General features: G+C 28.8%; 2 protein-coding genes and 1 pseudogene across 2 annotated transcripts; 2 read left to right on the forward strand and 1 right to left on the reverse strand.

The window, feature by feature from the left end:
• Positions 1 to 28,075: 28,075 nt before the first annotated feature.
• On the reverse strand, positions 28,076 to 30,295 carry LOC126554972 (uncharacterized; annotated as a pseudogene).
• Positions 30,296 to 34,820: 4,525 nt separating this feature from the next.
• Positions 34,821 to 37,798, forward strand: LOC114126922 (uncharacterized). The gene is made up of 6 exons (XM_050209952.1): positions 34,821 to 35,052; positions 35,724 to 35,995; positions 36,166 to 36,388; positions 36,514 to 36,777; positions 36,873 to 37,250; positions 37,538 to 37,798. The coding sequence occupies exons 1-5, from the start codon at positions 34,896 to 34,898 to the stop codon at positions 36,956 to 36,958; spliced, it is 1,002 nt and encodes a 333-aa protein (XP_050065909.1). The 5' UTR covers positions 34,821 to 34,895; the 3' UTR covers positions 36,959 to 37,250; positions 37,538 to 37,798.
• A 9-nt stretch (positions 37,799 to 37,807) lies between these two features.
• LOC126554973 (uncharacterized) lies at positions 37,808 to 38,900 on the forward strand. The gene is made up of 4 exons (XM_050209953.1): positions 37,808 to 38,042; positions 38,151 to 38,245; positions 38,342 to 38,541; positions 38,642 to 38,900. Exons 1-4 carry the CDS (start codon positions 37,847 to 37,849, stop codon positions 38,793 to 38,795), a joined length of 645 nt encoding a protein of 214 aa, XP_050065910.1. The 5' UTR covers positions 37,808 to 37,846; the 3' UTR covers positions 38,796 to 38,900.
• The last annotated feature ends 16,279 nt before the right edge of the window (positions 38,901 to 55,179 follow it).

The following is a 55,179-nucleotide window of genomic DNA, read 5'->3' on the forward strand; positions in this document are numbered from 1 at the left end:
TTGTACTATGATTTATTGAATTCAAATTTAACACATTAAAGTGCCCTACAGCAGTGTTTTTTCTTTATTTTCATATTTATGTTATTTTGTAAATAGGTACAATTCAGAAATTTACTGACAATTTAAAAGTTTACTGGTAAATATTTTTCTTTACAATTTATATGCCCTATTTTTTACGATTAATAAAATGCACTAAATAATCAGACTGTTGTGTTGTGGTACAGCTAAAAATAACTTATCAACTTTCCACGATTCTTTTACACCTTATTATTATTATTTGTTATGTTCTAGTTCTAATACACTCACAATTAAAATGAATTATTAAATTTTTTTACACTGAATGATACTGGTGAAATGTATGTAAATTTATCTTACGTCAGTTCCTATAGCTATATTATGTACAAGAAAGTTATTTACCTTTAATTAAACTTATTAATCGAATTCGTGAATCTTCAGCCGGGGTATTTGTTTCTAATGAATCTTTAATTTTTCCATTATACTCATTCAAACAAACAGTTAATATGTCAATTAAAATGTTTTTAAATTTGTTCAAACATTCACAATGAACCAGTAAAACCGTACACCTGTAATTAGTTAATAATTTTATATATTAAAATGAATAACTGTTAAATTTTTATTTATAAAGAATCATTAGTTGAAAATGTTTCATACAATCTGATCAATGCTATGGTATAAATGTTTAACGTTTATTATAATTTTCTAGATATCAGTGGATGAACGGTATATATTTTTTTTTATTGAGTTTAATAACACAAAACGTATGTTTGTATTTTACTAAAATGAAGGACGTGTGTAAATAACAATCCTACAATATAATTATGTAAATACAAGTTATAATTGAAGATTGAACAAAATTAATATCGTGTATAGTAATAATGATATCTGTGCAGTATTTTTTTTTATTTTTCAACTTATGTATTTGAATTAAAAAACTTTGAAACTCGAAAAATAACCCGTGTAAAGTATCTAAAGTTCCAATTTGTCTACTGAAAATAAGATGTAATATATGATTTGATCGAATAAATTCTTTTACTAGAAATTTATATTTAACATATAATTCATGTGAAAAATAGTTGTATATTAGAGTAAAACTAACGTTAGGTATTTGCTTTTATTAAAAATCTGGCAATAATTTAATAATATATTAATGCCTCATTGCCTCATTTAGTATAAAACATTGAAAAAAAATAACGATCATTAATTATTACATAATTAGATGTATCTACATATTTCTACAATTTAAATACCTGACAAAAAATTCCTTGAGATGATATGTTTTAGTACCCTTCCAACATTTCCACCGGCATACTATTTTGATGAGATGAGCAATGTCTATTCTTACAAAACAAGTAAGCTGTTTATTTGATACCTTTTTCTCTGTTAAAATTTCCAAGCATGATTCTATGTAGGTCCTTATTGTCATACCTCCACAAAACGCTCTGGTAATAGCACCTAAAAGTGCCATCGAAAAATCACATACTGTTTCTCGAGGTGCAGGTACACCATCCTTCATCCACAGTATCAACCAAGAAAATATAGTAAATGTATCTTGTTTTATGCATTAGAAGAAACGACAGCTTCGTACAAAAAAATATGGCTGGATAGTATGCCTTCTTTTGTACGTTTAATTTTCTTCACGATACTTCCAGTCGCGTCAATCGATAAGCGGACATAAGTTTTGCTCATGGTTTTGTATACAACTAACTGACACGGTGTCCAGTAATTTACAATGAATGGCTTAGCACAAACTTGATGAATTGAACCGGCATATTGTGTTAGACTTAACTCTACTAGTGACATTATCGGACACTTTTCAGTTATCCCTAATATTTTGTCTTTTTCGGATTGCTTGCATTTCCACAATACTGTATTTTTGTATATATTAGGGGGTATTTTTTCACCAAAAGTCATCGATGTTACCGCATGTCGCCTTCAATTACTGGCACACTCATGAGACAGCTGCGTACCTACTTCACGACGTTTTGCTCCGTTAAGAGCTTTTTTTGAAGTATGTTCATTCAGTATGTCCATACCTTCCATCATTATTTTTACCACTAATGGCATACCTTCATCAGGCCTTTTTTCTGCCCAGCCAACTACTACCGCCAACAATCTTTACATTTTCCTGAAAAATCTATGAAATGTTTTGCCTTACTGACATCATTTGCTGCCCGACATCTTTTATAAATAATATACAGGAAATGTTACAACTTTTTATGAACCAGTCATTTATAATGTTGGTCCATACTCCCTGTTTCAAAACTGTGTACATTTTTTTGAACTTTTTCTTTCCGTATGAAACATCTATTGGGCTAATTTTGATAAAAACTCGATATGGAATATCAAAACTATAGAAATTTTTGTTATCATATAAATCATTTTTTTCATCATCAGAATCTGTGGAATATTTACTATCATTTTCATCTGATATAATAGCTTTCAACTCAACAAGAGGCTTCTTTACAATTTCTCTTAGTTTCGTTTGCAATTCATGCCGATTGTTTGGGCGTTATGCAACTAGTTATGATAGCGTGGATAAAGATACCGTCCAAAAGCCATACCTGATACCTCGGCCTGTTACCTGTTGGCGCGCGTGTGATGCGGACCGTTTTTTTTCACCCATCGTTTTAATGTTATATTGTGTTGTCACCGTCAATTTACCGTCACCGCGCAGCGCACTTCGTAACGATCACCGGCACCTTGCAATCACCGAGTTTCACCATCACGTCTGCCGTTTTTTCCACTATCCGCTAAACACCATCGCTCACCAGGAACGTCGTTGCCCTGTTGCAGTTGTCCAGCCACCAACACCATATTATCACGGTTTATTATACTTAGTTTTTTTTCCCTTTCTTTTGTTTTATTATTTGTGTATTATTATTAAGAGCCCTACCCCGGCCGGCACCTTTGTGCCCCTGTAATTATTTTATAATATTGTTTACTTAAAATAGTAGGCCGCCACCCGGCATAGAGTCAACCAGCACATAGTTGTTCATTATTATCCATATACCTATATATACCATACAGTCCACATTAGCGTAAGAACACCGATCTTGCTGAACACACGAATATAGGGTATGAACTGTCATTTTGTTATCTAACTTATTGCTTAACTCACTCCATAAAGGATGTGAGTATGCAATAAGATGTTCATCTAAACCAAACAAGGCCATAGCTACATTACTCAATGTTTCAAAAACCAACTCTGACGGGATACGAGGTTTTCTTCCAACGTTATGCTATCAAAAAAATTATTGAAAATATTAATTTAAATTCGTATTTTGTTTATTTGTAGATCACAAACAGGGCCGGATTTAGGATTTGTAGGCCCCTAAGCTCATTTGTGGTGTGGGCCCTACCAGAAACTTTTTAGAAAATATGAAGGTCATACACACAAATAGAGAAACTAAGCCATCTCTAAAACATATTCAAATAATTTTCTACCCAAAATCGTGGGTAGTGCAACTTTATAACTTCTAGTTTATATAATATTAAAGTGTGGATTCAATTACCACATAGTAGTTAAAAAGGTATTCAACACTCTTTATTAATATTGCAACGGTAGTAACTAGTAATTAAATTCACAACATAATAATTATAATATAACTTAATAAATAATAAAAATTAAATTAAAAGGTTTAAACTTTAATCAGTTTACGTCTTAACTTTGTATTAATGAAATCACTTATAATATCTTCATAATTTATTTGCCTTAAAATGTCACTCTCAATGCTAAGTAGAGCTAACGTGTTGAGCCTTTCTTCGGCCATGGATGTTCGGAGACGGTTTTTGATCAACTTTAATTTTGAAAAAGATCTTTCTCCGCTGCTGTTAGTGACCATAAGTGACAGGTACATTCTTAAAGCTACCTCAATATTAGGAAAACAATCTTTTAAATTTTGTTCGATTAGAAGCTGGTACATCCATCTTTCCCGAGATATAACTTCATCATTTTTTCCATCATCATCTTTTAAAAACTCTTGGTAAAAAGCCTTGAATTGAATCAGTTCATTTCCTAATTGATCGTCCAAGTCATTATCATACAATTTTACTAAATTTTGAGCTGCTAAAATTATCTTTTTGTCATCAAGTATATCTAACTTACAAAAAAACCCAAAACGATTATCTACTAGTTCATATGCCTCAAGCCTTTGTTGCAATGAAGATTCAAGTTGATCTATTACAGGAAGAAAACTCTGAATTCGAAATTTGTTTGAAGAGCTCATTTCAATTCCTGGTGTTTGGACACTGTCAAGAGGGGACAAACGCACATTTATTTTACGCTTACGCTGTGTTTCACTGTCGTACTCAACAAAATCATCCAAATCTGCAACTTTCACAACATATTCTTCAAAGCTATCTCGTTTTTTTCCTATGAAGGTTCTGAGCGATTTCAGTGCTAAAACAGCTGTGTTCACATCTAATCTAGGATTTTGTAAAGTTTCACTAGTTTTGTTTACTTGTCCCAAGATATCATTCCAAAATATCGCATAGAGACCTGTCTGTATCTTTAACATTTTGTTGTATAAACTTAAAGCAACAATACGCGATTTTCCTAATTCTTCTTTATTCTCAGAAATTTCTAAAAGTGCTTTTTTTATTTCTTTATATCCACGTAAGAGGGCTTTTGTAGCATCTGCTCTGCATGACCAACGTGTTGTTTTTGTCCTTTTTGGTATAAGAAAAGGGTTTTCAGTTTCTGCTCCTTTTAAACAACTTGTAAGAACTTTATACCTGTTGGTCGAGGCAGTGAAATATACATAAAGTTCTTCTAAAAAGTCGAAAAAGCTCACAGCAGTCAAACAGCACTCAGCAGCAGCTTGCACTACGAGATTGAGTGAGTGTCCTGCACAAGGTACCCATAATGCCAAGTTATTTTCTGCAAGTACTAAAGCTTGAAGGCCATTATACTTTCCACTCATTGAAGAAGCATTGTCGTATGACTGACCACGACAGTTCTTTATGTCCAAGTCATTTTCTTTCAAAAATGTTTTCAAGCCTTTAAACATATCCTTTGCTTTGTGGCCTTGGTTAGGCATGAATGTCACAAATCTTTCAACAGGAATGTTTTCTTCTAAATACCTGAAAATCAAAGTAAGTTGATCAACGTGACCTTCGTCTGGAGTTGAGTCCAATGATATAGAATAGTACTTTGAGTGTTTGATTCGAGAAATAACGTCATTGAAAATTTTTTGCCGATTAGTTGCACTATTTCCTCGCAAATCTTCGATGATTAGTAGTTTGTGTGGCCACTTCCTTGGTTTCCATTTTTTGTTATGTGGTCATTTAAAAAATGGTCATACTCTGCAATAAGCTTCAATATTCCTAGGTAGTTACCATTTTTCGGAGACCCAAAAGTTTCGTTTTCACCTCTAAATGCTAAGCCCCTTTCACTAATAAAAACTATCACACTTATCAATCTCCTGAGAATTTCTCCCCAGGATTTTGCTTCGTCGTCTGCTTGTTTTGTCAGTTTTTGATCAATACGTCCCACTTCTCTAGACCGTGCAGCTAAATTAATAACAGAATTCAGGTGGTTTTTAGAAATTTCGTGTTCTACTAGACGTGTTACAGCATTTTTCCAATCGCAATATCCACCATGAGTAAACTGAGAACGTGTTTGGGAAAAAAGTTTACATACAAAACAGTAGACATGTCCACTATTAGGAGAAAAACAGAGCCATGAACGTTTTATGATCTCACCATTTCTTGTTTTTCGTACAAAAAAATTTGTTTGGCATTTTCTTGTAAATTTTTTTTCAGAATGTCGGTCACTTTGCTTAAATGATTTAATGTCAATTATATCTTGGTCACAATTTTGAAAATCTAAGGCGCCTATTTTTATGCAAAAGTCAATATTACTTGATGTCATATTCTCTGGCCACAATCCAATGTCATTTTCCGAGCAAATATTTTCATTTAGAACAAGTCCAACAGAAACCGCTGGAGTTGGTGAAACCTCGAGAACCTCCTCTACAATTTCTGAAACCTGAAAAATACATGAAAATATTTATTTAAGTTGAAAAGGGGCCCTCTAAATTTATGGTGTACTGGGAGTCCAATCTATCCTTAATCCGGGCTTGAATTTATATTTCGAACTTACCTTTTCTCCGTCTTCAAAGTTCTGAGGTTGACTCGAGCTGGCCAGTGAACATGTTTCATCATTTATGTCAGGACTTGCATTTAACTTAATATAATCAGTCATACGACGTGATTTAGCAATACATTCTTCGTTCCTCTTGTTTTTTTCTTTGGCTATTTTTCGTTTGTAACTTCCGCTTTTATATTCTTGATTTTTTTTGTGACGATCTAATTGTATTTTATGGCGATCCATAATGCTATAAAAGTTTAGCTATTTATGAATTTAGATGGTACATCGAGTCATTAACTATTAAGAGTGTCAAAGTGTCAAGGCAAATTAAAATATGAGGCCAATCACTTGATTATTAAATATGATAATGATTTGAAATATATAGATTTTTAACAAATATTTTCAACTTTTACGCTATAAATGGTAATCATTTTTTTTCACTCAAAATGATTTATTTAAAATTTTTTTTTTCTAATTCACCCTTATTATGTTGTTTTTAATATAATTCTAAAAAAAATTTTTTTTTTTTATTATTTCTATCAACAGTTATACAAAATTCATAATATTTGTGTTTAACTTACCAATTTCTTCATCCATTATCAATAACTTTTGTGTAGAGAAATATATATAATAGAAAAAAATCAAACTAAAGCGACAATTATACACGTACGTACATACATCGACTAATGAAAAATAAAAGAAAATAGAATGTTGACAAAACACATTTAGTTGATCAATAATATTTTAGTAGTCATAAATATAATGTTATCGCAATTATTACCTATCATATAAGTTATAACTTACCTGTTCTTAATGGATACGACGATAATTAATATGTCTGAAATTTATCAAAAGTAGGTAATTCACTTTTTTTTAGGAAAATTAGACGTGTACATTACAAAAGCAATTTGGCGCAATTTTTTTTTTTTTATTTTATTGCTGACAACTTTTTCTACAAAATGTATGTATTCAATAGTCCGTAAAATTGCGTAATTTTTAGTAATGTTCTTCAATAACAGAATAAACACTGGAAAACGTGTGTTTTTGTGTTCAATTTTGTATTACTGTTGATAGAAATAATAAAAAAAAAAATTCTTTCAGAATTATAATAAGAACAACATAATAAGTGTGAATTAGAAATAAAAATGATTACCATTTATAGCGTAGGAGTTGAAAATATTTGTTAAAAATCCATATATTTCAAATCAAACGGTCGTATCATATTTAATAATCAAGTGATTCACCTCATATTTTTAATTTGCCTTGAAAATACTGTAATAAAAATATTTAAATACCAAAATTTAGCGTTTTTTACTTTTTAAAAATAGCACTTTTGGCCAGCTAAAAATGGGTTTCGGACCACTGTGTGACGGAGCCATATTTATGTGGAACTAAAATTCCTTAAATAATAATTCATATTTTTTAATGCTGACTTTGAGACAATTAGAAAAATATACTATACAATAATAAAAAAAATAAAATAATAAAATTTAATTATCTTTTCTTATAACTCTATTTGTATGTAGTAAAAATGTAAATAAAAAAAAGATACAGAACTCAATTAAAAAGATTCCAAAATTAAGAATATTTGAATATCAGTAACTGATAAATCTGTATTTATTTATATAATTTTATAACATTTTCAAATTTTTAATATTGTATGTAAAAAATACCTATTATTTTGTTCAAATAAAAAAATTATTTTAAAAATAATAAATTAATAAAAATTACCTGCATGCAGACGGCAAACAATGTAGACAATTCTTTATAAACGCTCCAGAGATCAAAGTTGCAAATGACGATATTGTCATAAATAATAATAATATAATAATTTTGCCCATAAACGTGTTTACGTACGAGTTGTTAATGTGGCAACTGGCAATGATGAAAGAAGAAACGGTTCGGGCGGGGAACGAATTAATAATTACAGCAAAAATAAAACTAAACGTTATCGAGCGATAATCAAATCATAGTCTATAAGTCTATTGATAACTTAATCCACTATTGCCGACTGCATTACGAAAATAGTGTTCGCATCTCGTACCGACGCGCGACGCGGTGTATGGGAAATCCCCATTATATAATGTGTACACACTATATTATAGTACATTGTATGCCTTGAAAAATAACAATATTTTTTTTATACAACACCAATTTTAGTTAAAAGTGGTGAAAAAAATTTAAAAAATATATTTAGACGGAGCTTTTTTTTTTTTTAGCTGCATGATGGTGTGGTGCGGGCCCATAGACTACAGCCTATATAGCCTACGCTTAAATCCGGCCCTGATCACAAAGATCTTTTTGAAAAATGTTATAATAAAAATATAAACATTTATGGATATTTATTCTCAGTATTATGTATTGAATATAATAGAAATTTACATTTAATTATTAATTTTAGAATAAACTAAATATATGCCAGTATAGTTTGATCGATAATAATTTAAAAAAAAAACTAACTAAAAACCGAAAATGTTACATATCTATAAATACCTCTAAAAGAGTCCAAATATTTTTAAAACCTAATCATGTACAGACAATTCTAGTATAACCATTTGGTGAATATTATAAGTATAGTTATTCATTTTTGAGTTACATCAAAAACAAAAGCGGGCAAGTGAGTACCGCTCTGCTGTACATTAGGTGCCGTATGGATCATTATTATATATTATAGGAGTGTTAAATTTGAATCCAATGATAGTTATCATTGTATACGAAAAACGATTCTGAACGAAGATGATTTGTCAGCCTAGGATATATTTCTAGTGGTTGGTGAAAAGGTGGTTTATGTTTTAATGGCCTGAATACAACAAAATTTAAGTTCTTTTATAATAATTGTAAGCTAAACTTATGAAAAACCTTGTATTAAATTTTCAACTCTTAGCTACTTATACAAAAATTTTATGAAATATACCTACAAAATAATTTGCAAATATTCATGGTTTTGACAAATTTTTGTCAATATTTGAACTTCAAATGCTAATAAAAAAAGTTTGTGCCTATGTATTCTTATAATTTTTTAATCACTATAATAATAACTTATGAGGAACTTTGCATTAAATTTTCAAGTATTTTGATAGGGTCAAAAAAATTTTATCGACACATAAAAAAACAATTTTCAGAAAAATTGAAAATATCTCAAAATAAGTCTATAAATAGCTCAAAAAAAGTCAAAATATTTTGAAAATTAAATCACGTAAAGAAAACGCTAATCTTAATAACTGGTAAAATTTTCAAGTATCTACGACTTAAACTTTTTGAATAATAACAAATATTTAAAATCGTTTGAGGATAAATCGTTATCGTTACGCTATTTCGTTAAAATTTAAAATTCAAACGCACTTAAAATTTTTCCTATAATGATGCTTCGAGTTTTCTCTATAGATACTTGAAGGTAAACTTATGGAAAACTTAGTGTTGTATTTTTAATCCTTAGTTATAAACACAAAAAATTTTATGATTTTTCAACTTCAAATAATTTGCAAATATTCATGCTTTTGACGAATTTTTGTAAATATTTGAACTTCAAATGCTAATAAAAAAAAATTGTGCCTATGTATTCTTATAATTTTTTAATCACTATAAGATTAACTTATAAGGAACTTTGTATTAAATTTTCAAAACTTTTTGGTCATCCAAAAATTTTTTATCGACACTTCAAAAATATTTTTTCAGAAAAATTGAAAATTTCAGTTGTCTATAAATAGCTCAAAAAAAGTCAAAATATTTTGAAATTTAAATCACGTAAAGAAAACGCGAATCTTAATAACTGGTAAAATTTTCAAGTATCTACGACTTATACTTTTTGAATAATAACAAATATCAAAAATCGTTTGAGGTTAAACTGTTATTTAACGCGGTTTTGTAAAAATTTAAATTTCAAACACTCATAAAAATTTGTTGTCTGAATCCGGTAGAGTTTTTTTTACAGATATTTGAAGAAAAATGTATGGAGAACCTTGTACCAAATTTTCAAAACTTAGTTATAAAAGAAAAAATTTTATGATTTTTCAACTTCAAAATTACTTGCAAATTTTCGCGTTTTCGACAGATTTCGTAAAAATTTGAACTAAAAACGCTTATAAAAAAAAATTGTGACTAACGATTTTTAATTTTTTTTAGCTACATTAAAAACAACTTATAAGGAACCTTGTATTAAATTTTCAAAACTTTTTGGTCATCCAAAAATTTTTTATCGACACTTTAAAAAAAAATTCTCAAAAAAATCGAAAATTTCAGTGGTCTATAAATAACTCAAAAAAAGTCAAAATTTTTTGAAAATTTAACTATATACGGATACCACTAACATTAACATTTGGTGAAAATTTCAAGTATTTTCAGTGATTAGTTTTTGAATTACAACCATAAAAAAAAATCGATTTGGTCGACAACTGGTTTTGCGTAAAAATTGCCGTTTTTCCGTCATTTTTTTTTTGTTTTTCTCGATTTTTTTGAAAACTGTTGGAAAATGTTAACTTTTTACCTCTATAATGCACCAAGGATATTCACTTTTACATCGGAAACCACCCCCATAGTTTGAAATTGGAGCATTATTTCGACTAGTTATGCTGTACACAGACAAAAAAAAAAAAAAAAAAAAAAAAAAAAACACACATCATTGTAAAATCAATACATTCATCACTTCGTTCAGAATCTAAAAACGAGTTAATTTTTCTATTATATACATATTAGGCATATACCTATTTAATGTTAGAAAATGTTAGATTAAGCTACCGAAAAATTACAACTTTTAATCAAAAACATTTTAGATTATGAGCGGAGGAATGACTATAATGGTTTTACAATTATGTGTTTTTCTTTATGTCTGATAGAAAAGAAAGTTGGTAATTTTGAGTTGTTTTCTATACAACTTTCAAAATATTTTTATTTTATAGACGACTTAAATTTTCGATTTTGCTAAGTATTTTATTTTGAAGTGTTAATAAAAAATTTTTAGGTGCTCAAAAATACTTTAAAATTTAATATAAGATCTTTTAAAAATCGTTTTTATTGTAGTCAAAAACAATTTTTTTATAAGTGTTTAAAGTTCAAATTTTTACGATATATGTCAAAATTACGAAAATTTGCAAGTAATTTTGTAGTTGAAAATTTATAAAAAATGTTTGTATTTATATCTAAGGTTCAAAAATTTTTGTTTTCCATAAGTTTTTCCTTTAAATAGCTATAGAGAAAATTCGAAGTGTCGTTACAGGAAAAAATATTATAAGCGTCTAAATTTTAAATTTTCATGAAATCGCGTAACGATAACGATTTATCCTCAAATGATTTCAATATTTGTTTTTATTCAAAAGTATAAGTCGTAGATACCTACTTTAAAATTTTACCAGTTTTTCATAAGTTTTTTCCTAGAAGTTGAGAATTGGAAATTAAAAAAATAATTTATCTTATGTTTAAATTTTTACAAAATCCAAAATCCATATCAAATAATTTTAGATTTTTGTTATAGTTAAAAATTACTAGTCGTAGAAACTTGAAACATACACCAGTTGTTTAAATTGAAATTTTCTGTACATGATTCAATTTAAGAGTATTCAGATCATGAATACATAAACCACTTTATTTACTACTCACTGGAAAATACGAGTACATCCTAGGCTGACAAATAATATTGGTTCAGAATCGTTTCTCATACACAATGATAACTATCATTGGATTCAAATTTAACACATAAATAAATAATAGTCACCTACTGTACAGCAAAGCGTTACTTACTTGACCACCCTTTTTTTATAATCGTATTAGGTATCTATATAAAATTAATATCATTAATATCGTAAATTTCTGCTCGATTGCACCTAAATAATTTTTAATAACAATATTTACTTCAGATATCCACCACAAAATTATTTTCAATACCATATTACACACCAAAAAAAAAAAAAAAAAATACCACAACAATAATTATTTAATTAAATATAATTTATTTTAAGTTTTGAGCATTCTGCAAATCGAATCCAAAGTTGTTGGTATTATTCAGTACAAATGTTTACAATAATAGTGTCTTGTGAAAAATAAGATACAAGATAATAGTATAACTGCAGTGATGTATTCGTAATTTTTTTCTAGGGTATACGCTTAGCACATGGACGTATATTGAGGGGAGAGGGGCGGTGAGCGTAATCCTCTCTCTCAATAAAAAAATTTCTTATCAAATCTAAAATTAACTTATGGTGGGTCATGGGGTATACCACCGCGTCTTTATATTTAAATTGTTTTATCTACCCTCTCCCCCCCTGCAAAAAAAAAGGTTTTTAGACATATTTACGCCATACAATAGGATAAGATGGAGTTAGAACTTACTTTTTATTACATTATTTCGTTCTGTTTGCCATGTATGTGGTAAAAAAAAATTAGTCTTGTACATTTTTTCTAACAATTATAACTATAAGACAATTAGTAATTCAATAAAAATATTTTTTAATAAGAATATCTGAATATAATATAATATATTACATAACATCAATCATCATAAATATAAAAATGTGAACTGATTATAGAATTTGCCATAGACTTTTTTTTTGCAAGTCTTCATTGCTCATGGGTTTACAGTTTTTCGACCTTGTGTCATCTGCAGACCTATGTTTGACCAACCAACTTTTGACATAGGTATCCGTATCTGGATTCCAAATATTTATTGGCGGTCCATTAATATTAATAAACATCAGATTTGAAATATTACATATTGTTAGCCTTGAACGGATATCCGTGCATATATTATTCATTGCACTGAACCCCCTCTCACATTCAGCTGTTGAACATGGGAATGTTTTAAGAAAATTATAAAATGTTGGCATCACTTTTTCGGGGGAGTTAGTTGGATCGTCAATTAGTTTCTTCATACCATTAATCGCTTCATTATGGTCCAATAAAAATCGATTACATAAATATTTTATTTTATCCTCCCCAAATCGAATATCCACTTCATCAGGCCATGTTGATTTATCTAAAACTAAAATGTTTTCTAAAATCATTTTATTTTCATTTTCAAGAAGTCTTGACATTAAATTATTTTCTATACTTGTTAGAAATTGATTTTTATTGATACATATTAATTTTTTGTTACATGTGAGTTTTATATTTTTAAATTCCATTTTATCTGTGGCAATTACTGCTTGTGCCATATGTTCACCGTCGTGTGTTTTAAAAGAATTAATTACTCTTATACATCTCTTAATACAACGGTCAGCTTCCATTAATGTAATGCTGTGACTTTGAAGTTCTGTTGATAAATTAGCCAATTCATAAAGAACATCACACATAATAGCTAGATCTTTTAAAAATTCAGGACTTGCCAATTTATTGTAGAGCCCTAAGTATTTACTTTTAGTTTTAGAATCTCTACTTAAATCATTTCATGCAATTAAAAAATGATTGCAAAGAGCTGGGAATATTTTCCAGACGGCATTTACTGCTCTCCAGCTACTTGCAACCCAACAGACACTAAGAACACGGCCTATTTTTAACACGTTGATGGACATGACTGCTATAGCATGGCACCACATTTCTGACCTTTTAGCATCACTCTGTATTTCTTGAAGTTTTCGTCCGATTTTTATGAAAGTTATATTTTTATAATCAGTGTATAATAATGGAGTATTTTAGAAAAAAAATAAGATGACTGCTATAGCATGGTATTGCACAACTGCCTAACAGTGCACGACTGCTATAGCATGTATCGTTTTTCCTAATGAAACCGTGCAAATACTTCCACTGTTTTTAAAAATAATTGAATTATAAATGCAATGGAACATAAAGTACTTAGTAAAAATCAAAATCGAATACAACAGAAGTCTATATTTCTCTTCAGTCTTCATACAATTTACGATAACGAAATAAAATAAAACAAAAAAACAAACTTTATAAAACTTGTAAAAAAAAACCTAAGTTCTTTCAATAAAATTAATAAAAATACAATATCACATGCTTAGTGAAAATTATAAGGAACAATAGATATAAGTATTATATACTTCTTCATAAAATTTATAATAAGAAAAAATACAATATAAGCCTATACTCTATCACATACTTAGTGAAAATTATAAGGAACAACATAAATATATACTTCTTCATAAAACTTAAAATAACAAAATAAAATAAAACAATACAAACTTTGTAAAAATTAGTAATAAACACATAACAAAACCCATACAATTATATGGATTGTGAGTAAAACATAAATATTAAATTGGTTTTATTTATATGATTATTACTCAAGTTTATGATACATTGAAAAACAAATTCCTGGACATAATGGCGGTTGCTCAGGACACATTTTGCACCTCCATGAGGTCTGTTTAACTTTTTTTTGCTTTGTGCACTGTCTACATCGCAGGAAATATCCACTTCTTTTCCAACCTAAAACAATAATTTTACAACATTTTATATTAAAATATTTTTTATATTGTTATACCTGGAGGATGTGGAATTTTTTCTTGCATGTGTCCTAAAATTGGCGATGTTGGTCTTGGTAAATTATTCATATTTCTATGAATATTTTTATTTTTAATTAGTTGGTTTCCATGAATAATGTTCTCTGGTAAATATATTAGTTTTTAAATTATGGCTTCACGAAAATCAATAAAACGGTAGTTGCTAGTTGACAGGGATTTTTTATACAAATAGTATGCATTCCATACAGAAATATCCAGAAAGTGGAAGATAACTTTTTTATACCACCTAATAGTTTTTCTTGGTGAAGAATAGTAACTTATCATTTGGTCGCTTCGATCAATCCCTGACATGTTTAAGTTGTACTCAGCAATGTGCTTGGGCTTCATTTTTTGTTGTCCATATTTATTTTTGACTGAAACCATCTCAGGTTTGTGTCCAGTTGTAATTGATAGCACTTCCCGTTTATCCCTCCAGCGACTGACATAAATTGGGCCCTTTTTAGCAAAAACATGTTGACCAAATTTCAATTTCAAAGTTTTTGTTGTAATTGATTTTGGATTTTTCTTTCTATTACTTCTTAATGTGCCTGTTGTATGTGTTTTCTTCTTATACAAAATATTTGACAAATCCACTGAGTTATAAAAATTGTCCATGTATAAATGGTGACCCTTATTTAGATATGGTTTCATCAATCTGATGACTAGATCATTTATTTTTGAACCATTTGACACCTGATCAGTCTTTCCTTTATAAATTTCAGTATTCAGTACATAACCGTCAGGTGTACATAACTCAAAAAACTTAATTCCATATTTGTTTTTTTTATTTTTTATATATTGTCTGAATAATAGTCGCCCTCTCCAAAGCAACATGGACTCATCCAAAGATAGAGCCTCATAAGGGCTGAAATTAGATTGAAATTTGTTTTTTAGTATGTCAACTAATGTTGAAACTTTATGTAATCTATCACAAGGATTTATAGAAATACCTTCGGAGCTATTAAAACATCTAAGAATTTTTTCAAATTTTCTACCAGACATAGTATAATTAAAAATGGGATGGTAATACATTGGGTTATTGCTAAATGCTTTTCGTAATATTGGGATTTTCAACTGACTCTTGAGTAAACATAATCCAATAAATTTTTCTAAGTCTTCTCGAGTAATTTTTGTAATATTTTTAGCTCTACTACCTTTTGTATGAGGACGAGTTAAAGTGCCAATTTTTTTTGCATAGTTATTAGTGCATGTAAGTAATAAGTTGAATACTTCCTCATCCCAAAATTTAAAAAAAACATCAATAGCTGAAGTCTCATTGTTTATTTCAAATTTTGTTCCAGCTGTACTAACATCAAATTCAAAATCTTGTATATTACCAAATTTTTCATCTTCCCAATCACTTTCATCCTCTTCTGTATCAGTGTTAGAATCAGAACTTACCACACTATCACTGTCAATTTCATTATCATTATTATTTATGTTATTTGCAGCAACTGCAATATCCGGACTAGTATAACTTATATTTGAGCTTGACAGTGTTGTAGAATGATCAGCATCACTGTCAGTTATGTACGAATTACCATCACTTTGATGAGAATCTTCTGCATATGATTCGCCAGATGTTGAAAAATTATCTAAAATATAACAATAACCACATAATACCTATGGTTAGTTTTAATTTATATATCCCTAATACCAAAAATATTAAGCGACTTACCATTTTCCACGTCATCTAACATTTCCAGTATTCGGCTATCTTCATCCATTATAATAATATATTAATAAAATACGTTTAAATATAAATCTTAAATAAAAAAGTAAAATGTTTTAGTAGTAATGTTTTTAAAATTTTGTTGCTTTTCGTTTGTGGATAATAATCATAATGATAATTGATAACAAAATACGTTGTATTATGAATTTGGCGGGTTTGCCCGATAAGCGCACGTGTGATAAAGATATTATGGTATACCACCAAAGAGGTTGTATAGTTGTACATCACATAAAGTTTCATTTTTGACCCTAAATCAACATTTACAATAACAAATGCTATAGCAGTCATGCACCGGCAATACCAAAACACATAGAATGCTATAGCATGGCGTGTCCATCAACGTGTTAAAAATACTACTTCTAATTCACTGCAGATATTCTTTAATTCAGTTTGATTTTTAGGCAAGGCATTATACAAAACATAAAGTGAATCTAAAAATTGTTTAAAATGATTTGTGGCCACTATATCTTTAAGGGAATCATTTACCGCTAGTTCCAGTCGATGATTCATGCAGTGCCAACTAAATATAAGTGGATATTTATCTTTAAGTCGCTTAGCAACATCATTCTTTTTTCCTAATAAGACACTAGCACCATCACTAACAAATGAAATCCAATGCTGTTTTAAATAGTTTTCATTGAGTCCAGAACTGTGAAGACATTCAAGTAATTGTTCAACAATATTTTCAGCAGTTTGGTTTTTTAACTCAACCAAATCTAGAAAAATAAAAATTGGATCTGTATTTGATATAGAGACTTTTAAATAAATAACCATCCCACACAAAGAACTAACTGTAGTTGATTCATCAATTAAATTGAGCATTTTGCATTATTTTCAATAATATTTTCAATTAATTTTTCTTTCATTTTTTTAGAAATATGCTGAATTATATTAGTAGATGAGTACCTTGAATGAAGTGTACATCCAAGTTTAACACCATTAAGCATTTGTAATTCTATAAGCTTAAAGTGGTCATCAAACGGACGGTTATACTTTGCTAAGTAATAAGCGGTACGAAAAATATTACATGTTGATTTATTCACATCATTTATATTTTCCTCTAAAAGCTTAGGTAGGTTATTCGATTTTTTTTCATTAAGTATTAGGCATGCAGACTCGTGTGCAGTCGAAGAATAATGTTTTTTAAGTTTATTTCTTAAAATTGATAATCGAGTTTTTTGGTTTTCACTCATTCCTCCATCAATTTGGCACAGAACCCATTCTTTTGATATTTCAATTTTTAGAGGTGTTTTTAATGTACTCACTTCTTTACATATACTACATCCTATTTTACCATTAGCACATTCAAGCCCTTTGTACTTCTCTTTTTTTTCCATCCATTGTGCAGCAGACCACTCTGGCGGCCACAATTTATCTTGACATTCATTGGAATTTTCAACTTCTTTAACAGTAGATAAAGTAATCTTTGATCCATCTACAACAAGTTCTTTAACCTATACAAAATAATAAATATATAAACTAGAATCCTTATTTTAAAAGTATTTAAAATTATATAAAAGCACATTTAACCAGCATTATTTAAATATGAATAACATAATTGAGTTAAAAAAATAATAATGCATGATTCCACCTAGCATTTTTAAAGTGGAAATTATAGCTTTAGCAATTTAGCTAAAAAATTCAATACGACAATATACAACCTTTACTAGTTTTGGAATGTTAATATGTTATAAATTTATAATCACATAACATATAATAATGATAAATCAATTTTTAATTTTTTCAAAATTAAACATTAATTCATAAACGTTTAACTTTTTCAAAATTAAACATTGATTCAATAACCAATGTTTGGTCACCAAACTGCTTGAATTGGTATGTTACTCTGTATAAACAAATTATTTATATTATTATTTATTACCAAATAGGTAGTCCAAACACACATTTGTAAAACACAAAAGTATCTAACAAAATATATAAGTATTTTAATGTGAAATTAAATACCTTGTTACGATACTAGTGTATATGAATGTGAAGACGTATGTTTTACAGTATCATAAATCTTATTTATTATAATCAATTTAATTGGGTTTTACAAACAAAATGATTTTACAATGCTTTATTTTATTATATAAGTACCAAAAGTACTTATCTCAGTTATATAATAAGAATTAACAAAAAAAAAAAATGGGACATACATAAATAGCTGAGGGAAATAGAACTCACGTAGATGGCGTAGGTGCTGTGTAGATTCGTCTGTGTCTGCTAGTTCTGCTGTATCTGCTGTGTAATAACTATCTGTGAAAATTACTGTGAAATAAAATATAAAGATAACGCACTGTGTTACTGGCAACGGGAGGGCGACTGCTGGCTGGCGTTCACAAATCGATGTATTATCAAATTACTTCGATTCGTCGTCGCCGCTCGGAATCGATTTCTTAGGCTTATATGCGATCCGTATATAACGGCTGTTTAGACCGTCCAGTATCGATATAAGTTAAGAAAATTGGGAAGGTTGTAATGTGCTCGAGAGTTTAATCCGTGAATAACGGCTGTGAAAACCGTCCGGTATTAAACTCCGTCGCGTACAACGGGAACAGGTGTTGTTGACGACCAGCTAGGCGGTCCCCTATATCTCCTTCTGTGTCGATCGGTCACGGGGAGATGACGATTTCTGTGGTACTGTATTTTCTGCTTTTTTCTTTCAATACTTGGGATCTGATGTTCTGATTTTTGAATTGACAGTGTTTATATTGTGGAATTAGTCGTGTGCCAAGCTTAATTAGCATAATTTAATATTAACTTGGCAAAGGATGATATCGGTGGCCGAGAGATTAATTATTGATCGCCGTAGCACGCGCTCTGTATATTGTGCTGGTGACGGTTGTTCAGGTTTTCATACGTGCGCGCGCCACGAGAGGGCGGTAGACATGGCTGGTAACGTGTGTCTCGTTACAACCTGATCCTGATGTGACTGTAATTTTTCAAGATTAGCATCACTAATGTTTGTTTCCATCAACTCTGTACTTACCTACAACAGTTTAATAGTTTTCTAATAATTTTTCCAGCTATTTAATAATGTTTTAAAAATGTGGCTTAATACTTACATTTTCATTTTTTGATTTTTTGTTGAAAAATGCTAATAAGTTGCTTTGGGACCTTTTTTTGTCTGCCATAATGTACAGAAGAGATAATACTTACCTATTTTAAATATGAAGACGGTAGAAAATATAATTAGCAAACCAGTTATTGAAACTATTGAACTAAACTATAAATTACAATTATAGACGGACGTTATTGTGATTTACACAGTTAAAGTAAATATTCTTACTCTATGGTAAATACTAAATACCACAGAATATAATATTATTCGCTAAGTAATACACGATTACTAATATAAACAAGTTTTATTACAATATAAACATAATACAATAATAAACAAGTTATTTTCTACCAATTCTGACTGATTTTTGATAGACATATGTGAAAAACTCTTTTGTTTTTGAAGCCGCTTTCGATACAATAATATAATATTCTTAATATAATAAATAATAATATTCTTATAATCGGCAGTCCCTCAAGTCATATATTATACACAGACAGTCCGTGATTATATATTATCATATATTACAATAATATCAGCTGTGACCATAACATTGATGATAGTGTTGTATACCTACATAGCCGTGATTATAATTAATATAAATATAATATGAACTATCGTTTGATATCATCGAGATGTACTCACTGCAAAACAGGTTTATCGCGCGCACAATATACTTCCTATGATTTCTGTACAAGGAAAAACGAGCCACCGGCGTCGCCTTGCAATTAATAATATTTTTTACACATTATGTTTGATTAATTTTGAAGGTATACGTGGGTATACGCGAGTATACCTGGTATATCTAGTAATTTTACAGGGTATACGCTAAATCAGTAAACTAGAGGTAGGGTATACGCCGTATACCCGCGTATACCCTCCAATACACCACTGAGTATAAGATAAATCATAATAAATGACACTTGAAATTTAAAATTATACCTGTTAAGCAATATTGTTGCACTGTAAAAAATATTTTTTTTTTAGTATAAGACTTGGACAATATGAAAATCAAATGTGAATTTAACTAAAAAGTTTTATTTAAGCATGAATACTTTAGATTGTATGTATATTTGTCATGCTAAGAGTCAAAAATGATTGGTCGAGAGAGATTGGAATAAGAATAACAAAGGCTGAAAGAGCAGCATTCGCACTAAGTAAGTTTCTGAAATCCAAATTTTTCTCAGAGAAAACAAAGACAAGGTTGTACACGACTATAATAAGGCCCACGTTAACCTATGGATGCGAAGCCTGGACAACCACTAGTACTACAGAAAGGAGACTAAGGACGTTTGAAAATAAAATATGGAGAGTAATTTGTGGTCCTGTCTAAGTTCGAATTTGAAAAAATTTAAATATTTAAATGATGAATTACAATTTTAATTTTATTTGATTTTGTTGTTATTAAAAAATATTATTCGTGGATACCTAAAACTTATCATACTTATTATTATATTTTGAACACACAAAAATAATTTCATTTTTCAAAAGCAATGTTGTTGGACATAAATACTTTAACAGCAATATCATAAAATATACCTACGTAGTATTCGGTAGTAATAAAATAGGCTGACAGCCTATATATTTTATTTTTTGAATACAATAATGAGTTTGTATCATTTAATTCTAATTTAACACGTTTAATAACGTGATCTCGACAACTACAACTTTACTGTACAACAGAATTAGAGGTATCCACTTAGCCACTATTTCGTCTTTTATCTAGTTTCAACTAGATATAGGTATCTATATTTAGATGCTAAATCATAAACTATATAATTTATTATTATAATTAACTTAACATTTAAGTTATTTTTAAAAATACAAGATTATAAGAACAAATTGATATTTTACAATAAAATAATATGTAGGTATGCAATTTATTTCATGCTACTATCATTACCATAAAACTATTTTTGTAACATATTAAAAAGTACAAATAACATATTTACATACAATTTGTATTTTTAAGGAAGTTATAATATAATATTATGAGTAGGTACATTGTAAATCTTACGATTATTTGTGATAATCAAATAGGTATACACTATAATCATTGATTAAAAACCAATACAGTACCTATAAAATGTATATGTATTATAGTATGTCGTATACGCCGATTACTCGGACGTATACCAAAATAAAGTTAAACACAAAATAACGCAAAATACTTTATTTGAAGTTTGAACACGACGTCCGGTGGTGATCGAGTCACACGATCACCACCACTGACTCCCTTTGCTGTCTTAGCCATCTCACTTATATATTACACTTACAATCGAATTACTATCGATTGTTCTACATTTTTCTATTACTACGTTAAATTTACAATTATAGATACTATGATTATTGTGTAATTGTTATTTTAACCCGATTAGTAAATTATTAAACAAATTTATTTACATTTCTTATTATTATATCTTGCTTACTATGCTAACTGTAATATAAAGTTTACTGGCACCGAATTGCACAATTGTTATTTTAACCTATTTGTGTGAATAATTAAATATTGCTTAACTTATTGAATTTTACTGTTTTACTTATTATCTATAGTTTTTCTTAACTTATTTCTTACGTACTAACATCTCTTATACATATAATACATCATATCATTCATACATATAATACAACAAGTATAAGCAGTGTATTTAATCAATGGTGTTATAATGTTTACGATAGCCATACGACAAAAAAGTAAAAATGAAACTAATAACAAAATAATTTTAGTTCAAATTAATATTTTTAAATATTAAAATGTACATTATATTTAACCCGTCGGCTAACTTATAATATTATTAGTTAATACTAATTAATAATTATACTTAACATTATTATACATACCTTTGGAGTCATTATATTTCATAAAATATATACGAGTTACTAGTTAAAATAACTATATTCTTCAAATACAAAATATTATATGGTCTTCATTCGAAAAGTGTTAACAGAATGATATTCCGTAAATATGTAAAATAAGAATGGATAACAGAAGATAAGGAATTATTGGTTATAAATAGATATCAGTGTAGTAAATCGCCATTGCAACAATGCACACAACAGCGTTAATTGTTATGACGCGTTCAGATACGTTCGCTCGCCGCCACATATTGTTAGTTCATGCAGCCTTTCTATATATAACTATTATATTATAATTTTGAGTTGTTTTGAGTTTTTTTTTTTATTTTATCTTTAAACTATTAAAATTTTAATCATATTATCATCGGATATTCCATGTATAAAGTATTGATGTTATATGATTAAAACTTGTAACAAGGGTAACTGAATAGATACAAATTATTGCGTATCCACAAGAGAGCTTTCGTGAATTAGAAAATAATATTACACATACCTAAAACGTGAGACTCAACAACCAATTATTAAAATATTCAAGTATTTTTTATTTCAATAGTTAAATACAGATGTGGAGTCAGGAATTTATACAAACATAAAAAAAAAAATACGAAAATAAATTAGATAAACATTTGCAAATTATTGAAATGGATACATTAATATTTAATACTAAAAATGACAAATAGAAATATATTTTAATTCAATGGTTCTGATATTTATCATAAAAAATTTAAATATTAATTATTTAAGTATTAAGGAATATACTAATTTACATTTTAAAGAGTTAACTTATATTAATAAAAAGTTGTAAGGTAAATAAAAATGTCAGTCAATATTTATTAACAACCTATACTTGTAAATTTGAAACTTTGCAGCTCATCTTACTTTGGATATTTTATAAATATATTGTAGTTTCTGAGGGAAGCAATACAAAAAAAATATATAATAAATATAATAAGCGATGGGCTGGTTCTTAAAAAATGATCGGTTCCGATTCTTGTCAGGTTCCAAAATGTCCCCCTTCGGTTTTCGATACCAGTTCTTCTTTAAAAAAATCTTAAGATTAAGAATATTAATTAATTTATAAGTTTAATGTTTAATACTAGAATATGTATATACTAATGAGAAATAATATATTATTATTATTAACATTATATTTATATCATCTTATCACAGTATCACCAAACGGTATAAACTAAGAAAATATAAGAACCGCAAACGATTAAAACCAAAAACTTTGAAAGCTCGCCGTGGTCAAGGAACTTACTTGCAAATTCTCAAATTGGGCTTGCAAACTCTTGCTAACTAAGATAAATGTTTTAAAACAGGTTTGGAGTTTCTGGGTTGACAATGCAGGGCTGGGTGAAGTTGGCCCTGCAATATCTTTACCTCCGATAACAGCCATAATTCACACTTGCAAATTCTAAATACAGCCTTGCAAATTCTTGCAAACTACTTGCTAACTCTGAGAATAATTTTTAAAATATTTTAACAATGTTGAAGGGCTAACTTCACGGACATGTTTTTAAGACATAATATAAACGACAATAATATGTAATAGGTTCAATGTACATAATACAATATAATATAATATGTATATATTTATTTTGTGTTTTTAGGCAGTATAATTAAGTGAAAGACAACTAGGTGCCACTAGGTAATCATAACAATATTGTGATTCTCGTAAATTGTTTTTTTTTTTTTTTTTATAAGAAATATTCCTTAATAATATTAGCACCTAATACGAAATTTAGGTATACCTAAGATTTAGTGAACACTGATATAAAATATAAATAGTTTGTAGTCCCACATTATTATTTAATATTTCAACACAATCTTTAATATTGGTACGTGAATAATAATAATTGTGGTCTGTGCCAATGTAAGTAAATGTAAACAAAATAAATGTTTCCAATGTCAATTATCGAAAAATATTAAGAACAAAATTACTTATTGCTATGTTACCAACAAATAATAAAATCTGGTTTTTATTTATGTCATATAATGTTTCACAGTTAAACATTACAAAATATTAAAAACAATTGAAACCTAGACTGTGCGTAATCAGGGGGTATTTGGGTGTCATGTTCATGGTGTCCCCCATGAGTTTTTTTTTTGCTGGTACGACAACTGGCACACCTTACTTAACACTTAAAAAGAATTATTTTTGGGTACTTGTTACTCATGTACAAAAATGTTATCTTTCCATAGTCCATACTTACGCCACCGAACCTAAAAATACCTAGTCTTGAAAAACATACTTTTAAAAAGAATTCAATAACGGAATTAGGTATACAGATACTGAATTAGAAATAATATTTAAAAAAGTTAATTAGTAAGTAATTTTATAGGTACATTCAAAATTTGTATATACATTATACAAACCAATAGAACTGAGTTTATTTTATCAATTTCAAAATTCTCCTACAATTTAAAATATAACATAGCTAAACGAAATAAAAAAAAGGATTTTTAAATAAAAATTTGATTTTAAATATGAATACTCTAAGAACTTGAAAGCTCATACCTGACATATTAACCAGAACCTATACCAGCTCGTATCTGAGGGCAAATGCCCTCGAAAAATCTCGCAAATCAAAACGAAGCTTTTTGCACCGATTTGGTCGAAATCGGGTGAAGTGAGTGGGTCAACTTCAGAACTTTGAAAGCTCGTCACTGAGCTTTGGGCCACTCGCAAATTCGGCAAATGCCCTCGCAAATTCTCGCAAATCAAAACGAAGCTTTTTGCTCCGATTAGGTCGAAATCGGGTGAAGTGGGTGGGGTACATGAATTTGGCCCACCTCGACATTGGAATGGGTAAAAGTGACTCGCAAATTCTTAAAGTATACTCTCAAATTCTCGCAAAAGTTTAGTACTATTTTTAGGTTGATACTAATATGTAGGTGGGCCAAGTTCATGCACGTGAACGCAATTCCTGTGCCAAGATATCTATAAAATAAATAATGGAATATCGTTGGACTTGAATTTATAGTAAGGGCTATGAATTTGTAGGAAAGTACATTTTTTGATGATTGTGAAACGTAGCTTTATACGTACATAGTTTGAATTATATAACAACAAATCCACTAATAAAACTTTTATAAATATAAAAACCATTTTAAGTACATTTTATACTATAATTTTTGGCATTTTAAAAGCATATTTATTGCAGTTTTTTAAGAGATTTTAGAGCATTAAATTCACAGACCTATTTAAAATTATATATAATCTAAATTTTTTTTTATAAGCGTTTATAGTTCAAATTTTAATGATATATATCAAAATCGCAAAAATTTGCAAGTAATTTTGTAGTTGAAAAATCATAAATTTTTTTTGTGTTTATATCTAAGGTTAGTTTTCCTTAAGTTTTCCTTCAAGTAGAAAACTCTAGACATCATTATAAGAAAAATTTTAAGTACGTTTGAATTTTAAATTTTTAAGAAATTGCGTAACGATAACGATCCCCAAACGATGTTAAATATTTGTTATTAATCATGTTATTATTCAAAAAGTATAAATAGTAGATACTTGAAAATTTTACTAGTTATTTAGATTGGCATTTTTTTTACATAATTTTATTTTCAAAATATTTCCCTTATTTTAATGTTATATTTTGTAGGCATTTGGAATATTCGTTTTGGTTAAGTTTTTTTTTATAAATATCGATAACAGCACACACAAAAAAAATAAATAAATAAAAAAACACCTCGTTGTAAAATCAATACCTTTATCACTCCGTTCAAAATCTTAAATACTGTTCGTTTATTTGTAGCCAATGAAGAAAAAAAAAAGGTGGCGAAATTTAAGAGATCAGTTTAAAAAAGAACTAAAAAAAGTAAAAAAACCGAAATCAGGATCGTCTCAAAATATGGCTTAGAAAAATACCACGGGAAATTGTCTTATTTTATGTCTATGCAATTTTTGAAAGACATAGAGACACCTAGAAATACGTCGGGTACATTTTCTAATGATGATGACGACTATGATAATGTCGTAGGGCGTTCATACGAACATAAATCAGATTCTAATAGAGGCCCAGAAGATGAGGAAGATATTACACATAGTTTTGAAGGTATGGATTCATTAGTACCTCAGAATGACGCACAAACACAATTGACGAGAAATAATTCTCCAATTGCCGAGTTAAACAGCTCAAAGAATGTAAAAACAAGTGGACAAAAAAAAAAAATGAAAAAAAGGAGGATGAAATAAGTTTCGAACAACAATTACTGCAACTCGAAAAAACAAAAATTGAAGCTTTTATTGACTCATCACGGAATTCAGTAAAAGACAACGAGAACGTGTATTTTTTTAAATCGATTCACCCTTATTTCGGTAACATGACTCCATTACAAAAATGAAGAGTAAGAACACAAATTCAAGAGGTTATCATGAGATAACTGTCTGTACCATCATCTCAACCTATTTAACTTATCCTTATCAATATCCAATATCTGTACAACCCATGCAATCATCATGTAGTAAACCCAAAGCTAGAATATTAAGTTACAAATATAATTTAAAATAGTAAATTATACATGAAGTATGGTAAGAACATATCGTTTTTTTTTATTTATTTTGCTCTGGCGTCCTACACTCGTTTGCATAATGACCCATGCGTTCGCATCGGAAACATTTAATTGCACTTTTATCGATATTAGCCCGCTCACCGAGTTTTTTTAAATTTCCTTTATAATTACTGCGTGTATTATTACGAAAATCACTTTTATTAACCTTAAATCTATTTGTCTGCGTCGGAGTTTTAAACAAAAGTGCCTCTTGTTCTATTGCTAATAGTACGGCCTCTTCGAAACTGTCGACGTTACGCGCTAGTAATATTAATTCGATAGAACTCAGAACAGCAGCTATAAAAACACTTAATGCGTGTTCTTGTATGGATTGCGTGTGAATTTTAGCTTCCGTCGGATTTTTACCTCTTGTCATCGCTTGCGTTAATTCATGATACGCTTTCTCTACGCGCTGCGCGAACCTTTTTACTGACTCCCCCGAACTTAATTTCATAGAATTTAGTTGCAAACGTAAGTGACTTAGCGAAAGTGATTTACTAAATATAGTCCTGAGGTGACTTTTCAACTCTTCCCATGTTTTAATGTCCCGGTACCTAATCGCGTCAAAAGCTTTGCCCTTAAGCCCTGTAAGTACTGCTTCCAAAATATCTGCTTTCCCAGATGGCAAAAAAACATTTACAGAATATTGTATGAATATTTCTAGACAAATGTTTTTATTATCAGAACATTGATACATGGTTGTCAGAAAATTTTTAAATATTGTCACAATATTATTAGTACACTTTTTGGCAGAAGATCAAACATTGCTTGAATATTTCACTCATATATTGTCACAATATAGTTGAGTATTTATTTCTAAAATATTAACATAACAATATTGTACAAATATTTTACTCATATATTGCCACAATATAAATGAGTTTTTATTTCTAAAATATTAACATAACAATATTGTACCATCATTCTATTAAGAAATTGTCAAAATATTTCACCAACATGTTGTAACAATATATAATGTTTTTATTTTTACAATATTATCATAAGAATATTGTACAAACGTTCTATACAAATAACAATGTCCAATTATTTCACCTTTACTTTATAACGATCATTTCAATATTAATTGTAAATGGTCCTTACAAATCTTGATTAAATATTATTCACCTAAACATATCACTATAATTAAGTCTTATTTATTGATTTTCATTGATTCCAAAATTATACTGCATATTAAATAAATAAATAAATAAATTATAAACACATTTTTTCCAATAAACTTTTTATTAATTTTAAAATAACATTAAAAGAGATGAAAATTGAACATTTTAAACTTAATTTTATAAATGATGATTGTCACTAGTGGAACTAATAATATTTTTAGCAGCTTGTTTTTTTATGCGAGATGGAGCTTGAGCTAACCAAAGTTCAATTGGTTTTTTAATTTCTTTTAGTGGGGTATCCCGGAATTTTTTCATCTTGTTTATAGACTCTGTCAACATAATTACAAGATATAATTAAAGCTTATTGTTTACTATATTATTAAAGTGTAAAAAAAGGATTTTAAAAATGACTTACCAAATATTAAACTACAACATTGCAAAGTGGAAAACTGATGTTTTCCTTAAATCCTATGTAGGAGTATTTAGAAAGAAACTTATCAGAAAATAACTTTTGCATGATTTTCCTAATTGTTTCCGATAGAGAATCTCCAACCAGTCGATTTAATGAGACAATCTGAAACATTGGTTCAATACCAGTTATTATAATACAAATAATTTACAATTCAGTTACTGTAAATAAATGTACACACAACTTGATTTTTATAAGATTTATCTGTAGTCAGCTTATCTTCCATTATTTCCAGCTCATTATCATTTTCAATGCAGATAATCTCGTGAAATACATCTGAATCTCAGTTGACGAGTGATGGGTAGATGGATTTGATAATTTTTCAAAGTAGGTTTCTAATAGTTCACGAAAAGAATCTTGTCTTTTTTGAATGGACTCAATTTCATACTTGATATTGGTTAGGCTTCTAGTTACAAATTTTTGAATGCTAAAGTACAATAAACATTTTAATGTAATTATATAGGTAATAATGTATAATTATATATATATATATATTATGTACCTCACATAGTCATTTTATTTATAGCTTGTTACTCATATTTTTTTTTTTTTTGTAACTGGTATTTCTTATATTGCAAATATTTATTTATTTTGTTTAGAAATATAAACACTTCATACAATACCTACAATTATTTTTGATAATGATCTATGTAGTTACATATCAGAAAAAACGTTAAAATTAATTTACCTTTATCACTCTCGAGTTCAGTAGGAGATAATATTGATGATTTGCATGTAGATATTTTATTTATTGGTACTATAGGTGTTGATGATTGGTCAATTGAATTAGTGGAAATGTTATGATGAAATATTTTCAATTTTTTATTGGCAGTTCCAGATATTTCAAAAGTTTCTTCAGTGGATGTTTTTTTGGTTGTTTGAATAGCGGAGTTTCAACGTTTAGTTTTGATTTTAATGTGTTATTGTTAAATAAACAGCTATCTTCATCAGAACTTGCAGAACTGGATTCATTTCTTACCATATTGTACGATTTATCTTTATCAGAATCATCATCATTGACATGAAATAATGTAGAGTCTTCGGAATCTGTAAAATATGTTATAGGTAGGTTAAGAGAAAGTAATGAATAAATATTATTATATTGAGTAGAGTACAATTTTAAAACTTTTATGAAATAATTAAGATATGTAGAACAAATAATCAATACCTATTATCTGTATAATATTTTCATAAATCTTGAATAACTTATTAATTTTAACTATTATGTATACTGTATTAGGTAATAGCTATGATTATTATACATATAAATACTTAAGTATACAATTTGAAATTATACAATTAATAAAATTATAAAACAAATAACTATGAGTACCTACCATTTTTATTTTTAATGAAACCCATGTATGAAATAGCTGACATATAAAGTTCATATAAAAATAACAATAATAATAACAATTAATGAATATAAATGTTTAATATTACCTTCAGAAATATGGCCAGGAGGACTTGGAATACTAACAGGTTCATTTTTTTTAAAAATTGATCTAGGTTTTCGACTCCTTTTAAGCTTGTGTTTACATCAAAATTTTCATTGGATGATATCCCAGAATTATCTTGAGCAATTGATCGTGCTTCTAAAAGATTAGCTATAAAAAACATACAGTTGAAGATTATTAGTTAATATAGTAGTTATACTTACTATCTATAACATAATATATATATATATATATAGTAACTTAATTTTACAAATTATATATAATTACATAATGAAAATATAAATCATTACCTATATCTGTGTGTAGAATCTTCGATTTAAAATATGTAAATTCCAATTCATTTGGATTTACACGACGCTCAATATATTTTTGGATAGACTTATTTGGCCATGCACAATAACCATCACGATACCAAAACTTAGGCACAGCTGCTACTGTATTGTCCCCAGTAAAACATACTACAATCCACATATTTCTAAGATAAAAGTAAAATACAATTTTTTTACAAACTTAAACATAAGCATTGTACATGAACATAAAAATATAATAACAAAGATAAATATGTATGAATAATTAAAATAAAAAATAGTTACAAGACATACTTAGTTTTAAAAAAATTAAATAATTATAAATATACAATACACCACACAACATAAAAAAAAATACTCATTTCAATATTGGCAGAGCCAACAATTTACCATCCATATTAAAAATCATAATTTTTTTTTTAATATCTGATACATGCCATTTCTTAGAGTTTTCAGATAAATTGTTAACAACATATATATCTAGTTTGGAAGATTTTATTGGTTTTTCAAACATATCACTTTTGTTATTAAACGATTTCCCAACAATAACTGATGAATTCGATAATATGTCAATAATTTGTACGATTTCACCTTCACTTGTCAATATAAAACAATCTGGTTTCTTAACTGTGAATGTATTATTACCATGATTTCCAAATTTTATTTTGTCATTAATATAGATCTCATCATAGCGTTTAATTATTTGCTGTAATGGTTTATCATGTTTCGAATCATTCGTTTTAAAACCTTCATATAGTCTCGAAAGGAAAACAGCTACAGTTATCGAGAGGTCCATATTTGACATAATCATCAACTAAATTTAGTAAGCTATGTACATTATGCGATACAAAGTAGGAACCATACATTTTTCAAATGTTTTCACAAAATAATCCAAGAGTTTGGCGGCATAACCTACATATCTAGAATGATCAGTGCTCAAGAGAATTCTCATTGCTATATTTAGTGTCATAAAATGTTGATAGCATTCATCAGATAAGATATCTTTAAAAACTACTGGTCCTGTGTATAGAAGAAATTGTCTAAGTTCTGTTGCCTTATATCTAGGATATTCCTCAATTCCTCTTGGTTTGAGAACAAAATCATTTGTTATACAGTTATGAGTTTTATTTAGGGAAGAAGATAATTGTTTGACTTTGAAACTTGATAGACGTACATTTGGCGGACCATTGGTCATCCAAAGATTGATTAATTTTTTCATGACACCCAAACAAGCTAAGTGCATGTAGTCAAGCGAAAATAAGTCTGTTACATTTATATTTGGTATTAACACGATAGATGAAATTATAGGTGAAATATGGTGCCCTTCATCATTCATTGACACATAATCCTCATGAGTTCTTTTTTTATGGCCAATGGCATTATATGGAAAGCAAACTCTCTTGTTTATATATTCGCCTTCATGTATACATCTAGTACATGAAAAAAATCCTGCGTGTCCTTTTACACGTAATAAAAAGCTTTTTGCTGGTACATCACAGCACATAACTTCAAGAGTTACCTTTTTTATCTTGTTGTTAATATTAATACCATTACTAGTTAATTCTAGGGCTTCAGCAATGAAATCATAAAGAAAATCATTACTGTCTTGAGGCTTTTGATATCCGTAATATATTCCTATAGGAAATACAAAGCTACGGTAAGGCATAATATAAGCTAAAATTGGCCATAATTGACCAGAACTACTTTTGCTAATTGGCAATCCATCTACTCCAACAGCAATTTTAATGTGATCGCTTAATGGTAATATCAATGAATATTTTAAAATACCTTTTTTAAGACCAAAATGATGATAATTGCCTGGTTTCACTTCTCTAATATTTACAACTTTTGATGATCCACTTTTCAAAAGTGTACGGCAATCTTTTGGTAAAAATGTTAAAGGTGTTTCAAATTTTAAAATCTTCAGTAGTTTGTTCCCAGTATTTTGAGGAACATTACAATTAACTGCCCATTGACCTAAAGATAGCTTAATATTTTCTTCCATACTTATTTCTTCATTACTATTTATGTGTGTGTTGCTATTTACATCTATCGAATCGATCGGGTTATTATTGATTACATCACATGACAACTCAGGTGATAACAAATGTAATTGTGTATGGAAAGTATTTAATGAACTGTCAGCATTTTCTACATTAATTTGATGAAGTGAATTAAGGTTTTGACGAGAGTTTTGATCATCAAGAGGTATTTCAGTAGAAATTGGGTTTATCATACAGTAAATATCAGGTTCTGTTTCCAAATTATCATCAGACCAATCACCTAATAATTTAATTTCATTTTGAATTTTTCTTCGTTTGGTTCTATAATTACTGGATGTTTTTTTCATATTATTCATACTGTAATATATATTATGTTTGCTGTTATTAATATGGATAAAAGTAAAATTGGACACATAGTCTAAATAACACAGGTATAATAATTAATCTTAAATGCATAGGTAAAGAACCACTTGTCTTATATTATCACTATCTATTAATATATTTATACAAAGTACCTATTCAAAAAGTTTGAAAATGCTAAAAGGGAATACTACACCCGCATGTGTTATCTGTCTTTAAAATATACAAGTTACTAAATTTGCATTCAATAGAACCAATTTAGTATTGTCAGCTTTAATATTAGAGTAAAGTTACCTATTATTAATTATCACCATATATATAAAGATTATAGTATTATCTAAGGCATTGCATGGACCTTTAATGATATTTTAATTTTAAATTAAAATGAGTTATAACAAAGTACAATATTAAAACTTTAAAATACTCAATTCAAAATGAAAATATCAATATAAGCCCATGATATGTTCTAGAAAATGATCAGTACCTATGAGTCCAATGACCATTTCAAAAGTTTTTATATCATTGTATATCCCTAATAACATAGGTAAAATTAAGTATAAATGTAATATTATGTTTATTTTTAATATTTATATTAAGAGGACGCTACACTTCCGTAAATTTTGTATTAAAAACCGTTTTGCGCGGATAAGAACCACTGAGTCTGGAATCCGAGTAGAGACACCAAATTTGTATACAATATAAAAGATAATATTTTCTGTGTCGTAGCGTTTTTATTTATTTGATATCATTAATAAGAAAAAAGTTATTATGGTTAAAAAAATCTGATATTTTTACGTTTTATAAACTTAAATAACTTTTGATATATTGGTCTTATCGAAAAAATAAAAACGCTACGACACAGTTAAAATTCTCCTCTATTGATGGTAAAAAATTGGTTTCTTAGTTATAACTGTACCCATCTCGGTTCTTTTCCGCGCAAGACAGTTTTTATGTAAAAATTTAAATTGTATTAAATATTTTTGGCTGTAAAGTGCTGCCACCTACGAACGGTTGTTGCGTAAGCGAATATGATTTCTCCCACTCGGACGCGCACGCCACTGCCCAACTTAATAATATGTTCTCGGAATGACGGCGACGCGAATACGCGATTTCATATAATATATAAAAATAACAATAATAATAGTTATTATATGATTTTTAAAATTAAATATACCAAGTACTAAGACAAGTACTAACAACGTTATCGACTTACACAATGGGGTCTGGGTGAATGACCACGGTTGTCTGGTTGTCTACAAGCGATCATATTATTTATAAAATTATGATTATTGATGCCTTGACGGCGTATGATTTAAAATTAATTTCTATAATATAAATATAGAAAAACACATTAGTCTGGAATAATGAATAAAAGGTTTACAAATGAATAAGTTGATAATATAATGTCAGTTGGTAGATGGATGTGTCAAATGAACATTTTACCTATTACCTAAGACAGTCCTACGTAATAAATACTCGATATTAACACATGGGTTATTACTTATTATTATAGTGATCTTGAGTAATTTATTAATTTTGAGTGTTTTTATATTTTCATATGTGAAATTTTTTTTTGTACTTTTTTACATTTACTATTGTAAATATCTAATACAATATGTCACCAAAAAAGGTACGAGCAAAAAATAAACCTATTGGGAAGAAAGCTTTACGCCAACGTATGAAAAATGTACAGTTAAAAATGTAAGTCAACAATTTTGATTTTTTAGTTAAGTTTGTTTACTCCATTTTAAAATATAGAAATAACACTATTATATTTAATTTTTTAGAAAACAATCGACGAATGCAGATGTTAAAAAAACTGAACAAATTGAAAGTAATAGTACGGAAACAGAAGATTTAATTTCTAATGACATGTTAGTTTGTAGGTACGTGGAAATTTAAGATATTTGTAAAAATGTTCAAGTAAAATGTAATAAAATGTATTTAGCTAAATAATAATTGTTTGGGAGTATAAAAGATCAAAAGCTTAAAAAACGATGTAAAAATGTTTACTGAATAATTTTTGTTATTTTTAGTGAATCAGTAGAAAGAATTACTAGTACTCCAAAAGTTACAATCGGGTCAATTTTATCAAGTACAGAAAAAGAGTCTAGTTCGTCATTTGGCACATCTTTATCTATGGATTCGATTATTGATCATGAGCTGTGTATAACATCAGATGAATCAATTAATACAATAGTTTCAGAGTATATTATACATTTAAATACGCCTGTCGCCTATATACTAATTAATTTTTAATAATTTTGATTATAATAATTTAATAAATCAAAAAAAATATTTTTAGAAAACTAGAAGGAAGGAGAATTGTCGATATTTTATATTTTATGAGTCAAATCCAAAAAAAAACATGATATTGGTTTCGGTTGCTCCTTTATAGATATGGAGTATCAGTCTGAAATTATAAAAGGATTTCAATCTGTTTTTTATTTTAAATGTAAAGTTTGTAATATTGTAGAGAAACTTTACACTGAAAATATTGAAAAAACCGACATAGTAACAACCAACAATGCTGCTGTCAATGCGTGTCAAGCTATAGGTAATAGGTTTGTTTTTATATAAGTTATAAGTATATAAATACATAATACATTATTAGACTACAGATTGTATGCATTTTTATATCTATGCAAACGCATAAATACATAGAATAGAGTAATATTTCATGGAGTTTTCAGTTGTGCTTATAAATTACACATATAATATAATTTGTGGTATATGTACTTACCTACATATAATATGTATATTAGATTTTCAAAATATTTTGACTTTTTTTGAGCTATTTATAGACCATAGAAATTTTCAATTTTTCTGAAAAAATGTTTTGAAGTGTCGGTATAATTTTTTTGGCCCTATCAAAATACTTGAAAATTTAATTCAAAGTTCCTCATAAGTTATTCTGATAGTGATTAAAAAATTATAAGAATACAAAGGCACAATTTTTTTTATTAGTATTTTAAGTTCAAACATTGACAAAAATTCGTCAAATTCCTGAATATTTGCAAATTATTTTGTAAGTATAATTCATAAAAATGTTTGTATAAGTAGCTAAGAGTTGAAAATTTAATACAAGATGTATAACTATCATTGGATTCAAATTTAACACTCCTATAATACCTATATAATAATGATCCACAAGGCACCTAATGTACAGCAGAGCGGTACCCACTAGCCCGCTTTTTTTTTTTAATATTAATATTTTATTATTTCTAGGTATTGGACATACACAATTGTCGGAATTTTTTTCATTTCTTGAAATACCATCATTATCATGTAGTAGTTTTATAAAAATACAGTCTACTTTAGCCAAAGTTATTTCGGATAGTGCATGGGAAGAGATGAGAAAAGCCGGCGAGGAAGAAAAAGAACTTGCTTTGAAATGTGGTTATGTCGACACTGATGGTATTCCGATGTGTACGGTAGTGGCCGATGGACAATGGTCCAAAAGAAGTTACAAAACGAATTATAATGCGTCATCTGGAGTAGTAAGTTTAATTGCTATATTCTAAACACAAATAATCATAATTAAAGATTACTGAATCTGTTTGTTTGAAGCTTAAAATTTAATTAATTTTTTTTACAACATATCGTATTCAACATTACATATTGTTTTTATGAGGTATACTCATCAGTAACAAACATAATATATTTATAGGCAACAATAATTGGATATAGAACAAAAAAGGTTCTGTTTATTGGCATTCGTAACAAATACTGTGTTATATGTCAAAGATCAAATATTAAAAAAGAAATTGTACCAGAACACCAATGCTTTTTGAACTGGAAAAAAGCATCAACAAGTATGGAAGCAGATGGTGTTATAGAGGGATTTTCGAAAAGTGTAGAATTACATGGACTAAAATTTAATAAACTTATTGGTAAACGAATAATTATAATTTATTAGAATGATTAATTTTACTATGATATTTTTTTTTAAAACCTTAATATATCAAGAATACGAATATTATATTATATTATTATTGTATATTTATATTATTTATAGGAGATGGGGACAGCAGCGTTATGAAACGACTTCAAGAAGTACAACCATATGGACCAAACTTTTTTATCGAAAAAATTGAATGTAAAAATCACTTGCTTAGAAATTACGCTACTAAACTTAATACATTGGCCAAAGTTACAAAATATCCGCTTCGTATTCGAAAATTTATTATTACAAATATAATTCGATTTCGTTCTGATATTACAAAATCTGTAAAGCATTGGATAGAAGATGATAAACTAACGAAGCTACAGAAAATAAAAGGTACCTATAGGACATGGTTATATAAATTTTACTTTTAATAATATTTTAAAGTTTTAAACAGTTCATTTTATAAAATTTAAAAATTTTTATTTCAGAAATTCAAAAGGATTTAGCCAATGCTCCATTTCACCGGTTGGGCCAACATGTAAATTGCGCCAGTTATTTTTGCCAACCGGGTTAAAAAAAAAACGAACTAAATCTAGTTCCAGAGGCCATAAGTAGTGGGATGATGTCAGAAATTCAAAATTGTGTATCGCGTTTAATTAGTAAATCATCCAGTTTATTAGAAAACAAAACTAATAATATATGCGAACAGTTTAACTCTGTAATAAATAAACATATTGGTGGCAAACGAATAAACTTTTCTAGTCGGGGAAACTATAACACTAGAATAGAAGCAGCGGTTGTGGCATTTAATACAAAAGAATTCTTACGGAAAATCCACAAAAAAATTACTAATAATCACAGTCCAGGTAATGAAATATAAATAAAAATATAGGTATACTTTATTGAATTAATTAAAACCGTATAAAAAAGTTTTCAAAGGCGTCGGGAATATACGCAATGACATTTTAAAAATATTTTGATTTGTTTTGAACTTATTACGAACATTTGCAGTTTACAATTTTTTTTAGTTTTTTTTTCTATAAAAGTCAATAAAATTGTATTCGTTATGTCAAAAAGCTTAAAAAATTAATACTGTAATATTGTTACAATGATATTTGAAAAATATAGGTTTAATTTAAAATTTTTAATATAGGAAAATTTGGGAAAAAATATTTGAATAATCATAATCGAAAACTTTCTAACACCGCGAGAAGACGACAACTATTTCCAGAACGCAGAAATTATTTACATAGTTCAGGTAATGGACCTGATGAAGATTATGGATTGGCGGAACCTTTGGTTAATGATATGTTACCAGAAATTTTTTTAGAAAAACAAAAAAAATTTCTTGTGTCATTAGAAACTGCTAACAAAACTGACATCGAGTTTAATACGAGGGAACAGAGCGATAGTCAAACGTAGGATCCGACTTACTGCTTCTCGTTTTGGTCAAATATGCAAAATGAGAAGTACTACCAGTTGTAAAAATACCATTTATGATTTGTTATATGCATGTGAAGCGCAGGCGAAGTCTTTACAATATGGACGAGACATGGAGGCAATAGCTCGTACAGAATTGAAAAAAAATATTAATAAAAAAATTGAAACATGCGGTTTACTGATAGATCCAATAATCCCATATTTAGCTGCGAGTCCAGGTAACTAATATTTCATCATTCCATTGACTTAGATAGTTAGATGTAACAAAGTATTAAGTATTTACTATTTATAGAAGTTATTAGTTAATATTTGCAATCAATGTTTAGATGGTCTGGTAGAAGATAATGCCATTGTGGAAATCAAATGTCCATTTGCTGCCAAGAGTACTTTAAATGCAATAGATGCCGTGCAAAATAAACTTGTACGTATATTATATATTTTTAATATTTAACATTTAATGTTTTAATGTATAAACCTAATGAAATACAATTAATTGTATTTTATTTTAAATGTACAGCTACAGTATTGTAAAATAATCGATGGATCAATTAAGCTAAAATTAGACCATGCATACTACTTCCAAATAATGGGCCAATTGCATATATCCCGAAGACAAATGTGCTACTTTGTGATATACACTTCGAATTGGATGAATATTGAAATAATTGAATATGACAATTCATTTTGGGAAAATAAAATGGTCAACAAATTAAAAACGTTTGTTATTTTATTTCATACTATAATTTAATTTTTAATTCATATTTTTTTTTTTTTTTTTTTTTAGTACCTACCTACTGAAATTATTTTTTTATTTCAGATTTTATGTAGAATGTTTACTCCCCAAGATTGTCGATCCATTATATCCTAAACGTATGCTCAAAGCAGATATAAGAGAATCGGATAGAATAAAAAATAGTATTATTTCAAACGAAAAAAAGTCGGCAAGTGGGTACCGCTCTGCTGTACATTAGGGGGTGGGGTAGACCTCGGACTAGGGTAGATTAAATTTGAATGCAATGATAAGTATCATTGTATACGAAAAACGATTCTGAACGGAGATGATTTGTCAGTCTATAATATATATAATTAAATATTGTCATATATTCTATTTTGAAACAAATATTCCGATTTCATAAAAATTTAAAACTCAAACGCTCAAAACATTTTTCCTATAATGACTCTTAAAATTTTCTCTATAGCTTTTTGAAGCAAAACTTATGGAAAATCTTGTATTAAATTTTCTACTCTTAGCTACCTATACAAACAATTTTATGAATTTTGAACTACAAAATAATTTGCAAATATTCATGATTTTGACGAATTTTCGTCAAAATTTGAACTTCAAATGCTAATAAAAAAAAATTGTGCCTATGTATTCTTATAATTTTTTAATCACTATAATAATAACTTATGAGGATTTTTGTATTAAATTTTCAAGTATTTTGATAGGGCCAAAAAGATTTTATCGACACATAAAAAAACAATTTTCAGAAAAATTGAAAATTTCAGTTGTCTATAAGTAGCTCAAAAAAGTCAAAATATTTTGAAAATTAAATCACGTAAAGAAAACGCGAATCTTAATAACTGGTAAAATTTTCAAGTATCTACGACTTATACTTTTTGAATAATAACAAATATTTAAAATCGTTTGAGGATAAATCGTTATCGTTACGCTATTTCGTTAAAATTTAAAATTCAAACGCACTTAAAATTTTCCTATAATGATGCTTCGAGTTTTCTCTATAGATACTTGAAGGTAAACTTATGGAAAACTTAGTGTTGTATTTTTAATCCTTAGTTATAAACACAAAAAATTTTATGATTTTTCAACTTCAAATAATTTGCAAATATTCATAATTTTGACGAATTTCGTCAAATTTGAACTTCAAATGCTAATAAAAAAAAATTGTGCCTATGTATTCTTATAATTTTTAATCACTATAAGAATAATATATGAGGAACTTTGTATAAAATTTTCAAGTATTTTGATAGGGCCAAAAAAATTTTATCGACCCTTCAAAAAAATTTTCAGAAAAATTGAAAATTTCAGTTGTCTATAAATAGCTCAAAAAAACTCAAAATATTTTGAAAATTAATCAAGTAAATAAAATGCCAATCTAAATAACTGGTAAAATTTTCAAGTATCTACGACTTATACTTTTTGAATTATAACAAATATCAAAAATCGTTTGAGGCTAAACCGTTATTTAACGCGGTTTTGTAAAAATTTAAATTTCAAACACTCATAAAAATTTTTTGTCTGAATCCGGTAGAGTTTTTTTTACAGATATTTGAAGAAAAATGTATGGAGAACCTTGTACCAAATTTTCAAAACTTAGTTATAAAAGAAAAAAATTTTATGATTTTTCAACTTCAAAATTACTTGCAAATTTTCGCGTTTTCGACAGATTTCGTAAAAATTTGAACTATAAACTCTTATAAAAAAAAATTGTGACTAACGATTTTTAATTTTTTTTAGCTACAATAAAAACAACTCATAAGGAACCTTGTATTAAATTTTCAAAACTTTTTGGTCATCCAAAAATTTTTTATCGACACTTTAAAAAAAATTTCTCAAAAAAATCGAAAATTTCAGTGGTCTATAAATAACTCAAAAAAAGTCAAAATTTTTGAAAATTTAACTATATACAGATACCACTGACATTAACATTTGGTGAAAATTTCAAGTATTTTCAGTGATTAGTTTTTGAATTACAACCATAAAAAAAAATCGATTTGGTCGGTCGAAAACTGGTTTTGCGTAAAAATTGCCGTTTTTCCGTCATTTTTTTTTGTTTTTCTCGATTTTTTTGAAAACTGTTGGAAAATGTTAACTTTTTACCTCTATAATGCACCAAGGATATTCACTTTTACATCGGAAACCACCCCCATTGTTTGAAATTGGAGCATTATTCGACTAGTTATGCTGTACACAGACACAAAAAAAAAAAAAAAAACAAAAAAAAAAAAAAAAAAAACAAAAAAAAAAAACATACATCATTGTAAAATCAATACATTCTTCACTCCGTTCAGAATCTAAAATATTGTTGTATAAATATTTTGAAAATGTTTTAGCAATAAATTATAGGAAAACATTGTTGGGAAAACATTATGATAACATTTCTAAAATATTAAAATTTAAATGTTTGAAGGAAAAACCTTGATCAAATATTTTCAAAATATTAATATATTACAATTGCTATGTGGGTTCATAACATCGGGTACTTTAGAAAAAACGAATTCGCATCTAGAAATAAAAGACGCTAAATCTGTTTCACTACCTCTTGCAAACTCGGGAATGAATCTTAAAGCTGTTACAAGGTCTAATTGATTCGCCATTGTATAGAAATTTTCTATGGTGATATCCCTTATAGTTTGATTTAAATCAATTAAGTTAAGCGTTCCGTTTAGATTAGTATCGTCTATTGTACTATCGTTATTCACTGAATCTATTGTTTCGGTTAAACCTGAATCATCGTCAGTTTCCTCCACAACTTTGTCTTTAGCTGCCTGACTTCTCGTAATCATTTACTTTAATTACTACTTTTTTAAACCGGACAAATTTGACATAACATATTCTAATATTAATAACTTACAAATTATTGTTCATTCTGTCGGCTGTTGAACTCGATGCGTCCTTGAATCCCTAGATTCTGTTTGGAAATTTCCTTCTCCGTGGACTGCACCTACTGGACAAGCTCTGCTGGCTTGTGTTGTGTTCCGTGTACAACTGCCCCTTGAACTGACCGTTTAGGCTGGATTGCTCTGTTGGAACCAAATTGTTGTCACACTTTGGCGTGATCCCTTGATTGGCTTTGAACGTGGTTCGTCGGTGGGTCTCAAATTACTTATGTATTGAAAAATCAATTTTTATTTCATTCGATATAAGTGACCCCACACCTGACACCAAATTTGTGTAGTGATCGCCGTGCAGGACACGTTGAACACAATTACAATTAATTATTCAAACGACGTAGCACGTTTGTCGTCAGTCTTGAGATGTTGAGTTGAGAAGGATAGGTAATAGTTGAACACTTCACACGTATTATTATGACATAAAGTAAAACAATTTATTGTTTAAGTAAAAAAACAATTATTTTATAAAATAAACTGTCATAAGCGTGTTACGCCGATGAACAGTGCTGACTATCTTCTAAATGCTAGGAAGTGCTCTACCCGTATTTATACAGGTTCTACTAATGACGTATAGTGGTGTAATATTAAAATATTCTAATTTTACTCCCTAGTTCTGTTGAATTGCATTAATATGCAATTTAGGTAAAAACAACTTGTTGTTTTCACCTTTTTGCACCGATTTGGTCGAAATCGGGTGAAGTGGGTGGGTCAACTTCAGAACTTTGAAAGCTCGTCTCTGAGCTTTGGGCCACTCGCAAATTCGGCAAATGCCCTAGCAAATTCTCGCAAATCAAAACGAAGCTTTTTGCACTGATTTGGTCGAAATCGGGTGAAGTGGGTGGGGTACATGAATTTGGCATACCTCGACATTGGAATAGGTAAAAGTGACTCGCAAATTCTAAAAGTATACTCGCAAATTCTCGCAAATTACTCGCAAAAGTTTAGTACCATTTTTAGATTGATATTAATATGTCGGTGGGCCAAGTTCATGTACGTATTGCAATCAGACAAATTGCGATTAGTTTCAGAGTATCAAAAACTAGTGTTAGTTCTATTGTTATTGAAGTTTGTCAGGCAATTTGGACTACACTGCATGACGTACATAAGCCATAAGCGAAAACCAACAATTAAAGAATTTGAAAATACGCATTTTACAATAAGTGGAACTTTCCAAACTGTATAGATAGCATTTATGGAAAGCATATACGAGTTAAATGTCCAAATAACTCTGGCAGTATGTATTATAATTATAAAAAAAAAATTTCAATCGTTCTATTGGCTATTGTTGATGCAAACTACCGATTTGTGTTGATTGATATCGGAGCATATGGTAAGGACAGTGATAATGGTGTTTTACATAATTCAAAAATATACCATCGTATTAAAAAAAGAACATTAAAAGTGCCTAACGCAAAAATAATTCCGAATACAACAAATATGGCACCTTTTGTATTTATTGGTGATGAAGCTTTTCCTTTGAGAGAACATTTGTTAAGACCCTTTCCGAAAAAACAATTAAGTGACGAGAACAAATCGTATAATAATTCTTATTACACCACCAATCACCATATGTTCGAATATTAATATGTATAAATATTTAATATTTAAACTTTTACGTATTCTATTTTCACAATGTGCTTATTTTAACGCAAATTAGTTGATATTGCACTAAATACAAATAATACCTACAATCAACATTCTAAAATGTAAGTTAATTAAATAAATTTTAATATTTAATAATAATTGGTTTTAATTATTTTTTCAATATATCAATTTTAATATTTTACATCAGTCTCGTGCGGACAGCCAAAACGTACGGTCACGTAATTATCGTTTAATTATCATGTTAAAATTAATCACCTTAATTCTACTGGATTTTTTCGGTTAAACAACCACTCGTCTCAGTTTTTAATACTGTATTAGGACCCTGTGCCTAAGAGCGGCTACAAGCCTTAGAGGGGAAAAAATAAAAATAAAAACTACGTAAGTACATACAAATACGCTTAGTGTATGATACATATTTATACACAACTTATCTCTTCTCCAAGGCATCGCCGCGCGGTGACCTTTGGACCGTCGATTACACTGACCTAACGACAATTTTCGGATCGATAATGAATAACCAAACTGCCTGAAATAGTTATCGCAACAAAAATACACTATTTAAAAACATGCCTAATCAAAACTCGTCTCAAACTATTTCCAAACAAAAACAAAGAGTAGGATCAGTTGACTCTGCAAATAAATCACATGATACTCACATACAGAGTGTATCAAATGACGTATTTAATTCTTCCGAGTCAGCGGATGAAAACAATGATCAATTCATATTAAAAAAAAACAAAAAACAGTCGAAGCGAAATCTTTCATCGACAGACACTCCCAATCCCAAACCTAAAAAAGTCAAACCATTATTTATAACGGTAAACAGATTTGCTCCGCTCTCAAACGAAGATACCGTGATGGGGAATACCGAAGACGACCACATCTCTCATGACAATTTAACTCCTTCCGATGATCAAATTTATAAAAGAAAACTTCCGCCCCCAATTTATGTCCGTGGTATCCTAGACTTTGTTAAAGTTCGCAATGAACTAATTAAACTAATCGGTACCGACACATTTACTTGCAAATCATCTACAAACGACTTAAAAATCCAAACATCAGACTCTAAGTATTACCGTGAAGTAATACATTTTCTAAAAGATAGTGAACTCAATATCACACGTACTAACCTCAGGAGGAAAAGGCTTTCCGTGTAGTGGTCCGAAACCTTCACCCGTCTACTCCAACAGTTGAAGTAGGAATAGCAATCGAAAAAATCGGTTTCTCCGTCAGGCAAGTTTCCAACGTTCTTCAAAAAACCACCAAAAATAAATTACCTATGTTCTTCGTCGACCTGGAGCTAGCCGAAATCAATAAAGATATTTTTGGAGTAACATCATTACTCCACACAAAAATAAAAATTGAGGAACCACACAAGCGGAAAGATGTCATCCAGTGTCTCAACTGTCAAGAATATGGACACACAAGGAAATACTGCTCATACTCTCCAAGATTCGTCCGCTGCGGAGGTCACCATCCTTCCTCCAGTTGCAGCAAATCAAAAGAATCACCTGCTAAATGTGCCCTATGTGAGGGCGAACATCCAGCGAACTACAAGGGATGCCGCATCTACAAGGACCTCCAACGCTTCCGCAAGCCAAATTCATACAATCACGTCATTCAAAACAACGTCACTAAAGGTCGTAACAATATAAATATTAGTAATTGTAAAGTCACCCAGCAGCAAACACCCGATATAAACCCTTCCCCTCGTACCTATGCCCACGCAGCATCAGGTCACATTCCCAATACAGAAACCAATGATAACTCACTGTCAAATTTTCTAAGTGAATTTAAAGCTTTAATTAACCTGCTGTTATCTCGCTCAAAATGTCAAATAATTCATTTCCCTCCCAGTCCCTAGCCATCCTACTTTGGAATGCCAACGGGCTTCCCAAACACAAAAATGAACTAATTACATTATTAAACGAAAAAAGAATAGATATAGCACTAATTTCGGAAACACATTTAACGTCCAACTCAAAATGTTCTTTTCCTGGTTACAGCACCCTCTTTCCACATGCCATCCCGACAATACCGTTCACGGTGGTGCAACCATCATTATCAGATCATCACTACAATTTACTGCGGCACCCTCAGTTAATAATGACTTTTTACAAGCAGCGATAGTAAATATTAACTTGAACCATGTGCCAATCACCGTTGCAGCAGCATACTGTCCCCCCAAACATAAAATTACGCCTCAACAATTTGATTCTTTATTCAACTCACTTGGTCATTATTTCATTGTAGGTGGCGATCTAAACGCCAAAAACCAAACTTGGGGCTGCCACTCAACAAATCCAAAAGGACGCTCCTTATCCCAATCAGTTACCAACAACTATCTTACTATCCTTAATCCTCCAAACCCGACCTACTGGCCTACCTCTATCAGTAAGCGTCCGGATATACTCGATATTTTCGTAACCAAAATTCCAACTAACCTAAAACATCTAATAAAAAATTTATTAGAACCAAGCTCAGATCATACTCCAGTCTTTCTTTCCATAGACGGCCATCCTTCTTCCAAGCCAAACAAAGCATGCCTTACAAACAGTTCTACAAATTGGACCAAATTTCGCGAAATAATAAATTCAAAAATAAACCTCAATACTAGATCAAAGACTCCAAACGATATTGAGGATTCAGTCCAAAATTTCACCGAATTCATACAAATAGCTGCTTGGAATTCTTCTACCTTCCAAAGTTGTCAAGTAAATTCTTTTTCAATTCCTACTTATGTTAGGGAGCTAATTACTTAAAAACGCCGCGCTCGAGCACAGATCGTTAACGACAAAAATATAATTCCTCATACCCAATTCGGTTTTCGCAACAAACACTCCACCATACATCAAATTCATCGCCTAACCGACGCCATTGCTTACTCCTTCGAAAATAAACTTTACTGCTCCGCAGTCCTGCTTGACGTTGCTCAAGCCTTCGACAAAGTCTGGCACACCGGACTTCTGTTTAAACTAAAACAAATTCTTCCTCCTCCCTACTTCTTATTTTTCAAATCTTATCTGGAAAATCGTCATTTTGTGACTAAAGTAGGCTATGAGTTCTCAAACCTAGCACCCATCCTGGCTGGTGTACCCCAAGGTGCCATTTCATCTCCAATTCTCTACAACATATACGCAGCTGACCAGCCCACTTCTCCTTATACTTCAGTAGCTGAATTTGCCGATGATAAAATCATCTTTACTTCTAATGTAAGTCCTATTGTTGCCTACCAAAATCTGCAAAATCATCTAAATGATATGGAAGTATGGTATTCAAACTGGAAAATAAAAACAAATAATGAAAAGTCTTCACATATAACCTTTACCCTCAGACAAGGCGTAGTCCCCTCGGTCTCCCTTGCAAACAAAATTATACCATCAGTTACCAATGTCAAATACCTAGGTCTACTCCTAGATAAACGCTTAACTTGGGCCGAGCATATTAAACAAAAACGCCTCCTGCTTAACTCCAGACGAAAAAGTCTGTACCCTCTAATAGGTAAACAGTCCAAGCTAAATCTTAAAAATAAACTGTTGCTTTACAAAACTCTTCTGAAGCCCATTTGGACTTATGCTATCCAACTGTGGGGTGCTGCAAAAAAATCAAATATTTACAAAATAATTGTGTTTAATTGTGTTTTATTTTTATTTTTATATAATCACCGTATTGTTAGGCGTTTACCTATTTATTGTTATAATTCATGTTCATTACTACTAATTGTGTTGTACTATTGGGCTCTTATAGCCCGTTCACATTTAAATAAATAAATAAATAAAAATGCAAACGTTTCAATTAATATCACTTCGTATAATTACCAACGCTCCCTTCTATGTTACAAACCACACTCTACATTCAGACCTCGGACTAACAACTGTAGACGACGTGGCCACATCCTCCTATAAGCGCTACCGCTCTCGCCTTACCAACCATCCCAATCCGCTTATTCTCGCTCTCAACTTCGTAAACATACCTGGCAATCCACCGAGAAGATTAAAGAGGCGCTGGTGTCGCGATTTAATTAACTAGCATTTAAATAACTATATATTGTACGAAATATAATCTGAATTAAACCTTTTTATATCAAAGGCAAAATGTTTGATTTCGCAGATAAGATAAATACCTATTTGGTTTTTACTATGATGTGCTATTTTTAGAAGTATAATGTACTAAGTGTACTATTCAGCTGTATAATAGGTCTATCTGACAATTAGCAGCTTTCTGTGGTAGTAAGCTATACAATTGTTATAAGCTTTGCAGTGTTTTTTTGATTATTTTTTTTTTATTTGAATCATGCCTACTATTTATAACAAAAACGAGTATGCTGATATGTTGGCAGTCTTTAATGAAGTAGGAAGGAGTTCATTAAAAGCATCTCGTTTATACTTACTACGATATCCTCATTGAAGACAGCCATCAAGAGCTACTTATATGAACATAGACAAATGTTTACGCGAGAAAGGTAATATTAAGCATTTATTAATTTTTAAATGCTTGAGCATAAAATATATGTATAGGTATTTTATCATAAAAATTTAATCATGCTTAGTAGGAAATTGTACTAAGAATTATAAAAAGCTTTCAATTAGATTTTTATTTACTAACCAACCTAAATTTCATATTACATTTATTACCTACCAAAGTACGCTATCATATTAGTTAATACAAAAATAACAAAACAAAATTAAAAATTGTTTTAAAGTTAATATTCTTTAAAATAATTATATATAAATAATAACACATATTATACATTTTTATTTTTTATAAATTTTAGTTTTATTTATTTTAAGACGGTGTAGAGAAAAGTTATAATGACATAAAAACTTTGACTTCAGAAAATAAATAACAAAATATATCTAATAAAATATAACAAAATCCTTGCCTAAGAGTAGTATTGAAACAGTATTATAATTAAAACATTAATTTAATTTACACAGTAACACAATATACAATATCTCGTAAAAATAATATAAAAATTAACATTAAAAGTAATTATAAAATAATTAACAATATTACTACTTATCATATAGGTACTTTTCCGACCGGTGTAAAAAAAAGAAAATCTTGTTCTGCGTTGGATGAAAATCACCAAGTTAGTGTTTTAGCTGTGTTTGAACTTCAACCACATGCATCAATAAGAATGATAGCTCAGACAGATATTAGTTGTTCTTCGGTTTACCGTATCTTACATCAAAATTCTTACCACCCTTATAAGATCCATTATGTGCAGGGGTTAAAACCTACAGACCCAAATAGAAGATTAGATTTTATATCAATAATGTCAGTGTTGCATGAAGACGATAAAAACATTTTTTCAAAAATTTTGTGGACTGATGAAAGTTGTTTCAACAATAATGGCATTGTAAACCGTCACAATTCACATTATTGGAGTAAAAATAATCCACATTGGACACGTCAAACAAATGCAAAAATTAGATGGTCAATCAATGTTTGGTGTGGGATTTTTAATAATCAGTTAATCGGGCCATATTTTTACGACGGTACATTAACTGGCCTTCGGTACCTGAATTTTGCCTAATTTGATAGCTGATGTACCTGATGAAATTTGTGACAATATGTGGTTACAGCAGGATGGTGCTCCATCTCACAACTAAGTAAAGGATCATTTGAACCAGCAGTATCCGTCACAATGGCTTGATACAAATGGTCCAATCAACCCACACAGCAATTGGAAAATATTTATATTGCAGAAATATATTTTCTTTATGTTCTTGAAAATATGTTGGTCCAAAACATTTTGACAATATGTTTATATTATGAACAAAACTATATTTTAAAAATGAATGTTTAAAACATATTGTAGCAATATATATATTTAATGGACAAGAAAATATTTCAAGCAACATCAGATGAAAATATTAAGACAATGTAGATCTAAAGTTATTGATAACACATGTTCGGATAGGTATTCTGACAATATGTTCATATAATAGACTGGAAAATATTTTAAGCAACATCAAATAAAAATATAGATACAATGAATTCCTATAATATATATATTATATATATATATAGCTATTAAAGATGACATATTATATTCTAACAATATGTTTATTTAAAATACAAGAACATACTTAATGAACGCAGTGTAATATGAACACATATTTTAACTATTTGACCATAAAATAAACATATTATATAATATATATTAATTGAGTATTTTTATATACGTATATATTATAATTTATTTTTACACGTTTAACTTATTTTATAAGTTACTTATAAAATAAATAACAATAACTGTTATTGTATACCTATTTATATCATTTAGTCGCAGCATGCTTTAGTCGGGTCACCAATTTGTTTATTATAATAAATGTATAAAAATAAATGTTTCGGCTGACATTCAAGTTCAGTTCGGAAACCCCTGGTTGTTCGTTATCGTGCCACCGCCGCGGCTTGCTCAATTTATCTTGCAACAACTGTTGTACTTGTACAGAGTACAGACCGAGTGGTTTTATCCGGGGACAGTTTTTGGCTTTTTGCTATGTTGTACATTAACTGTAAGACAGAGACAATACATGCGGGTGTGGAGTCCTCTTTAAAATAAATGGGATTATGAAAATTATAATATACTGATATTAGTATAGTCGATGTAAAAATAATCATGATATTAAATAATTATTAGTATGTTCCTTTTCGTAAACACAACACACACCACCTTTAGTGGATGTCTTCATGCATGTATATCAATATATCATAATATATAACTAGCTGAATAACCCGGCTTTGCCCGTGTACAGTTTTTTGTGTTACCTACTAAAACTTTTATTTTATCATTTTTTATATTTATTACAGGCTGCTTTTAGATAATATGTTGATCCTGGGTTGCTCATGCGCCATGTATCGTAACAATCATAAGTTGGCAAAAAATATACATTATGGTGTTATAAAAAACCAAAAAAAAAATTATTTATATTGGGGTGCGTTTGCGAAGATGCATTTATATTCGAAAATAATAAGTGTAAAACACCTTGTCCTTGTGTATGCGTAAATGTATAGGATATTTTACGACTTCATGTTATTTTAATACATTTCAATATTTAGAAATTAGAATAAACCGTAGTTACTGTACATAAACTTTGTAAGTTTGCGTATACGAAGACGCGTTATTTAATAATAATAATATTTTTATTTCGTAATATGTGTCTCACCACGGATAGTCGAAAATAGTGTTTGTAATTTGAACTAAAATTGTATTATCGGTAGTACATGATGTTTCGATTATGTTATCAGTGGTACCTCGTTACTGTTGGTACGACGAAATCATTCCTTATAATTTGCTTAGGAATTATTTATAGCGGGTAAATTATGTTTTCTGTCGCTCATGTTTACGTAATACGTATTGGTATTATTATATTTATATATTGACGCGCGTTATAGTGAACACTGAACCGTCTTAACCGTGCGTCCATTTTGCGTCGCGCCGTCGCGTCTGTCGTCTACAATTTTATATCTTGCAGACTGCAGTTAATTTTTATTGTAATATCGTGTTTCGTGCACTGTGTTGTATTCGTTTAACGTTATAATATTATTAACATTATACATGACGTCTATGAAGTGATTTATGCGTATTATTTATACCATTTGGTGTTTTCTGTTTGGATGTGACACACTGACGCTTGAACTTATTCATTTTCAACTTTGATTATCGTAAGTATTTTAGCTTGTGCTTTTAATTTGTTTAAACATAAGGTCTACTAATACAAATACAATATTTAGTGAGTAATACTAATAGTGTTGTATATTTTGCAATTGTTAAGTTTATTACTTAATAACATACTAATTAGGTACCTATATTAAATTAATTATTTTACTTTCTCACTTTAATGTTTATGCTATCGTTTATAGGTAAGGTATTTTGTATAACCTATATTGTTTATTTAAAATTTTTATATTATTAATTTTTACTTATTTTCTTAATTTTAATATTCAGTGGTATGCTTATTTCTAAAACTGGTGAATTTAAATTACTTTTAATTATATAAAAAAGTTATATTTAGTTTTTATCAATGAAAGCATTAACTAATTAGGTAGGTACTACTTATTTTAATAAATATTATTTTGTTGCTATTTATTTATTGATATAATACCTATAGTGTATAATATTCTAGTGTATTTTAATTTATTTGAAATATACTTATAGGTACTCAAATATTTTTTTTAAAGCATGATCATTGTTACCTAGATTAAAATATTTAATTTAAGAAGGGGTGATGGGTCTTTAAAAAGAAATTACCTAAATTAACAAAAAGTTATTCAAAATACTTATTTACCTACTTTAATAATATTATTGCGTGAATATATTAACTAATTATATAAACATGGATTGTAGTCACCATGACCTTCCTATAAATTATAGACTAAAATACAACTGAAGTAGGTACCTACCTATTATTAAAAAAAATTTTGATTCATTGTTTAAAATAAAATGATTTATATAGGTTTTTTTCTAATGTTGTCGATTCTGTAGCAAAGTTGATTTGCATATTGTAATTCATAAAATATTTGCCTATTATACCTATGATAATAATACAAAATACCTACCATTTTTTTTTTTATTTAGATATATAGGTAGTTATAGTTTTGTAGAAAAACAATTAAATTAGTTATTGTGACCATATTATATCTTTCTTTTTAAGGTTCCGTAATAGGTATTTGTATATATTTTTGTACACCAGTACATAATGATTAGAAGCTACAGAACAAAACGTAGGAGAGTCCAACAGGAGCTTGAACTGTTGAACTCATTACCATCATCGAATAATGATAGTATTCCTATTATTACGAAGGTTCAGTCAACACCAGTGCAACTTGAATTGATTGAATCTGTCCCAAATTCATCACCCAAATTCCATGATATTAGTACAAGTAACAGTGTTGGTTGTAGTTTTGAAAATGAATCTGTTTCTAATATTGTTTATAATCATTCTGATGAAGAAATATTATTAAACAACCAATATGTTACTTACAAAACTTCTAATACTATCGATTATTCTAGAAACTGTTGTAATGTTAATAGTGAACTTTCCTTAAAATCATTGTTGTCATCCTGGATAGTTGATTATAATGTACCTCATACTACAGTTAATGCACTTTTGCATACTTTAAGAAGCCACCAATGCGTAGAATGTCTTAAAGCACTACCTCTTGATGCCAGAACATTACTTAATTTATCCTCATCTAAGATTTCTAGTATTAGAGTATTAGGATTAGGCAAATACCATAATTTTGGTTTAAAAGAAGGCATTCAACGACTCTCATTATACTTAGAGTTCGAAAACATTTTAAAAGTTGTTGTTGGAATAGACGGTCTGCCGTTAGCCAAAAGCAGTGGTAGCCAATTTTGGCCAATATTAGCATATATACAGCCCTATATTCAACATGTTTTTTTGGTTGGACTTTATCATGGACACGAGAAACCTTGTGATAGTAATGACTTTCTTAAAGATTTCATAGAAGAAGCAAGAGATGTTGTTATTAATGGTGTTGAAATAAATAATTCAATTAAAAAAGTGATAATTCATACGTTTTGTACAGATGCCCCTGCAAAATCATTTATTTTGAAAACTAAGGGTCATGCAGGATTTTATTCTTGTACAAGGTGTACCCAAGATGGAAAATATATCAAAAATCGAATGAGTTTTCCATTTAAAGAAGGTGGGTATAAAAAACGAACTCATGACGATTATATAAATATGACTCAAGAATTACATCATGTGTCTACTTTATCTGACCTAATCCATGTTCCTGGTGTTGACATGGTTAATTCTTTTTCCATGGATTATATGCATTTGGTATGTTTAGGGGTTGTGAGAAAATTAATTAACCTTTGGATACATGGACCTTTAAGAACTCGTTTACCCAATTGGAAAATTAAACAGATATCTTCTTCATTAATTCATCTTAAATTATTTATACCAAATGATTTTGCCAGAAAACCGAGAGAAATAGAGTTTATAGAGTTTATAATCGATGGAAGGCAACAGAGTTACGCCAATTTTTATTATATACTGGTCCAATTGTTTTGAAAAAAGTTATTTCTAAAAATGTATTCGACAACTTTATGGCTCTAAGTATTGCAATGACCTTATTATTAAGACCTGATAAAATGGATGATAAAATTATAAATTACGCTGAAAATCTGCTTATATATTTTGTTAAAACGTTTCAAAATATTTATGGTGATCATTTAGCCTCGCATAATATACATGGACTTCTACACATTTGTGACGATTATCGTCGGTTTGGTCCTCTTGATTTGTGTAGTTGTTTTCCCTTTGAGAATTTTATGAAGATTCTAAAATCCATGTTACGTAAACATGAAAAACCTTTAGAACAGGTCGTTAAAAGGCATGAAGAAAAATGTAAAAATGAAGTGATCAACACTGATTTTTTACAAGATATAATTTTGAGCAATGAGCATTGTGATGGACCATTAGTAGAAAATACTTGTGGTCCTCAATATTTAAGAGTTGAGATTAAAAATAAAATAAATATAAATACTAAAAAAACAGCCAATAAATATATTCTTACTTCACATGGAGAAATTGTACAAGTGGAAAATATTGCGTATTCTAGTCTTACTAAAGAACCAGTGATAATCGGATTTATGTTTAAAAATAAAGAACAATTGTATAATAAGCCAATACGACCATCAAAGTTAAATATATTTATATTAAATAACATATCCGACAACCTAATGCGGTGGAAATTATCTGATGTAACAAAAAAGATGATTGTTTTTAATTTTAATAATCAACTAATTTCTATTCCAATTTTACATTCATAAATATTGTTAATTTATTAAGTTAATCTTAAAAATTAAAATAATCTTAAGTTATATAATTATAATTTGTAATCTGAAATGTTAAAATTATTTTGTTATATGAATAGGTTCTTATTATACCTAAGTGTATTCACTATTAACATTTTTATTACTACCTACATACTACTGTAATATCAAGACCTATACTATATATACCCATACTATTTATTTTACTTATTTTATATCTTTAAATTTTGTTTATGTTGCAAGTTGCAACCATTTAAAGTATAATCTTATTTATCGATGTATAATTATTATAAACTGGCAATAAAGTGTTATTTACCTACCTATCTAAATTAAATTATATTTTTCTAATTACTCATATACAATAATTTTTTAATTATTATTAATATAAATTCCTAATTTCTATATCTTATAGCTTATAACTAAGTATGTGTACTATTTTCTCAGTCATAGTAATTATAAATTATTTATTTTAAATTAGCTCATAGATTTTTAGTTTATATTTCTAATAAGCTATAAATTATTATATATATCTGTGGTTTCAGAAGTCCTATAATGTGGTCAATTGTCAATTTTAAAAAAGATAATTCAGTTAGTGCAGTCCCAAGTCATTGGTGGAAAAATGGGAACTGTGCCTGGCCAAAACCTTCAGTTAAAAATGCATCTATGTTACTTCAAAAAAGAGCAATTCCGAATAAATTTGATTATGATTTTTTTAAAGCAAGAATAATCCATACTAAAAACCCTATCAGTGAGTGCATTTGACAATAATTTATTAATGTATGCTTAAACTATTATTGAAAATTTTAAATAAATTTATTAGTATGTATACAAATGTATATATAATATGTATGTATATGTTTTAATATTTAGAATCTTACATTGATGCCAAAGAAAGAGCAAAAAAAGCCCAATTCACATCGGACTTATCTTCAGCTGAAGAAAGTCAGACTAACAGCCGTTCTAACAAACACAGTCATAGATCTATTAGCCCTCCAGTTTTCTCAGGTATCTTAATATATTTATTTTTTATTGGTTTCTTATTTAACTCTTACATGTATCTATTCAAAGTTGTTTTTTAATAATGTGTTTAATATTTTTATACTTCTTAGATACTGATGATGAAAATAAAAATGAAAGTTTTGAAGAAAATCATTCTAATAGCCAACCAGAGTCAAGCAAAAGTAAAAAAAATAAACCTATCAAAATTATTAGTAGTCAAGTTTTATCAGGTACCTACCTCCGGGCTTGAATACATAATAATATTGTGTTACGATTTTTTTTATTTCAAAATATGTTAT

This window comes from Aphis gossypii, unplaced genomic scaffold (genome assembly GCF_020184175.1).
Source record: "Aphis gossypii isolate Hap1 unplaced genomic scaffold, ASM2018417v2 Contig00668, whole genome shotgun sequence".
NCBI lineage: Eukaryota > Metazoa > Arthropoda > Insecta > Hemiptera > Aphididae > Aphis > Aphis gossypii.

Bases quoted from the DNA above. Each gene is read 5' to 3' on its own strand.
- LOC114126922 (XM_050209952.1), top strand. From the start codon at position 34,896: ATGGAGTATCAGTCTGAAATTATAAAAGGATTTCAATCTGTTTTTTAT. The intron at 35,996-36,165 runs GTAAGTTTAATT...ATATATTTATAG, and splicing joins ATAATGCGTCATCTGGAGTA to GCAACAATAATTGGATATAG. The intron at 36,389-36,513 runs GTAAACGAATAA...TATTATTTATAG, and splicing joins AAAATTTAATAAACTTATTG to GAGATGGGGACAGCAGCGTT.
- LOC126554973 (XM_050209953.1), top strand. From the start codon at position 37,847: ATGAGAAGTACTACCAGTTGTAAAAATACCATTTATGATTTGTTATAT. The intron at 38,043-38,150 runs GTAACTAATATT...ATCAATGTTTAG, and splicing joins ATATTTAGCTGCGAGTCCAG to ATGGTCTGGTAGAAGATAAT. The intron at 38,246-38,341 runs GTACGTATATTA...TTAAATGTACAG, and splicing joins ATGCCGTGCAAAATAAACTT to CTACAGTATTGTAAAATAAT.